The 72089-nt window shown below is 41.4% G+C and overlaps 1 protein-coding gene across 2 annotated transcripts; it reads right to left on the reverse strand.

The window, feature by feature from the left end:
* Positions 1-1448: 1448 nt before the first annotated feature.
* On the reverse strand, positions 1449-42842 carry SLC25A36 (solute carrier family 25 member 36). 2 transcript variants are annotated; one of them, XM_081861744.1, is made up of 7 exons: positions 42683-42842; positions 25735-25905; positions 20499-20576; positions 15415-15515; positions 7275-7341; positions 6650-6939; positions 1449-6278 (listed from the first exon to the last, which is right to left on the reverse strand). In XM_081861744.1, the coding sequence occupies exons 1-7, from the start codon at positions 42721-42723 to the stop codon at positions 6085-6087; spliced, it is 942 nt and encodes a 313-aa protein (XP_081717870.1). In that variant the 5' UTR covers positions 42724-42842; the 3' UTR covers positions 1449-6084. The 2 variants fall into 2 exon arrangements, with proteins under 2 accessions (XP_081717870.1, XP_081717871.1); XM_081861745.1 differs by lacking the exon at positions 42683-42842 and adding an exon at positions 38809-39196.
* Between the last annotated feature and the right edge of the window lie 29247 nt (positions 42843-72089).

Below are 72089 nucleotides of genomic sequence, written 5' to 3' on the forward strand. Positions count from 1 at the left end.
TAAATAGTATTCTAATCAGGACACCAACATCAGTAAGGTAGGTCAGTACTGTATTGTATTCTCAGCATAATGCCAGGCCACTTATACACTGACTAGATCACTTTGATCATCTGGAGGAGCCTTCTCGATTGTCCTATTATGTCATAGTCATTTAGTTTATATGCAAACTAAAGCTTTTGGCATAGTGGTGCCAGTACTTTGGAACACTGTTCTCATTGGAATCAGCAGCCAACGACAATTCTGATATTTTACCACGGGTTGAAAAGGTTTCTCGTTTCATCCATTATTATTAGAGGATGAGACTGATTCAGAGTTGGCAATTTCTTTTGCACCTTATTCTTTTGCAATGCTTTAATTATTGTACTCTATACCACCATGGTATTTCCCCCTGAATGCTGGTTTAAAAACTCTCCTGTAAATAAAATTAATTGTACAGAGGTGTGTGCGCTTGTGTGAAGGAAACGAGGTAGTGGCTTAACTAGTGAATTCATAGCCAAGGTGACATTTGAACCAGAGACTTCTTGACCCCCCGTTTCTGGCCTGAGACTGATCTAACTGGATTATTATTATTTGCGGATAAACAATTAAAAACTTAATTAAAAACAATTAGAAACTTAATGACCTTGCTAAAATGGATAAATGGCCCCAAATCAGTAAGTGTGATATCCTCCAAGGGCAAAGTAGCAGTATCTCTTAATGAATATTGGCAAACTTTAACCCCCACTCCCACAGCCAGTTGAACAGTTCCATGGGGATTTAGTAGGAGTTGCAGTTGCACAGCTTGCAAGACAAGCAAGGCACTAGATATCTCACTTCATTGCATGTAAGTTCAGGCACTCTCCTTTGACTTCCTACTACTTTTGCCCACTTTTTCCACACAATGCAAACTTTTACAAACTATTCCTATTGTAATATTCCATTTAAAAATAAAGAAATAAAATATTGAAACCATGGTTTCCCCCCTATACTAACCTTGTATTAAATTTTATGCTTTTCATCTTGTCAGCCGGTCTGGAATATTGTCCTAATGGAAGTTCACCCAATTCCCTCTTCACTGTCTTTTAGACAAACTGAATATGTTTCTTTTATTCCAACACTTTCAGTGTCACTGTTTTTAGACTGACGTTTTTGACTACCACTTTTAAATTGTCTTCTTTTAAAATGTGTATTTTTTTTGTATTGAGAGACTTGTTTTATTTTCTTTTATTTTGGTGTAAGGTGCTTTGGGTGCTCTATGACCAGATAAGGGAGGTACAAAAACATTAAGCTAAAATCCCCCTTTAGTGTTTCAGCCTTTGCTGAATTCCCCCACCACCACCAACTGAAACTCAGTAAGCAGTCTGTATAAGGCAAATAAACAGCAAAGTAGGGCATGGAGGATGTATTTTTGGCTAGTATTCCATTACAAAAGGAAAAGAAAAGAAAAAACCTCATGCAAGGCTAATGGATTTGAATAAACACATTTTATTTTTGAAATTTTGAGCAGTCCAAACAAAAAGTTGTCGATATAATATAAATACAAAAGTATTTAAAGCACATCATTGACAGCCAACTACATGGTATGCAAGAACTATAGCAAACCACAGGAGCAGCAGAATATTTGAATATTGGTAAATAACAATGGTTTCCTACGGCATCACGGTATGTTCACATATACAGGGTATGCAGACTTTTTGAAATAAAACTGAAATTGTATAGAACTTCAGGTCTTTTCAGAAACAGAACAGCATTTTTAAAAGAGAGTAATACATTTACATAGGCACACATCAGTGTTCTGCTTGTTTCAAGAATGTAAAAAGAAACTTGATAAAGAGAGTCTCCAATTTGTGGGTCTCCATCATTCTGCTATCTGCTATCAGAAAGAATACAACTATCAAGATAAAAACAAACAGAATGGAAAACAAACAAACAAATTCAACATCTGAGATTTGAGTATAGGCGTGGAGCATTCTAACATTGGGCTGGGATTCAGACAAACAAGATACACAACTCCATATGCCCAAGCAGGTTTGGCTTTATGTTTCTTAGGTTGAAGCTTCCCAATGTCATATGGCAAACCACTTTTCACACTAAGGAGAGTTTCAAGACAGCTTGCAAAAAAAGAGAAAGAAGCAAATAAATGAATTGGGCACATCTAAAGTAGGGCTCTAGTTCCAAGCCCTGGATTAAAATCCAAGACACTTGTCAGAAAATCCCTTTCTGATAAAAGAGACTTTAAGCCAAATAGTATTTTGCATTGGTACCTTATAATGACAAATTAGTCATGGGTGTTACTTGTTTGTTGTGTAAATCAAAAACCTTTATTCAAACCATTTGTGTATATCCAAGAACAAAGTTTATTTATAATGATTTTAAAAATTATACACCAAAGCTGACTTTGAAGGTTCTCTTTCAATTCTAGCTGTGCAATATGCATGTTTATTCCTTGGTTTAATGCTGTTTTGTGTTGAATTTTAAACACAGGAACAAAAATTTAGAAAGTACAGGTTTACTTGTTTAAAAGCATCTGTTATGGCTCATTCCCACAATGTGTATGGCACTCAACCAAATATTTTTCAAGAGCAGAACACAAAACAGTTTGACACACCAGATATTATTTCAAGGATGCATCCTTCCTGCATTGACATGTACCATAGTGCCACCTTCTGGTCAAGCCTACTGTATACATACAGCCTCACAGCAAGTTTTCAATTATAGTGTGTAAATTGGGTGTTTGAAGTAGTTCAAATATTGATTTTCCAATGCATTGTGGTTGAACTCCACTTTATCAAAGATATATTTTACTAACATAGCCAAATCACAATTAGGACAGGAACAATTTCTCCTTGAATTAAAATGGTGTTAATTTCCTACCCCACCAATCATTGACAATATTTCAACCATGTTTTTGTTATAATTATACAAGGAAAGATATGGACAGTTTTTGGGAAACAGTTCAGAGGTATCAACAGTTTAAAAACATATAATTGGTTTAATAATAGCTGCATTTAAAGAAGTACCCTGTGAAATGCTAGAAGCCAAATGTGAAGGCTGAAAAGATAGGATTTTAATATCAAGAGTCTGCAATCTAGTGTTATTTCTAAGACGGTTAAATGGAAGAAACATCAACTGTCTTAGAGACTCTAACTTCAGTAAAGAGAATTACTTTCTTACGGATTCAAATTTTGCTACTATTAGGATCATGGGGTAAGTGAAGTATAGTGGCAATGGCAAATATGTTTAGAGAAAATTGTTCACTTCATTAAATAACCACTTCCCAATTTATTACATACGATAAATGTAATATGTAATAAATTTATTACATATGAGGGGAGTGTAAACTTATTACAACCCACATTCAACAAATGTAGACCTTTCCAATTGGAAAGGCAACATTTCTTATTATCAGGCAAAATCATGAACTTGTAATAATTGAAAGTGAAGCTCCCACGGTGACACTAAAACATCTCCATTAAACCCAGGGGTAATTGTGGTCATATAGGGATAGAGTGGTCTGTTTTGAAGGAGCAGAGAATGTGGGTTCATGTAGTTGACTTTGTGTGACCGCATGCAATTTCAAAGTCATTGAAGTAGCTTCTGAAAGGGTTTCCATTCCTGTGACAGATTTGGTAAGTCACATTTCATAGTAAACTAGATCTGACTGTTCAGAACAAGTATGGTTCACTAAACTTGTTTAGACGATTTATTACCGTTGGAATTCCACTCACAATCACTACACAATGGGGGGAACTCTTGGCTGACCAAATCCACCTGAGTGTTGACTTTTAGAAAAACAAAAAACACAGAAAAACTCCCCCCCCCTCCCTCAGGCTTATAATTAAACAATTTAACATTTCACACTTTGGCCTTTGTGTTGTCCTTTAGCACATTTGCCATTTCTAACCCATGGATGTCAGCAGCAAAATCTACAAATATTTATATGCAGGAAGAAACTAGGTTAAAACAGAGGTTATTGAAGAACAGTTCCTTTAAATAGGTTTTCATATTAATCACTAAAGGAATATGACTACATTTGCCAAGTTTATGGTAATGTGCGTATAATGGCTATAATGAGATCACTTACAACATTAAGGAAAAGAAGTAGACTTGTTTGCTCCCTACTGAAAAAATCTGACAGGTCACTGTTCTTCATTAGTGACTCTAGCAAGTAGTGCTGAACACTATCTTCAGACCAACGGTTTGCAAGCCTACATTGAGACATTTCTGCCACAGGCCAGAGGACACAGAAACCAAAAGAAACTGCTGTTCGGACTGTGCACACATTTGACAGTCCCAGCATTATTTGGCCTAGCAAAATAAAGCCATGATATGCCTGTTTCTGCACAGTTCACAGAGGAATAAAATGTCACTTTTTTTTTTACAACTTTTGCTTGAGCTGAGCATTACAAAGATTAGGGTACAGGACTGCTAAGAGGAAGCACTTATGTTTAATTGCTTTAAGTGAGTGAGATATAAACACACTCAACATTTATCTGCTTTAGGGTGCAATCCTATAAAGACTGAACTGGGAAGAAGTCCTATTGAACTCAACAAGGATTATTCCCAAGCAGAAAAGCATCAGATTGCACTCTGAAAGTACTAGACTTTGGGCAGGGTTGTGCTCTAAATTACAAATCTTCTCCCCAGTGTCATTACCATTTAACACAGCTACATTGTAATGACAGGATGTATGTTAAAAGGTAAAAATGTAGGGTGTGTTTATTGTTAGAACCAACCAGTTATCTGCATTATTTCGAATTGCCTGCTTTATCAATGTTGCTTTTCAGAGATAATGTGAATCAAGCAAATGTCTGCTCTTAAAATGTAGCAGTGAATGCTGTGTAAGAAGCATTAAGATGTTCAAAGCCAAACATTGGGAAAAACCACTTATGTGGTTTTCTGCAAAGTGCTTCAGGAGGAAGCAAGGAATAAAGCAAAAGGTGATGCCTAAACCCCAAGGTATTCAATTATCTTCTCTGGTTCATTCTAAGCCACAATCTTAGCACTCAATTTTGGACACGGCCGAAGTGTGCCCTATGTGTTACTGAAATCTGGTAGAGTTTGGAATTCTAGTTACTACAGTATTAGGTTAGTTCAGATAAAAGCCCTAGATGAACTTAAGTTTGTTTAAAGCGAGCACAATGCTGCACAAGCACCCGATATCCTGCTCTTTAATCACATACTGTTTGTTGGTTTTCAAGGATTTAAAAGCAGCATGCGAAAAGCCCTTCCAACACACCAAGCCAATTTCTCTTTGCTGGTGGTTTGCTCCACAATGCTGTGATCCTTAATACATTTAGAGGTGTTTTAAGTTCCAAAGGGATTTATAGACACAAATTGTACAAACTGAAGATAGGACGATTTGATTTCAGGTGGATCTTAAGGCTCTTCTCTATTTCCACGGTAGAAAATACTCAGGGCAATTAAAACAGTATACCACTGCAACACTAGAAATCCCAGGGTCTGATATTAAAGCAACTGGAACTTGATACAAAACGAAACAGCCTGTCCCCCATCTTCACCTTGACAAATAAAGGCCACCTTTTCTGTAGTAAGAAACCTAAGGTCCCTGTCAGATCCCCTGAGGTAGTAAAGCGGGAAGCTTAGTGAATCTTCGTCTTTCATTTTATTTCAGACTGCAAAAGTGGAGTTTCAAGAGATAAGCATTTATGAATCTGCTTTAAATGTACACAGGCATACCCTTCAAACTGGCTACTGTGCAGTAACAGAAAATGGATTTTAAACCAGCAATGAACACGAGTCGAAAAAAAGATGTACGCTTTCCAGTGAGAACACACATATTATTATGCCCCTCCTTGCTCACAACCAAGTGTCTGATGCTCACTGCATAGCGTTAGAAAAGTTGACACAATAGGAGAAAATTGCAACGTTGAAATATGAGGAGTTTAAAGGCAATCCTTTAGGAGCAGCTTCAGATCATCACATTGCAAAAGATGCCATATGATGAGGCAGCCTACCAGCCTTCCATTTTGTCCATAGCTGCATGTTCTTGATAGATTTTACTCCTACCTACCCACACTGAGAGTTCATGGTCCACTGCAAGCTTTTGGTCTTCCATCTTCCTGAACACAGCTGGTAATATTGCTATCCATTCAGTAAGTAGACTACCACTTCATACGTAGACATCATTATAGCTGTGTTTGGAATCTGTCTAATCAGATGCGTTGTTAGGCCACGGTATAGGGCGTTATAGCCTTCTTCTCGCACAAGCAAAGACAGTGTCTGAAAAAAAGACCTGTACTTTGTTCCTTCTTCTCGTAGTCTTGTTCGTACAACCTCTGCATCAAAAAAGGAGAAAACATTTTATCTTCAGGACAGCTTTCCACAATCTTGGAAGGATTACAACGCTTGCCTACTTCTACAATGCATTACTTATTTCATCTGTTGTAGGACACACTTTTAGCCAAAACAGTACTCAAAAGCAACATATTAGACAATAGAGCAGTATCTAAAAAGAAAAAAAGGGTATTAATATACTAAAACTTGTGCACAGTTCTCAAAGGCAAAATGTGATAAATGTATTGGGTTGGGCAATGGGAAACTTCTGTTAAAAATAGCAAAATATTTACCAAAACAAAAGTAACTTATCTCTTGTACCGGGGGAAAAATATATTTGGTTGCTGATTTGCTTAAGAAAAGCCTCCCTTACCGTGTGGATAGGCTATGGATGTAGCACAAGTTTTCGAAGTAGCTGCAGCCATCATCATGCCAACAAAGTCAGATGCTTCTTTGACAGTTTCATCTTCCTCATCCATAGCAGAAGCAGACTTATACTCCAAAAGTCTTCGCTTAATACTCTCATAAATAACAAAGTGAATAACAGTTTCTGATATGCCTGCATAGCTCGCAGACATTCCTCGGTAAAAGCCTTTAATTCCATCTGTCTGATAAACCCTGCGCACACATTCAAAAGCGCTCATCCGTTTTTCTCCACGATTCCTGAATGAGGGGGGAGAAATTCAACACTCAGAAGAGCTTTATTATATTTTGCCAGATGCAGACACCACACACCATATTTGTAAAGTTTCCCATTTCATTATTTCATTTCATGAGTGTACTTGCAAGCTACAGAAAACATACACCTTTCATATGAACACTGAAATGATATCTAAAACTAACCCAGATCTACTGAAACAGTTTTCAGGTTATACTGATTGAGATGTTACAGAAATCATAAGAGGTACTGATGATATGATACCTCACACCCAGCAACTGCATATAGATATAAAACAGCATTGGGGACAATATTTACATTTTTTAAAAGAGTTCAGTACCTTGCATCAAGTTGTAATCGTGTCTTTATTAGCCAAATTGGATTGGTTGCGGTGATTGCAGTGAAACCTAAATAAATATTAAAAAAGAAAGATTAGTTTTGCAAACATAATGAAAAACAGCAAAGCTAAAACATGAATAAAGATACAAGTTGACACAAACTGACTTGTGCTATGCTAATGGTTAAAAACCAAAAGTAGGCATCTTGACATTTTATTGTTTTTTTCCAGTCCACGTAGCCAATATTTGTTTTTGCAAGATTTCAATAAAGTAAAATAAAGCCTCTTTATTCTTCTTAGTAACTAGCCATAAGTACATCTAGAACCCAATTTGTGCCCATTTATTCATACAAATCCCTTTTTGACACCTTTCAAACAGCCAGAGTGAGACTAGGCTAACTGAATTTAAATGCACTCCAAACAAAAGCAAACTGCAGTGAAACTAAAGCATGCCAGAAGAGTCTAAAATGTTCTCTGCAAATTTAATTTATAAAACAAATCAGATCATAAAAACACTTAATGTCGTACAGCTTAGAGACACGTTACTGTACATCAACACAGTATAGTTTATACAGTATAATTTAGCAGGATGTTGTATTAATTGTGCCAGTGAGTTCCACTAGCAGTAAAAGCAAGGATTTTTGGTTGGTCCCAGGAATACTTGTAAAAACATACAAAAATGAGTTGTGAAAGGAAAGCAGCTACTCAAAATCTAAACGGGATTAACAGCCAATAGTGTGATTGTTTTGCAACTTGTAAATAATATTTCCTACACTACACTACCATAAAGAATAGAAAAGCAGTACAGGAGGGCAGCTTTTGAGAACTGTACAGTTATAATATAAAATGCATTGCATATCAGGTAAAATGTCTGCAGAAGGGAGGTTGGGAATTTGTTGTGCTCAAAGTACCCAATTTATTACTATTTATTCAACTGGAATGACAATTCCTCTAACCATGCAAATCCTGCTCTCCTCTTGCAGAAGTGAGTGTTCAGGAGCACCTTGTGCGGTGCATCTCCCATGCACATTTCAAAACAGAATGGAAAAGCCTGCTAGTGAACTACACAAAAAGGAATGTTTGCAAACCAGTTTCCCGCCCGCCCCACATGGGGGGGGGGGACTTTGCACAAAAGTGACTGAAAAGGTTAAAAAAAAGAACTGCCAAAGGATCTTAACTGTTTTAAGGTTTAGTTAATGTTACAAAACTTTCTCTTACTTCATGTCACAAAAAGCACACTAATTACTTGCACAGAAGCAGAACTGGTAATTAATATTGTTTGGCTAAATGGCAATATGCCTAGCTAATGTTAAGCTCCTTTTAATGTTTGCATCCCCCAAGTCATTGTTCTTCCTAAACACAGGTATCATATTTGGCTTTTAGCCACAGAAATACTGCGTAAGGGCATTAATGGTGGGAGGGTTTTTTTGGTTTCATATTGTTCAAACAAATCAACACACCTGGAGAATTGGTTTAGACATTGCCCATGCATACGGGATATAACACAGGACACAAAAGGAACTGTGCCCTAGCTGCCCTAGATTAATCACTATGAAATGGTTTTATGGAGAGTTAACTAAAAGGTCTGCCTGCCAGTGATGTTTACTGCTTACAGCACATGCAAACACAGGTCTACTAAGAAGCAAGCTCCACTGAGTACAAGGCGGCTAACTTCCAGGTTAAGTGTATAGAGGTCTGTAGCATTAATGTATTTCTAATTGGTAATCTAAAGGGGAATAGAAGCAGAGAAGAGACTGGGTACAACATTCCATGAACCCAACTTCAAGTCCTGGGTATAAATGGAAGCAAACATGCTTATACTTAGCATCTTTGGAACCTATGCAAGCTTAAAAAGGAAGAGAATCAATACACTGCATATGTTGGACAATGTTTATGTCCCTTGTTCCAACTGAGGAAATAACAACATAATGCAACTCAGAAGAGTTTTTAGCATTGGGCAGATTGTGCCCCGTTTTTACTTTTAAGACTTAAGCAATGTTCAGCTTTATAATACTGCAATCCCAAATTTAAAAGCACCAAGGTGCTTGGACACAAAAAACTGCTGGAGGGAAAGTTCACAAATACAAATGCACATGCTACAAAAGAGGGATTACTCTTTTGGCAGTTGTTGAATCAATCCATCAGATCACATTTAAAACTTGGCTAAATTTTAAAAGGTATTATGAGGGTTCAAATGCTGCTCATAGGAATGTCTCATGCCAAAATGCATTTGAACAGTGACTACATATGACTTCAGCTTTGATCCAGCTGCATATCTATAGGGCTGGATCGAAATTTTCCATGATCAGAGGAAAGTGAAGTGATTTTTTTATGTCAATTCCTTCTTTTCCCTGAACATCTGCTCCAGAGGGTAGAAGACTACCCAAATAGCATAGGAGTGGTGCTAGAGGCTGGAGAATCAGCAAAAATTACCTTCTCACACTCTCCATCCTCCAGTAGGAGCCTCCATTGGATCAGAGTCCCTTATGTGAATGGAAGAAGCCCTTTAGTTTGTGTAAACGCATAATGTTTTAGTTAATTATTATCTTTAAATACTGGAATTCAATGCAAAATATTTAAGGCCATTTATATGGCTCCATTAAAACAAAATGAAACAAAACAAAAAGTTGCTCAGTGCAATCCTATGTATATATTTATATTTTACTCAGAAGTCCTAGTATGCAAGGGGAATTATAGGCCTTATTTCAGTATGCTGTTTATTTCTAAAAGCAATTCCAGTGAACCTCTAACCAAAGAAGGAGCGCCCTCTCTCTCTCTCTCAAGATTTTTGGAGCAAAACAAGCTTAAAAATAAAACAGCTAAGATCCCAGGCATGCATCTGCATTGTCTTTGTTTGCAAGGGATAATGTATTGATAAATGCATGTGAATACATATTATGCCAACAAAATTTAAATAGAAAGGAAAGAGTGTGGTGACACATACAGATAACTGTACTATTATTTAATGGCAGTTCTGAAATACTTTGCCTAAATAAAATAGAAATATATAAATTAAAGGTAGGAATCCTACGGATTGTCAATAAGGAATGTAATTTCACCAACTTGGCTAAACACGCAACAGTAGTCCATAAAACTGTTTTTCCACCTTTCCCCAGCTGCACTGGAAGGAATAGCTGGGTGATGTATTAAAACAATGTATACAACTGGAATTCAAATAAAAATATTCCCCTTACATTGTTTGTTTAAGAGTGGTTACAAACCCAAGGTGTGGTTCTTACGCTAGAGGCTGCAAGAGATGCTCAGTTCAGTACTCACGAGGTTTAAGTTAGTCCATATTTCTGCAGGAAGTGACCTGCGGATGGGGAGCATGAGATGACACGATCTCACTCTTTTCACGGGAGAAATGTACAGTAAATGCCTAAAATAGACACAGGCTTTTCTGTATCATAACAACAAGCAGTGACCTCATCAGACATATGTGACAAAACTGAATCCCAATGGAAGGATTTGTGAATTAGTAAATGTGAGATCTAACTTTTTTAAAAAGTTTAGAACAATAAAAAAGGAAAAAAGGTAGTACAGGCCACAGGTATTTTTTTAAAAAAGGTTTTCAAAATGCACTGAGTACTGAAATTTCTGCCATCTGCAGCAGTTTAACCATTTAATAGCTTGCAAAATACTTACCTATACTTATTTTTAAAAGCCCAAAGTGCTGGGTGTGTATGTGCGCATGTCAAATAAAAATGCTAACCTTGTCACAATGGGCAGAAAAAACAAGCCTTAATGTCAGGTTGAAACCAGTTTAATTTAAATTTTGAGACATGCCTGAACTGAATAACTTGTACGTATTTTACAAATGTTTGAAGTTATAGATTAAGCTAATTTTGAGTCTTTGGGAAGTATAAAGCAAGGGGAAGACAGGCAAAATTAGAACAGATCATATAATTTAATTAAGCCATTATCTTCCCTCTTTGGCTCAAAATGGGCTATAACGGAATGCAGGACTAACCGTAACTGGACAAAACATCTTCCATACAACTTTTTAAACTTTGTCTATGAGTTGGTTCTATGAAAACAGCAAATGATTTAATAGTAAAGGCCCTGAAGTTATCAAAGATTACAGAGCATGTTGTAGTTGATGGAATAGGAATGCTCCTTAGAACACAACAGCTTCCAACTGTTCCATCAAACAGCTGGGTGTATAGTGTTAACAAAATCACAAAAGAAAGTGTCACTGCTCTTTAACCCAAAGTAGCATTGCTCTCCATTACGTGTGAAACTCTGAAATTCACAATGCACTACCTCACCGCAACACCACCTCAAAGGACAAGGTAGAATGAAATGCCACGCTCCCACACATTCAAGAGGGTTTATTATACTAAACTGAATCATGTTGTTTTCTGCTGCTCCAGAGAAGCGGACACGGAGCAATGGTTCCAAACTACAAGAAAGAAGATTCCACCTAAACATTAGGAAGAACTTCCTGACAGTAAGAGATGTTCGACAGTGGAATTTGCTGCCAAGGAGTGTGGTGGAGTCTCCTTCTTTGGAGGTCTTTAAGCAGAGGCTTGACAACCATATGTCAGGAGTGCTCTGATGGTGTTTCCTGCTTGGCAGGGGGTTGGACTCGATGGCCCTTGTGGTCTCTTCCAACTCTATGATTCTATGTGTCATGGACTGGCTGGACACAGTGGAATGGTGGGAGGCACCAGGAAGAAGGCATCTCAGAGCCCAGGTTGGACGATGATGAGTGGTCAGAGGGAGAAGAGAGTGAAGACCAGGAGAAGGTGCTGCTGGAAGCTGAAGAGGTAACAGGGTTTAGTGAGCAGGAAGTCTAGCAGAGAGGAGTCCAGAATCTGAAGCAGGAGCACATGGACCGAGATGAGTCAGACTGGCAAAGAAGCCAGGGTGTCTCCCCTCCTGCTGTGACAAGCTCCCTTCCCCCTGGTCTCACAGGACCCAAAGTGGTATGAAGAGGGAAGAGCAGAGACAGACATATCGGTCGGTGGAGTCTCAGATTGCTTGGGAAGGACTCGTGAAAGGAGGAGACTTAACCAGCTACGGAAAGGTGGGGATCTTCAGTCCCCACAACTGCCTCATAGGGACAAGATCTACCAGGAAGAGTTGCTGTGCTAATTAGACCTGGCTCCTCTGAGCAGGCTTTGTTTCTGCTAATAGTTAACGTCACGTACTCCTTGTGATTTATTGCTGGCTGGCTTCCTGACATTCTGTATGCACACTGGAGTGTATGCAAGGCTTTAGACTGAGATGATAGACTCATTTTGGACCTAGCTTTTTTTGTAACTGAGGCAACTAAATATCTTTGAGGAGTTCTGTTAATTTCCCTGTACAAGTATAGTTTGCAAAGGGGGAAAAAATCCAATCAGGCTTTCTTTACATTCTTAGACTACAGTTTATTTTTGCTATTTCTATTCAGCAAAGCAAATGGAGCTTAAAAAATAAGGCGTTTTGTTGACTGAACTCATTAGGCAACATATTGAGGGTGGAATGGGAGCATGATGGCAGTCTGGCTGGCTAAGGGTCCCCTGGGTTCTGCAGCAATTCTATCACTGAATACAAGTGGCCCTGTATACTTGTCTAACTTAACCCCAAATACATTCCAGAATGAAGGATGATAAGCAATTCCAATAAGGGTTGTGAAAAAATGTCTGACAAAAATGCTTCTCCTTCGTTAGATAGTAAAAGTACAATGAAGACTAGGTACAGAATAGCATGAATTTTAAACATTTCAGACTTTGAAAGTTGTTTTTTAAAAAAAAAAATTAAAAAGGAATACTGTCTACAAGGTTTCAAATAAAAGCTAATTTAGAAAATAGTTCACAACCAAAAAAGAGTATAGCATAGCAATATTCTGAGTGTGTAGTTTTGAGACTGTTTTGGTGTCAAGTGACTCAAATCAAATGGTATATATATTTACAATTGCTAGTGATATGAAAGCAATAAAAACATCTATAAACAAAGTTTCAATAAAATATTTTTTTTTGAGAAGCCAAGACAGAAAAAAGCCTCATACTTCTTAATTGTTTAAGCAACTTTGAATTTTAAGCCAAAACAGACCTTGTGGGTACAATTGTTAATAGCATAATGTAGTGCATTCAATGGAAGTTTTAAGAAGCAATTAGAAAAGTGACAAGGTTAGCATTTTTTCTCACAAGCTAAGTTAACGGCCCTTTATATTAGTTATATGGCTACACAGCCAACACTATGAATCAGTATTTTATGCATCTTTAGCGGAGGTTTTAAAATGGAGTCTATGGGATTTCTAGCATCCTAAAGCTATGCTAGTTCAAGAGGAAAAAAATAGCTACCTTCCGAGCCAATCTGCATGGGACATTCTTTCACCAACCATGTGGTTTAGGTGCATAACTGCAAAGCTGAATGTTAATGCTCCGTCAGTATTTCATGAGCACAAGAGCAAAATAATTTCAAGTGGTAAGATCAAAGCCACAGAAGTGCAAAAGAGGCAGCTTCGCATTTTAAAAGCAGAATAAAATATGGACAGGTCTTGAAATGATAAACAGAAAAATCTAAGTGTCTCAAGAGATTCAAAATTTAAGTTTCGTAAACCCAGGGTTTATATAGCAAAAATTCAAATACCAATACAGAAATTATTACTGGACATGTATGTAGATATGAAACCTGCCAACAAATCAGATTTTCACATCTTTATTTAACTGGGCAAAGATGCACATCTCTTTCGAAAAACAGATAAGGAACCTTTAAGTTAGTTCTGAATAACCTTTTGTGTGCAATATACATTGCATAAACTAAAAAATAATCTTAAGATTACTAATCCATTTTCTTATCTTCTGCTCTGCTCTTTTGTCAAGAGAAATAATATTTCTTTAGAAATTTCTCTGGAGGGAAAAAAAACACAGGTAACAGAATAGTCTTTCATATTAACAAAGCCTCTGAAGCAATTAATTGAGGTGCAGTTTCAAAAGAATAGCCAATAATACAGTTATCCCTCTCCCACCAAACCCATTTCATTCCCCATGGATTCCTTCGGTGGAGTGTAAAAAGAGATAAACTATATTAGAAGTACAGTTCTAAGCATGCCAGACAATTATCTTAAGAACACAGTTTTCTTTTCTATTCATTTCTTAGATCTAACATTTTTAAGTTTTAAAAAAAGAACATTTGGGCCACAGTGCCCACTTGGGGAGAAACACTATGCTACAGGGTTGGTTGAATTATTGGGCCATTATAATTTTCTTTCATCAGAACTATTTGTGAGCCACTCTAAAAATGTCTAAAAATATTTGTATGCTATATAGAGAAGATTCACAGCAGAAGCTATCATATTCCCTGCAAGTATCATAGAGTATTAAGAACTATTATGTCCCACTTTAGCCCCATTCTTCTCTTTTGAGGAAACAGAAATAAAAAACTCTACAAAACACGTCATGGCTGTTATGCTAGAGGAAGTACACAAAAAGAATCTACATGTAAGCCATGAACTGAAACATTCAGTAAATCCCCCTGATTCAGGTGGGGCTACTCTTGGGGGAAAGGGTACAGCATTGCACCCAAAGGCTGTAAACCCATGCACAATGACTCTGGAGTAAAGCTCATGAAGTCAGCAGTACTGCAAAGAATTGTGCTGGATTGCATTTTTATTTCCCTCTTTCCCCAAGAGGCTTATTCATCTCCAAAACAGGAAAAACATATTTACTGGCTTTCTATCGCCTTATCAAAAGGGGGGGGGGACCAGATTACCTAATAGTGCAGCAAATTTTAAATATTTCAAGCATAGGAGGGTGACCAAAATCTGCTGGTATATTATTACAGAAAGTCAGAGCGGTTGTCTTAACACAGGAAGGAGTTTCAAAATAAAATGAAGGGGCAAGTAGAAGTCTCATTGCTGGCTTCTTTAGTTCCTATAAAATTTGCTTAGCAAATTTGACATTAAGTCCACATGACTTAGCTATCTGGAATGACAGCAAGCAAGTCTGTTCATATACCATAAATTCTCTATTCATTCTCAAGCCATAAACTTTCATACGTAGCATTTAAGACCAGAAGACAGTCTGCCCAGCCATTCTGCCGCTATACCCCGAACCAACCATTTCCCGTATTTCTGCAGTTCCCCATTCACCATAGCCATGCTAACACTAAAAGGCTTTCCACATAATTAAAGCACAAAGTTACAGATCCTTACCTGCTACTCCAGCTGAGGTCATGTGTACCTTGGTAGATTCTGGCTCAAATATATTATTCAGCATTTCCTTGCAATTGGAGTATGCAGCAAAATATATTGCTCTGAAAGGAAAAACAAGTTAAATATGACCAATGCAATATAGCTTTGTAGTAAAACTAGTAACAGTGATGATAGTTGCATGGAAGTGCATGCCAAGCAGATAGGTCTTTTTCTCCATTGAAATATAAATGTACCATTGAAAGCAATAAAAGAAAGCAGTGCTAGTTCTTTCAGATGTTCAGCAGAAAGACCCCAGCATAGATCCTCATTCTCACCACACTCTGAACTTCCAATTCCTCTTAAATCTGCATCATATGAATTACTAGAACCTGCTGTTAAGGGGTGGGTGGGGTGGAAACAATACACCATTTAGAATAGTACAAGACAATGACCACCTTCCCTCAGACCTAAAAAGTTCTAACTTACAAAATGGCCAGGTCTGAACTGTGACAAGTTGGTATGTTTCACCCTCTGTTGGATCCTTCAAGAGCACCAAGCAAGGGCAATACAGTGGTACCTCTGGTTACGAACTTAATTCATTCCGGAGGTCCGTTCTTAAGCTGAAACCACTCTTATATTGACGTGCGCTTTCGCTAATGGGGCCTCCCGCTGCATGCGATTTCCGTTTGCATCCTGGGGCAAAATTCGCAACCAGGAGCAGCTACTTCTGGGTTAGCAGGGCTCATAACCTGAAGCGTTCGTAACCAGGAGTGTTTGTAACCAGAGATACCACTGTACTGAGATGCTGCCATACAGTCGTACCTTGGTTCTCGAATGTGTTGGTACTCATACATTTTGGCTCCCGAACACTGAAAACCCGGAAGTGTCCAGTTTTTCAAAGTTCTTTGGAAGCCAAATATCTGATGCAGCTTCCACTTGAGTGCAGGAAGCTTCTGCAGCCAATCGGAAGCCGTGCCTTGGTTTGTGAACGGTTCCAGGAGTCGAAAGGACTCCTGGAATGGATTAAGTTCGACAACCAAGGTACCACTGTATTATGAAGTCATTTCAGTGCAGTTTTATATTTACAAAAAAGAAAAGAGATTTAGAAACTATATTACATTGCCAAATGGAACATTACAAATAAAAATCAAATGCAAAATGCAGCCACATTTAAAGCTGCAAGATAGGAAAAAAATATTCTTCTAATCAAAACAATAGACACCCACAAGGGGTCTTGCTTACAGTTGCAAGTTAACACAAGCAATAAAATGTTTTGGATGTTCAAAAGTGTTATGAATCACCTACTATCACAGTTTCTCTCTCCACAGTCACTGAAGACAAAGAAAGTTGACCAGGCAACAGCTACATGTAGTAGGAGCACACAGTGTACTTGCTAACACAGCTGGTGAATACAATTTTGTATTTTTATTTTGTGAACCACCCTGTGATCTTCAGATGAAGGCCAGTATACAAATTTAATTAATTATCTAATTAGAGCTAAGTAGTAAAAGGTTCTTTAACACTTGAGCTAGGATTTTTTAAAAATCCAGCGTTTTTTTTAAAAAGTGGTCCACTTTTTAAAAAAGGGACTCAAAATTGACACAGAACACACCCAAGCCCTTCCTTTCTCAACCTGTGGGTCCCCAGATGTTGCTGAACTACAACTCCCATACCCCTAGCTAGCAAGGCCAGACCTCAGAGATGATGGGAGTTGTAGTCCAACAACATCTGGGGACCAGATCCAGCACAAAAACTAGTGCTTCACTTCATTTTCCTGTTGAGATGTTTTAAAGTGCCTGATAGGCAAGTATATATATTTAGTTTTAAATGTTTAAAGCAGATAACAAACTACCTTAGTAAACATATATTTGTTGCAAAAAAATTTTTATATAATCAACTTTTTGCAACATAGATAATCTTGCCACAAGGGGGCAGGAGAGAATTTTCTACAATCTTTATTATATATATTATTTTAACAGCTTTGTTTCAAATTTGTGCCATTCGGACAGCGCTGGCCCCCAGCCTCTTAAGTGAGATGGGCGCACAACCCCAGAGTCGGACACGACTGGCCCGTACGGGCAGGGGTACCTTTACCGTTACCTTTATATTACCTAAGAAGTCCCTTAAAACATATTTAATGTACAAATAGTAATTAAGCACACACCAATGAATACTTCTGTAATACTCTAAAATTTAACTGATGTACATTGACTTTTGAATGGTAGTAACATTTTGCATGTTATAACAAAACAAAACAAAACCCACACACAATCAGCAGAGGTTGCTATATGAACAGACTCTAAATCTTCATGAAACAGAACATTAAGTTAACATCATTAGCTCCTCAAACATGTGGCCTTTCACAAGGACCTGATAAAGTGGTTGTTTTACGTGATGTAATGAACAAAATGGAATCCATAATCAATGGTGTATGCTATACATGTCAAGAAACAAGCTTATTCAAACAGAGAGAAGCTGTTAAAGCTACTTAGTGGATGTTTAAATGAAACAAAAAAGTATTTGTCCATGGTTGATGACTGGAAAAAGTGTGCTATGTTCATTCATAAGCCTGAGAATACATTAGCAAATGGACAAGCCTAGCATGAAAATTGGGTAAAGTCCACAGCCACATTTTAATGAGAAAGAGAGAGAAACAGGTTAAGTTATTTCCTGAGGCTAATCTGAGACACAAAATACACAAGGCTGCCTGCACCTTTCTATAGCTTAAGGAGCTATACACCAAACTATTGAATTAAACTTATTAGAATACTAGTCCCATCTTATGTGATGCACCTTACTTTTGCCCACTTTCCTGGCAAATTAATGCAAGATGGCTTCTACAGAATAATCTCTTATTGACAAGTTTAAAAGGAAAGCATCTGGTGGGTGAGGAAAAATGAAGCGTTCGCCTTCAAGCCTCTTCCAGCTCTAATGCTGAACTCATATTACAGACACAAATCTATGGGCCACAATATTAAAAAATACTGTGCACAACAGCACCCCCAAATGTTTATGAAATGGAAAAGGGATAGGTAAAAAGAAAAATGCTGTTTCAGCAGAAACTTTTAGTAAGGAGTGGAGGTTGCAATACTAGGATCTATCATCAAGACAGAAACCTATTTCATTTTTATATTGCTGTGGTTTGTATTGTCTGTTATTTTGCACAATAAATGTGATTTATATGAGGTACTAACCAGCCAGAAATTAACTTTGGCTGAATTCCAACCCTAAAGTCAGGGTTTTAATATCAAGAAGCAAAGAGAATGGCTGTGAAGGAATCAGATACAGCTGCAATTTCTGAATGAGGAACAAGACACACACACAAAAAAGATTTTACAGTGTTATTTTGTAGACACAATTCCATTAAAACCAGCCATAATGATTTTTTTACACAAGATGCCTGGGACTAGTCCACTATTGTAATCTGCACTTTGTTTTAAGGATATACAAATGGTCCTTCTTCCCTCTGCTTACCAAACAACTACAATTATTTGCCTATGTGGCAACAGCTTACAGCAGAACAAAAGCAAACAGTATTTAGCATTATGGAAACTTTAAGCAGAGCAGTATCAAAAATGGAAATGATACAGTACTGAAAAAGCAGTATGTTGCACACAAAGCAAAAAAACTACCTAGAATAATATTATCATGTCTGAATACATCCATGAAGTCTAAAGTGCTTCCGAGCAACCAAGTGAGAGTGGGCTGAAAGTTGGACCTGCCAGAATCAAATCTTTATTTCGTACAAAAGGTGGCTGGAGTGAATTCAGAGGAAACAGATCACTGTGTCTTAGTGTGCATCCAAAACTGGGCGTGCAGCCACTGTGACTCATGCACAGAACAGCTGTTTCTTGGCATATGCCTCCACCACTTTTGACATTACAATCTAATGATTTTTTTCCATCGCTCATTCCATACATTTATTGTCTTCTACAGAAACAAAGCAACAAATTATCTGCATTAAGTCTATTCTTCTGTTTCACTTGTGTATTTTGTACAGTATAAAAAACAGAAAACCTCTAGGACTTGTTATCGACCTCCAAATGAAATCACATCAGTTTCACAGTGTAATCCTAGCCCTGTATTGCTGACTGCAGGGGAGAAGTGGGGCGTAGGATGCCAACTAGGTGCTGCTCTGCTGGCCTCCACCAGCAGAGGAGGAAGAGGGGTGATGGGCTTCACCATGGCAGAGATCACAGCTGCAGCCTAACAGGTGGAAAGCTATCACTGGTGATAGTAAGTGGAAAACCCTGAAATGGGGAGATTCAGGTGACAAGCACTAGTGCCTTTGGATTCAAATCCCCATGGATCCTCCAATGGACCCAGAACTCAGGTCACTCAGCCATCAGCACAAGCATAGCAGTATGGAAGGAAGCACTGCCCTGCACTTCTGCTTCTGGTCAGTGCAAACTCACAGGGATTGTCTGCAAATTTGATGCACTGGTCCTCCAAGTCCAATGTTAACATTGCTCTGCCGGTCTGTCTTTGGCAAAAATGGTATATACAGTGGTACCTCGGGTTACATACACTTCAGGTTACATACGCTTCAGGTTACAGACTCCGCTAACCCAGAAATAGTACCTCGGGTTAAGAACTTTGCTTCAGGATGAGAACAGAAATTGTGCTCTGGAGGCGCAGCAGCAGCAGGAGGCCCCATTAGCTAAAGTGGTGCTTCAGGTTAAGAACAGTTTCAGGTTAAGAACGGACCTCCGGAACAAATTAATTACTTAACCTGAGGTACCACTGTAATAGCCTTTATGCCTTGGGGGAACAACACCACAAAGTTAAAACTGATCATAAAAAAAAAAAAAACATTTGACAACCATGGGGCATGTTTCAACTCAAAAAGCATGCTCATTTTGTGAAAATGTTGTTGGTCCAATAAACACATTGTCTGGAGGCTGGTGGGGAAGGAAATGGCAGGAATTGCCTACCCCAGCAAAATCTGGAGACAAATCATTCACTGACCCTGCAAAAATGTTGCCCAGTGGCTTCAAAAGAAGGAAAAGTATTAGAAGATTTATTTGTGTGATAACATGATTACTTTGAAAACTCTGCACAACTCCTAATCCTAAATAAGCTATGATAACATTTGTTCATTTTACCTGGATGGAGCCACGCCTACCAAATTAGGACCCAATCCCCGGAAAAGTGAGCGAGGGCCTTCCTTCTGTAAAATCATCCTGCAAAAGAAGCACACATGTAATAAAATACATATTTAGGAATACTGAAGTTATATTGAATCAAATAATTTTATTTTGAAGCACTAAACATATACAAACAGGCATATGTATACACTGCACGTTTCTACACCATAGAAACTAAACAAATGTTGGGGGCTCTTTTGTAATTTTGTACATTTTTCTTTTTTTTAAACAAGTCCCACACTCATTTGCAGGACTCTTTGTAGACAGGATCCCAGCCCAGCACAACTTCCATGCATTACATCATCCCACCCCTGTCTGACTGGGGATCTTGTCTACAAAGAGTTCTGAACTACTGTGAGCAATTACTCCCTACCACCACCTTCCATAGTTCTTCCTCCACTCTCACCCCCAGCCACACCATTCACTTCTTTTTTTCCTACATTGCATGCTGCATTGCTGCAGCCTCGCTCCTTAAGCAACAACCATTTCTGTGTATGCACTGTGCATGCAGAGAGCAGCTGCTGTTAGCATCTGTCCAACCACAGGATACTGTGGTCTTGAGGCCCACTGGTGGCCCCTAGTCCACAGTTTGAGAATGCTGACTTAACTGTTCTTGAGTCTACCCTACAATTGCTCGCATGCAGGGAACCAAGGCTAAAAGTACAGCACATAATGTCACTGCTGATTTTAATGCACTTTTATGATCGAATGGTCCTGGTGATTTTATTCTTGCACAATTGTTTAATTTTGTGTTGCTGGCTGCCCTGTGCTCCTAACTAGAAGAAAGGTGGGATACAATAATAATTTAAAATTGCAGTAGCTGAGAGCTGGGGCAGCTGCAACTGTTCTTGGATGACACATATTAGTCATATTCTAGTCTGGGTTCAGGCCTGGCCATTGGAATTAGTCTCCCTTGGTTGCCCTGAGGCATGACCTTTTTACAGAGAACAGGACAAGCTCCTGCTTCTTATGAATATTTTTTTATTATTTTTAATACCTGCTTTTAACTATTATCATTACTGCAAACTACTTGGAGGATTTTTTAATTTTTTTTAAAAAAAAACAAGTAGTACAGGCCCACCCACCCACCATCATTTAGTTCAGGGTTTCCCAAGCTTGGGTCTCCAGCTGTTTTAGGACTACAACTCCCATCATCCCTAGCTAGCAGGACCAGTGGCCAGAGATGATGGGAACTGAAGTCCAAAAACAGGTGGAGACCCAAACTTGGGAAACACTGATTTAGTTTCCATGTAGCCCCAGAAAGCCAGAAGTGGGGGAAGAGACCTGATGAGCCTCAGCAAAGCCCCACTGCTTTGCCAGCTGGCAAGCAGACCCTCCCCAGTCTGAAGTGGACATCCTCTTTAGGCTCCAGGGGAAGTCAAGGGGACAGCAGGGCTTCCTTGACCAACTCAAATGATGTGTGGGGAATCTTTTTCTGTGTGCAACAGCAGAGCTTTGTTGAGCTGACAGGCAGCTCCTCATTTCACGCAATTTCACTGATGAATGCGAGGGTTCAGAACGTAACCTCCGTGTAAACGGGAAGTCGCCTATAAATTTTTTAACTAAAAAATAAAAACTGGCCACATCAAAAAGTGCCTTTAAAGAGAAATCACATTTCCTAAGAAGTCAGCACAGAATTTGTTTAAAGCTGGATGAGAAGAGTTAGACGATACACGTATCAGGGAACAAGACACGACACTTAACATTTGGGTATTTAAATTATAACCCTTAAAATATAGTGCTCCAAGGGCACTAGGAATTCAGGATGAATTCAGGTAACTTTAGGTTCAAAGCCAAACTTGTTATCTAATCAGCATGTTGCAATATGCACCATATTATGCTTATCAATACAGATAAAGTGTCCAATAATGTCAAATTTTCTTTAAAGCACTTCTTGTTCAAACAGAAATACAGGTTAATGACATAAAAAACTAAGCAATCTACAAACAATGTTGCAAGACACATTCACTTGGAACTGTTTGAACTAATCCAAGTACCTACATTCATTTCAACACAGTGGTTTAAAGATTTAGTTTATTTATGCAGCCTGCACTAGAATAAAAATCTCGTTCTGCCTCATTCTTCTATCCAAGTGCAAGATCCGAAGTCATGTTTGAAGCATGTAGTTTTAAAAAGGATTTGCTTGTAAATTACACTGTGCCATTTGTAATCACCGCTGAGAGGTCTGAGGTATGTTGCACAGCTGGATTCCTGAATGCCAATGCATCTAAGATTCATTATGTAAGGTATGATTTTGCAATCTTAACTATGGAGTATGTCACTGCACAACACCAACAACAAACAGTACAGCAAGCAATACATGAAAGATACTGCAGGAATTGTAGTTAATTTCATTGTTACGTTTAAAACCATTTCTTAATCTTAAAAGGCAAACTTTAATTCAGGTTGAAATTGGCAAGCATGCCACCATTAAGTATCCCACAGGGTGCAGATCCTGATTCTACAACTGGGGGCGGGGGGCAAACCCCATGAGGAATACAGCAGCCTTCCAGGCACTTTAGTTGCCACTCCTTAACATTTCTCAGTCCCATAAGCACAAATAATTATTGAAGTGAGTGAAGTATGAAAGGCTCAGTACCCCACAGTTATTTATGCTTTTAGAAAACTTTAGAAAAGGCAGCATGATTGAAGACAACCCATCAGCCCATTCTCAGCACAGGAGGATGGATCCCTCTTTTCTTACAATGGATCCCTCTTCTTAAAATGACACTGTAAGACAGGTCATTATTACCTATCCATGTTGTAGATGGGATGAGGTGGCTGGGGCTGAAAAGACAGAATGCCCAAAGTAGGACTTCCTAGTTCAGCACAAATATTAGCTAAAAACAAATCTGTAAAAGCAACTACTTTGTACAAGTCGCTTACTGTCTGAGAAATACTGATGAAAATACATTTTAATCTACTTCTTCTTTATGGGTTTTCTGCCAAATGATTTCTCTGTGCTTTTCTATCAGAACCGTTTTGTCCTTTGGACTCAGATCTAAATTTGTAATCCTACTTACATAAGCACTACAGAAACATAAACTGTTCACAGTTCATATTGAAAGATGCCCGAATCATTCCATGTTATAGATCCTACAACTGCAAGCTGCAAAGAAAACTCAAGAACACAACACTGTATTCTCAAAAATTAATTAACATATTATTTCAAAAACAACAACACTTGAGTTCTTCATGCAGTGGTTGTTCGTTGTCGCACCTTAACTCAAATCAGCAGCAATCTTTCATCTGTCTGATAGCCAGACCACTTCAGATTTCTTTAAACTACGGTGAGAAACAGTTTGCAGCCTATATTACAGACTTTTCCCCTGATGCCCTCCAGACATTTTAGACAACACCTGCCTGATAAGTTACAGCCCCAAACATATAGAGGGCACCAAGCGAGGAAAGGGTGGAATAAACCAATTGCCCTGCCAAGGAGGGAGGGACACAGAACAGTCCCCACCACTATGACACTAGCTTTGCAATGGAAAACTTGTTATGCAAATGCTCGCCTAACCAACAATCTCCTCGGAACGCATTGTGTTTGATAAGTGGGACCTGAGTGTACATTAAAGGTGCCAGATGCTCACCTGTGGGGAAGGAATCCCACAATTTAGTGGCTGTCACAGAAAATGGCCACTCCTGGATTACTCCTTCCCTCATCCTCTGAGGGTGATGGAACTACCAAGAGGTAGTCTTAACACCCAAGAATGTATGTAGGAAGGAGGCAGTCATGCTCCAAACTGGGTTGACGGCCAGACAGCTGTCACACTGAAGAGATAGAATTATAATTCTGAAATATTGTTACAGAATTATGTCTAGGACCAATTGTATCTCAAGACAAGAAGCCAAAGTGCAAAGGATTGTGCAGCAGGCCATTATTATTATTTTCCATTTCAAGGACTTTGTTTACTTCAAGAAATCTAAATTTGCAAGAGCCAGAAGACAACCATTTCCGCAAATATTTAACCTTCAAAAGTGTGAATGAAATATAGATTTATAGTTAACACTAACATCCAGAGACTCCAGGGTATCCAGTATGAATTATTGTCAACCAGATATCAGTGCAAGAAGAAATGGAGAAGGCAAGACCCCTTTTGTCCATGACAAGTATATCAGAGCACAGTAATCAGACACTTTTGTTTTTTGTACCCATTAAAGATGGATCAAAATGGTGGGTTTCAGCTGGCAGGGCACATTCTTGTCTGCAAATAGGATTGCACATTGTCTTAAGTATGGGAGGTTGTGCACAAACTGTGACCTGGAGCTTACTTTCTAAAACCTGAAAACTCAAGCTCAGAAGCAACCAACTTCAAAAGAAGGTGTCATAAAGATAACAGAATAAAAGTCATTTATTGCTCGTTTTGTGATGACCCATGACAGGAATCTGTGGCACGCCCACCCTGGTAAGATGTGTCTGTCTCTCTCATTACTGGCTTTCAAGAGAAATTTAAAAACATTCCTGTTTACCTAGGCATGTTATGGCTGAAAGATATTGTTCTTGGCAACCCTGAGATAACTGGTTGAGAATGTTTTAAACTGCTTTTTATAATGTTTTAAAATTGCTTTTAGTATTTAAAAAATATTTTTTGTGACTGCTGTGTCTGCTGCCCTGGGCTCCTTCCTCTGGGAAGAAGGGTGGGATATAAAGCAAATAAATAAACAAACATAAGATATTGTGTACAGTACTCTGGTTTACCATATAACCCAAGACAGTCACATTTTTACAGTAATATCAAAATCCTGCAGAACCTCACACTGCAGATCAGAGGAGTAAAGATAAGCTAAGGAAGGCTACCTACAGCAGATGAAGTGCATCTCCAGCATGTCTTATTTGAATTTTTCCTTATATAATTTTCTCTTTTCAAGGGGCATAAGGGTATACAGTGGTACCTTGGGTTACATACACTTCAGGTTACATACGCTTCAGGTTACAGACTCTGCTAACCCAGAAATAGTGCTTCAGGTTAAGAACTTTGCTTCAGGATGAGAAAAGAAATCGGGCTCCGGCGGCGCGGCAGCAGCAGGAGGCCCCATTAGCTAAAGTGGTGCTTCAGGTTAAGAACAGTTTCAGGTTAAGAACGGACCTCCATAACAAATTAAGTTCTTAACCCAAGGTACCACTGTATAACAAAAGGGCACCTTTCAGCAGACTTAAAAACAGGAAAACTCAAGGAGGTTTGGTACTCACTTTAAGCAATGGAGAGGCCCTGGGGAAACTCTAGTTACACGATTAACACTGGCACCATTCACAGTATTCAGCTGAACTTCAGAGATGTAGAGTGTAACAGAGGAAGACTGCAGCCGTGTTTTTACAACTTCTAGTGGACATGTCAGAATTGCACCTACGGTGCCCCCACATCTGCAAAGAAGAAGAAGAAAATAGTAAGCCATCAAGGAATGTGGAATGATTACAATCAAGCAATTTTACAAGATGGTATAAGATAGCCAGGAACCATGGCAAGACTCTTGGCAAGGAATACTTCCTTCCAAAAGTAGCAAAGCTTTGATGTAGTATTGCCCTGGCGTTATGCTCTCTGTAGGCAGTGCATGCGTGTATGACATTTAACAGAGATATGCACTTCGTGTAAGAAATCCTCAGCAAATTGTTTGATAATATGGATTTCTGTATTGCTTCTGTACTGAAACAACTAAAGATTGCAACTCATTCTTTTTAAAAAAGTTCTTTGTTGACAGCTGCTTTCATAAGCATTCAGTACTTAATTTCTATCATTAGCTTAATTTGTAAATATGGCTGAATAGCTAAAGCTTCTAATATTCGTAATCAGATCTAACTCAAGTTGAAGTCGATTTCATTCTCTCAACCTTCTTTTAAGTTACCCAAGATATACAATTAGACTTTCTAGTTCAGTTGTTTAAAGTGCATCATACAATGTTCCAGTGTTTTCCTATATGATTTTGCATGTAATACGGTGCTATATTAACAGAATTACGATAGTGTTAGGGAGGGGTAGAGAGAGACTTTTAAATGCTAGTGATGAGTGATGATTGGATGAGCGTTTGAAAGGGGTTTTCAATGTTGGGGGTATGACACTTCAGAGTCAGTGGAGTGGAGAGTGGAGCTGAGAAAGGGTGTGAAAGTTGGTGGAGGTTGGGAAGCAAGGTTTGTTAGTTAAGAACTACAGGGAAAGCATTATAATAGCAATTGATGTCACTGTAATAAGATAACAATTAACAGTAAGATGTTATTACATCTGTAACAAGATAACAATTAAAATCAAATGCCTCAAGTAATCATATAAGCTTTGTTTATTATTTCTCTTTAACAAATCAGTTGTCATGTCTCTTACTTGGCTCTCTCAAAAGTGAAGTCTTTAGATAAATATTATTTGTGGTGGCAGCAAAAATAAAGACGAATGAGTGAAATACCCATCAAAAAACACCCCAGCTCATAGCTGTACATCTTATTAAGAATGAAAAAGTGGTACAGGGCTGAGTGGGGAGTGCCAGAGCATCTCAGAGAAGGAGGGGTGGAGGCTTCAACACATGAATGCAGAAAATTGCCTGCTGTGTAAATGTTTAGTTTCTTGGACTAGTTATTCTAGTAACAAACGACTGTAACTTGGCATATGTTCAAATACACCACAGCAGCACATGAAAAACTACCAGAAAATAAGCAAAAATAGAAAGTCAACAAAGCACAGTAGACATATGCAAATATTGTGCTACAAAAATAAAATGTGCACCCTTAATTTGAGGCATGTTCAATGCTATTCTTAAAATTTAGCAAGCTCTAATCCTTGAGGCCTTTGGTGCTGAAAGGGCCAACCAAATTGAAACTATAGGCTTCTCTGTTTTTCACTTGCCACCTTCCATCATGGTGAATGCTCTATAGCTTGCTGGCAAGCAACCACTGTCCCTCCCAAGCATGAAGCTGCAAAGATGGATGGGAATCATTGTGCTTGCTGCTTCCCCCAGCTTAAGTTTCAGAGGAAGGCTAGATGTTAAGTGACAAATGTGTGGCCAAGGATCCTGCTCTTTGATTTGGTGAGGGTCACTACAGGCACCTCTGCCAAGCAGTGGTCAAAGCTGCCATACTTTCTGTGCTCCCTGCCCCTTCTCCTGAAAGAAAAGGGGACTAGCTCCCTTGGTAAAGGCAATCTAAATTAAGCTGGTTGAGAAGGGGAAACAACCTGATGACCACAAATTTTGGCTTCACTATCGAGCCTAGGCAAAAACTGTGGTCCCCTAATGGTTGCAGAATGCTATCAGTCAAATGCTCTTTGCTGCTCAAGTGTCCTTCAAATTGGAATCTGCCTCCTCATGAAAACCAAGTAGATTAAATTTCTGCATTTTTAAAGAGATAACACTTATTTGTGAGCAGCACAGGAGCACTAGGCTTTTGTCATTAGGTCTGTCATTAGGTCTACAGGCGAACAGTCAAGCATAGTTAATTGAGGCATAAAGACAACAATAAACTCTCATCTAGATTACGTTTCATGCCAATGACCTAGATGTATCACTTTACCGACCCTTTCAACTATCTTGTCTTTGCACCAACACCAAAGTAGCATCAAGTAAGCTTCCAAGTTTATAAATAGAAATGAATTACAATGTGCATTTTCAAATTCATTCATGTGATTTACCCTCTGGTGAAGAGACATTCTCTCAATGATAGCAAATGATACCACGTCATGCAGCGTTTTAACATTGTTTTACTAGTTCTGACTATGGGATGCTTTTATTTACAACTACTTGTGTGATCTGTACAGAATAATGTTTCAGGATTGCCTTTGAACCCTGCCTGGGACCTATTTTTACCCTTCATTTATACCGTATTTTTCACTCTATAAGACGCACCAGACCACAAGACGCACCTAGTTTTTGGAGGTGGAAAAGAAGAACAAAAATATTCTGAATCTCAGAAGCCAGAACAGCAAGAGGGATCGCTGCACAGTGAAAGCAGCAATCCCTCTTGCTGTTCTGGCTTCTGGGATAGCTGCGCAGCCTGCATTTGCTCCATAAGACGCACACACATTTCCCCTTACTTTTTAGGAGGGAAAAAGTGAGCCTTATAGAGCAAAAAATACGGTAATCCTACTTTGTTACATTCAATTTCCCCCAAATGATCAAAATTATAGGCTGCTTGCTTAGATAAAACTTCACACTTGAATGCCACTTTAGGCAAGAACAAGCGTAAGGAAGCCTTGGGCTCTCATGCTTCCTCCTCCCCAGTGTGATTGGAAGGAGGAGGAATCTGGAAGCTTTCACTCCTCTTGTCAGTCAAACTAGGGAAGATGAAGGGAAGGGGGGGACACAAGCCAGAGATTTAACTATGCTTGCTGATGTTACCCTAGTTTAGTGTGACATCCTAATGTGGCCATTCCATACTTAAAGAAGTGATAATCTAGAACACTGCAAAACACTGTTGCCAAAGTGGGAAACATTGGACTAGGTAGTCAAATAGGTTAATCTGGTTTAATGACAGCTTCTGATGCCATTCTCTGGTGGTACAGCCTCATGAAGGGACCATATCAGAAGAACTGAAGCTGCTAGTTTCAACAACACAGAATGCACTGCTTTCTGTCTGAGCTACAAGGAACTAGAATCATTTGGTACAAAGAACTAAACACATTTTACACATATATACATATGTTTACTGCCCAGCATTTCGTACTTCAGGTACATGTTTTTGTAAAATGAATTTTCCCAAAATAAGATCTGCACACAAAAACTGAAAGCGTTCAACAGAGCTCTTAAAGAAAACAAATGTTATTTCTGTACGAATTAGTCAGACAGCCAAGTGCCTAAAATGGGACTAAAGTATCTACTCTTAACAGAACATGGGGGACTCTGTATTGAAAGATTCTTTTTTCCTACCTGGACTGTTTATTTACCAAACTTGTTACCAGAATTATAGCAAAGGAAACAACAAGTGATTTGTCTGCATCAACCTGGAAGGTCATTAAGACAAACAGGTACCAGCAGTACTGCAAACAGAATCTCGACGTATACAGCCACAAATACTTTTCATTATAGGTTGGACTCTTAATAAGCAGTCAGTTTAAAATGTTCAATAGCTCCTATTTTCTGTTATCACATATCATTAAGCTATTTTAACTGCATTAGCAAAGTATTATCTCTACAACATGAAGTGTTAATAATATTATTTGGGTTTGACTTAGCTCAGTGACCAGCACAGATAAATATATGAACTGTGCTAGCTGAACAGCTAAAGTACCTGAGCAATACCAAATGAAGAAAACAAAATAGTAAGTTCCCTTTCTCAGTTCTTTATACCTTTTCTTGCATCTAACAAAACCTTTGAAACAGATAACAGAACTCATTATGAATATCTCAGGAAACAAGCTTAACTCCCACATTTCAAGGTCAGTTTGCAGAGCTGAAACTTAAAAGATCAGTTATGCATTTATGCATAAAAAGACTCATTGGATGCACTTCTTCCTATTCTCTGCTTTACATCTCTTTTACAGAGTGCTTTACAATCTGTGTGTGTGCATACACATTGTCTCCATTATTTAGCCTGTCAATAATCAGCCAGGGTCAGGGCTAATTACTGTGAGTGGGACAGATATTATATTTAAAAAATTAATGAGTATACAAAAATGAAGGGAGAGGCTTTGAATGTCACACAGAGTAGTCATCAACCTGTGCCTCCATTTTATGTATTTTGTGTATCAAGTGAAAAGAAATCAAAGAATTACAGAATCATGGAATTGTAAACACACAAACTACTCTTATATTAGCTCTCCTTCCCATATTCTGTGTAACACTCAAAGCAGCTCTAAACAATCTGAAAGGGAAATAAAGAAAAATAATTTTATTTCCCCCCCAAGGCGCAAGGCTGGGGCGGGGGAAGCCCGAGCTTCCCCTGACCCCAGCCCCCAGAACAGGCTGCTCTCCGCAAGCCCTCCTGCGGCTTGCGCGGAGCTACCCGAAGCCCCGGCGCGACTGCTCAGTGCGCCGGGGCTTCGGGATAAGAGGCAGCGACGCGCAAGCCGGGGGAGCCCAGCGGGAACTCCCGCAGGCTCTCAAGGCTTGCGGATAGCTTTCTGAAGCCTGGAGAGGGAGAGGGGTCGGTGTGCACCGACCCCTCTCGCTCTCCAGGCTTCAGTGAAAGCCTGCATTCGCCCCATAGGACGCACACACATTTCCCCTTCATTTTTGGAGGGGGAAAAGTGCGTCCTATAGGGCGAAAAATACGGTAAATTGATTTTACGTATGTGCTGTTGCTTTAAACTATATTAATAATTTTTTTAAAAAAATGTAATTGTTTTAAAGGTTATATGTGTGTTATTATGTGGTGAATCGATTCAGGCTGCTCCATGGGAAGTGATTCATAAATGAAACAAAAAACTATCAAGCTATTGCTGGATCTATGAGAGGAGTATTCATCTATTGGTTAGTTTACATGGCCAGAAAATGTGAGTGGCTTTCCTGGATCAGGCTAGAGCTTTAATGAAACGAGAGCTATTTCTGCGAGCGATCAGTGAGATGCCATCAGACAACTAGCACAACGAACGTCAAGGAAGAGATAATCACTCTGTTTGCCCTGAAACTTCATAGTGTTATGAACATGAAGATTCCATTATTGGTTGGAGCTATAAAAGTAACCCCTCCTCATCGAGGAATTTGTTGATTAAAAAAAATGCTATCTACATCAATGGCCCATGACATGGCACCAGTGCATCATTTAGAGATGTAGATGGTGAAACATATGAGGAGGACTAAGTTTGCTGATACTTGGCAGGAAAGGTAAGGTTCGAAATGGCATTCATTTTTTAAAAATCCTAATATAAGTAAAATAAGAACAGTCAAGGCTTTGGTACTATTTTCAAGACAAACTGTGTTTTTCTGAGAAGTTAGCAATGACTCAAATAATCTGAGCCAACACCAATATTAAGCAAAACTGCATTTCTAATTTTCAGAAACCATATCAGGTTTTTCATCAACCTCAAGTGACCCTGGAAGGAAAGTCTAACAAGAATCTTATTGTGACAGTTAAGGTAATAGTTACCTATAAAGCAAAGTTAACAGACAGACCTAATGAAGAGATGTAAAAACTTTATTTTGAACATACATATTTCTAAAACTTGCAGATGGCAAGCACTATCTTAAGAGGCATTATTTCTTTAATTGGACAGCTGTGGTATGAGAGCCACAAAACCAAGTCAAAAACAGATTCATAGTTGGAATAATTGTATCATTTTTAGGAAGGAACTATAAATGATGGAATTTGGTATCAAGATTTGAGTCTTAACACTGATGGGGGTTTTTTAATTGCAGACTTGCACATACACAGAGGGGAAGGGAGACACTGTTGACATTTATGAAGAATTGAACACAGAACTCAATATTCTTATAGGAGTCCCTCACATCCAACTCAAAGAAGACTTTCCACAACACGTACTATATTGCTACAATAATGAAATAATCCAGGTGTCAGGCTCTGGACATTATTGGCAGAAACTGCATGCATCCAAGCTCACTTTCAACCTCCTGCAACAGACCATAGTAATGGGCTGTAAGAAATTTACTACATCCAGGCAACCGTCAAGCTTCAAAAATCCACAAGTAAATGATTAGCCATACAAGCTGCTGAAAGCCCAGGCAAATACCATATTTGTACAGCAACACAGGAAGAAGCCTATTGTTGTCAAAATAGTTTTTTTAAAAAAATAAAATAAGAGACAGGCATTTAGAAGATAAAGCTCCCCTTCCCCCACAACACAGCTTTCCAGTACTATAAATACTTTCATCTACCTGCCTTAAATGAAGGGTGACTTCTAATGTCACATGATGGACATTCCCTTTTGTCGCTTCTCCACTGCAATTCCCCAAGCAGCCCAAATCTATTGAAGAGAGTCCCTCAACCCCCTAGAACAGATATTGGTGGAACATCTGAAGTAGAGAAGAGTAATCTGTTCCACCAACAGAGTCTTACAGTGGTGCCTCGCAAGACGAAATTAATTCGTTCCGCGAGTCTCTTCGTCTTGTGGTTTTTTCGTCTTGCGAAGCACGGCTATTAGCGGCTTAGCGGCTATTAGCGGCTTAGAAAAAGGGGGGGAAAGGGGGGAAACTCTCAAGACGTTTCCGTCTTACGAAGCAAGCCCATAGGGAAATTCGTCTTGCGAAGCACCTCAAAAACGGAAAACTCTTTCGTCTAGCGAGTTTTTCGTCTTGCGAGGCATTCGTCTTGTGGGGCACCACTGTATTCAGATGGTGGATGGGCACAATTTGATTTCTCCAGGAGTCTGAAGCCATTATACTTCAGGCCTGCCTTAGATTATATCTGCTCTATCATCAGTTTCCCTTCTAGGAAAATATGCCTCAAGTGTAAATCTAAGACTTAAGATGCCTGCAGTTTGACTTCACACACCTGAAAAAAGTGGTTTATAGTGAACAGTTATATTCTGAGAAGGAGAGGAAGTCACATATACAGAGCACAGCAACATCACAACGTTCAACCTTTGCATAATACCACCGTGCTGAAAAGAGAAATGTTTTGCAATGTGACCACTACAAACTATTTCTTAATCTTACTTTTGTTGTATAATCCTATACACATTTAACTTACAGCTCCAGCAGCACACATGCCTTCTTTCTTCTTCGGCGATCACTTGTAGCCGAGTAAGATTGTCTTTCATGAACACGGTCTTAACAGTGAGTTCGTAAGTGACCGTGGAGGCCACTTCTGGATCTTTGTGGCTTTAAAGAAACTCTGTGCATCATGAGTGTCAGCTAAGTGCTTGATCTCTTTAACTTTTTTTATCCACCAGGTGTTCTTTAGTTCTCTGGTTCTTCTTTGAACCTCAGCCTTAGGGTTGGCATAGGTTTTTTTCTTAGCAGCGCTGTTTCTCTCTTTGCCAGATCTGAAAGGCCTTCCTTTTCTTGTCAATAACACTTTCATCTTACTATCATTCTCATCAAACCAGTCCTGGTGTTTCTTGGTTTGGTAGCCAATAATTTTTTTAAAAGGCTGCAATAATGGATGTTTTTAGCTTGATCCAGTATTCCTTGATGTCGTCAGGGAACTCCGAAAGCAGATGGTCTTTAAGAGTCATTTGGAAGCAATCCCGCTTAATAGGATCTTGCAGGGCTTGAGTGTTCATTTTGTGCCTTGGTTTCCTTCCTTGAGGCCTGCGTTGAGGTATAATCTTGATAGCCATCATGAAATGTATTAATCGGTGATCTGTCCAGCAATCATCAGCACTCATCATAACTCTGGGAAGGAGCACATCAATGGTGATCTTCAGCTCAGACAATTACATAGTCTAAGAGGGTGCCTCCATATGTTTTTAATTTATTTTTTGTCAAAAGAGTGTTTCGGTAATATCAGATTGTGCGCTGCACATAGTCAAAGGTAAGACTCCATTCTGGTTGTTGTTGCCAATTCCTTCTTTCCAAATAGTCCCAGGCCACAGATCAAAATCTCAACCAACTCTTGCACTAAAATCACCCCGGAGGATACCTCAGGTGCCTCTGATAGCATGGTATCTGGCTAAGAGTAAAAAATTTCTTTAATGTCTTCATCGGCATCCAGTGTTTGTGCAGAAGCGCTAAAAATAGTAGCCTGTTGGTTTTTGGCAAGTTTTATTCAGTAGGGACTTCTGACAAGAGTTTCAAAAGATCATTTTTGATAGCAAAGCCTACTTCATGTATTCAAAGTTCTTGCTCAGGTAGACCTTTCCAGAAGAATGTATAGCCTCCCTTTTCTTCCTTCAGTTGTCCCTCACCCGCTCTTCAAAATTCCTGAAGCACTGCAATATCGATGTTAAAAAGTCACAATTCTCTTGCAATGATGGCAGTCCTGCTTTCAAGACGTTCATTATCTGTGTTATCCAACAAAGTTTGTATATTCCATGTTCCAATGTTTAATTGTCTTTTACGACCACAGGGTGGTGGTCAGGGGAAAGGGGAGGCAGACTATGTTTAGGGGGTGTTTTCTAGCCCCTCTCCCTATTCAGGGTGAGCAGAGTAGATCCTAAATAGGACTGCTTAATCATGGGATACAGCTGCCGAGCTACTCAAATGCCGCATTCCTTGAATCAGAACAACTGAATCTGTATCCACCACCCATGTGCCGGTTCATGACTAAAGGCTTCCAAATTTCATGGTCTGCCCCCATTACCATTTGCCGATTGCCATAGGACTTGTTAGGGTTGGGGATGGGTTTTTGGAAGACACCTGTGCGTGAATTTGTTTTATGTGTGTAGATCAGTGCATGCTGACCAGCGCAGAGTCTTCGCAGTAAGGCTCTATGCATGAGTATCACGACGACTGGTAGATTCTTATCTGCTGCAGTCTTCACCCACCTTCACAGCCGTTGTAACATACCACTTGTTATCTTCCGCCTGTTCTGCCGTCAAGGACTTCTTGGATCATTCCTTGTCCAGCTCCTCCCCACTGACTTTACTGCCTTGGGTGACCCTGCTGGGAGTACGAGACTCCCAATGGCTTCACTCACAAGGGTCATAGGAACGTGCAAGCCCACTTACCATGACAAGGTGATGATCCAAGGAGTGAGAGCATGTATGCCACTTAACCAGGCAGTGTGGTTTAGCCATCAAGAGTGCCTGACTAGGACTGCAGGGACCTAGATTCAACTGGTGACCTAAGCTCTCAGTCTAACCTGTGTCACAGGGCTGTTGTGAGATCATAAGAGGGGAGAGGGACCCATGCAAGCAGTCTTGAGCTCCTTAGAGGAAAGGTAGGATATAACACTTTGAGGGTTTTTATCTGCAAACAATAAGCGTTTATGAAATAAATAAATAATAAAATATAAATGTAATAAATATATTATAAATGAAGAAATAAGTCCTAGTAAACTACCACTTTTAGCTTAGGTTATCTATTGCCAGGGGGAGGGATCTATTTGTAAGTCATTTAGGACCTATGGATGCTCAAAATTCCACCCTTCCTTTATTGTACATTTGATACGATACGATACGATACGATACGATACGATACGATACGATACGATACGATACCTTTATTGTCATTGCCCTATACAGAACAACGAAACTGAAAAATCTACATAAGACATTCAAAACCCCCTTAAAAACTCTGAAACCCCATTTTAAAATACAATATACTCCTATAGACTCTCCTTATACTGCGCTTAAAACCAGTGCAGTAGAGCGCAGAAACTGAAAGAGATCATTTCCGGGGTGCACATTACCCTGCGCTATCTCTGCAGCTTTCTTATGGCACCTGGCAGCATAGATTTAATCTAAGGTGGGAAGAGTGCACCCAATTATTCTCTCTGCAGTCTTTACAACCCTGGACAGCATTGTTTTTTCCCTGACCATGCAGCTCCCAAACCACACACACAGACCATAAGTTAATACACTCTCCACAGTACAATGGTAAAATACCATCAACAGGTCCTTTGAGAGATTGTTTTTCCAGAGGATTCTCAGAAAATATAACCTCTGCTGTGCTCTCTTCATCAGGTCTTTGCTGTTTTCTCTCCAGGTTAGGTCATCTCTCAACTGCATTCCCAGAAATTGAAACACCGAGACCTGTTGCACGCACTTCCCCTAAATAATACGTGGCTGAATATTCAGTTTACATTTCCTAAAGTCCACAATAATCTCTTTTGTTTTCTTTAAGTTAAGGAGTAAGTTGTTTTTCCTGCACCACTCCCCCAACTGCTCAACTTTCTTCCTATAGGCCGCCGCCCCCTCTCCAGGCGTGATTAAACCAACCACTGTTGTATCATCTGCAATTCCCTGCCATTGCTACTACTGAAAGTTAAGTTTTGGGCAAAGAAAACGGGTGAGGGAAGAAAGCTTCCCAGACTCACCAGGAAAAAGAAAGGGGGTTGGTGTTGTTGCATGGGGGAATAAGAACAAGGTAGTCTCTCCTACAGCCATTTATTCTTCTCCTTTCCCTTGACAAGAAAGCTTGGGAAAGCAGAAAGAAGAGAAAGTGACTGCAAGAAAGATTGGGAACAAGTTGTCAGAAAAATATTTGCAATAAGTAAGGTTTTCTGAAAATACCCTGCAAAATGGAGCTTTCTCCAATAATTCCCTGAAACCAGCTTCAAAAGACCAGCACCACCCAAGCAAAGTTAGAAACTATCCAATTAACATTTACAAGCTAATATGATTTGGGGGGAAAAAACAATGTTTCCCTTTGGTGCTGCTGTTTTGGTATTATCAACTCCTTTGTCTATCTCAAATATATACTGTATAGTCAAGTGTAATGATCAATAAAAGTGACATACAGCTGCTATGTGTATTCGGTAGTCAAGATAAAATGGGAGAGAGAAGCATGCCACTCGAGAAATGATGCCAGAGAGCATTCCCCAGCAGCTAGGTAACAAAAATAGTTGAGACGGATGACCCCGAGTTACTTTCACTCTGCTATGCATGTGACTATATGCATATTTTGCAGCTCTGCCGATCCAGGGTTTGGGGATAAATGTTCAGCTGCTACTCCTAGAACAAGAATCTCAAGGTCTCTACTGTATCTTCTACACAATATGAACTTTGGCCAATTCCATGGGACCTTGAAGCAGAAAACAGATTCTAGCTCAGCCACCTTCCAAAAAAAAGTGGAAAATTACTAGCTTCAAGCAAAAGTCATGTGTCTCTGAACCCAGTTATCTAGTTATACAACACTGGTTTTCATCCACACACACAACAAAAGGGGTGTAGAAAAATGTGCATTTGTGGAGGAGACAGAATAGGAAGAAATATTTGTAGTTGGTCTGTTCAAAAGCAGCACAATAAAAGAGATGAATAGTAAAACCTGTGAAAAACCTGTGACCATTCAGAAAAGGAAGGCTAAGATACTATTTTCTCTTATCAAAAAAAGGACAGGGACAACAAATGTGTTTCCCAAGAAAGTAGATGAGATAACATTGCTCTCCTGCTACTCAGAGCTGCCTGGAAAAACTGAGACCACACAGCACAGTGTTATTCACCCAACACAAAGCAGTTTTCCAGAGAGTTAAGGCTAGTGTTTCCATTTACAACTAACAAGTCCTACCACATTGACATAAAACCACACATATTCCATCCCATTGCCTTCAAGATTCAGTCACAGTAGAGTCTTTTGTAGGTTAGTTCCTGAACTCTACCTCTAAAGTTACTTATGGATACAAGGAGGCCTATCTTTAAAGCAACTTAAATATCTGCTTTTTAGTGCACAATAAAACACAAAACCTTTATTTATTTATTTATTTATATATTTGAAAAATAATGTTCAGCAAGATACTTACAAACTAATCCTTAAAAAGAAAGGATCCTTTAAAAAAGGTGCAGACGTATTCAATGAGGCTTATTCCTACATATATCCAGGATATGTATGTATACACAGGATTGCTTCCTAACAGTATAATCCTATGTATGCCTACTCAGAAGTATGTCACCTTGAGTTTAATGGGTTTATTCCAGGTATATGTGACTGGCCTATTTACTAGTTATGTAGAAGACAACAGTATTACAGTAAATTTATTCCAAGATGCCATGAAGCCAATCTAGAAAGAAGAACACTGTGTCAGGCAATGTGAAGTATGCTTGATCCCTCCCTTTCCCTTATCAAAATAAAAGCTACTACTTTTATGTCACTGCTCTGCTAGGATTACAGTTCCCTCCAACACAGCAAATTTGGATGGCTGAACACCTATCACTCTGGAAACAACCCCCCCCCCAAAAAAAAACCCTAGCAGTTTCTACATACCCAGAAAACTTCCTAGGGACATGAATACACTTTCAAATTTAAAATCCCAAACGCAGCCTCACCATGATGGGTGAGTTGCCACATCTTACATAATGTCAAAATCACTTGAGCAGGCAGACAAAAGAAATCGATAGGTGCAAATTTAGAAGAAAATGGTTAAAGCCTTAAATTATAGAAGGTATTTTGGAGAAGGGAGATAGTAATCTGACCAAAAACACGCCCTTCCCAACACTATGGAGGACTGTATTCTGGAGATTTTCCTGCAGGTCCCACTTGTAACTATTTATTAGAAATGCTGACTTAGTCGCCACTGGTGAGGCATAAAGATTATCTACATAAGCAGGCCAAAATCAACCCAATAAAAACAGCAGTTCTGTCTCCCGGCGCCCGAGGCGAGCCTCCTCTACCCCGTTCTACACATTCTGGGCAGAAGAACTAACATTTCCTCAGTCACCCCAAGCAAATAAGTTTCGTTTTCCCTCAGCACTTGGATGCTGAGGGAGAAAGTATGAGTTGTGCAGAAACGATAGAAAAGGAACGAGGGAGAGAAAAAGGGGAGAAGGGCAAAAGGCCAGTGCCAATTCCCACCTACCCTCCAGCAAACAGGTGCACGAAAGTGTCTTTCTGGTTCATCTTCTCATGCTCGTCCCAGGAAGACACTCGAGGGGAAGGCGGCGAGAGGATCAGCCTCCGCCCGGCGCTCCTGAGGAGAGAGGACGCGGGGCCAGGAGCGCTGCCATCGACCTCGGCGAGGAAGGCAGCCCAGGAGGGAGCGAGCAGCCTCGGCCCTGCCGCGCTCAGGGGCCCCCACACGACCCTCTCCCAAACGGTTCCTCCTGCCTCAGCCCCAGAGAACTCCCCACCCCGCCGCCTCCTCGCCCAGCCGGGGATACGCAGCGACAGGCAGCTTCCAAGGCACCGAACGGCCAGGCCCGCTCGCTTCTTCCAACGCGAAACGAGGCCCAATATAAACAGACGCCGCCATTGGCTCGCGGGCGACGTGACGTCGCCGGCCCAAGCTTTAATCAGGCTTTGCGCACGTGATCGGAGGCGCTCAGCGCAGCCAGCGCATCAATGGAAGGGAAGGAGGCGGAGGAGGAGGAGGAACAACCCGATGCATTTGCAAAAGCTCTGGTGGAGGGAGACAGCGTGCTAAAACAAGCTGTAGCTTAGGGCCCCACTCAAATTTAATTGTATTACACTGCTAATATACTTCTTCTTAATTGTATTTCAACAATTACTTTGATAAAATACATATTTTGTTATGTGCAAATGGCTTTAGATACCTATTAGGTCCTATAGCATATATTCAGCACAAAAAAAACAGCGACAATTTGTTGTTGACAAAGGACAGGCGGACATATAAAGGGCGCCAGTAGCTGAGGGCCTCATCAAACCTAAATCCGGGCCAGATCCTATGCCCGCGCTTACTTGGGAGCAAGCAATGCCCCTTGGACTTTTCGGGAGCTACCCACCCCCACCCCCCAATACTGAGCGCTGAGACGTGCGGTTCACAAGGGAACGTTTAAGCGCGCTATCTGCCCGGATTCCGCAGCAAGGAAAACGCTCACAAGCGTTATCTGCCCGGATTAGAGGGCTCTCTCTCTCCACCTTTGGCTCTTACAGGTAAGGGGGGGGGCGGACGGACGCACGGGCTGTGCACGCCGCCTGTCTTTTGCAACTCGGTTGCCTGTCCTCTTGGGCCAGAGGGAAAGGGAAAGGAAGTGAGCCTTGTTCAAATCGTTCCTAGGCTTTACAAGATTTGTGCTCCTTAAGCTAGAGGTTTCACCCCAAAGCCAATTCCATCTGCCTAGGAGAGGATCTGCAAGCAAACAGGGTTGTTTTGTTGGGTTTTTTGTCCCGGGGCGGCGGGGGTGTGTGCATATTTAATACCAGTCAACATCTATATTGGAATTTCTTTTAATGTGTTTTTATTTTGTCACTTTTTTTAATGCCCTGGGCTACCGAGGGAGGGAGGGCTAGGTGTGAATTTAATAAACAAACCCCAAGATACAGATTGGTTCCCTCAAAACCAAGATCAGAAGAAATTTGGTAGAAAACTGGATTTTTAAGGCTTGGAGGAAAAGCAAATGGTACCCTTCTCCAGCTTGCTGTTCTGTCTACTTCTGTCAGATCATGCAAGTGTTTGATAAATACTAAAGGCGAGCGTGGGGGGGGGGAAGGTTACATTTACTTTTTGAGATATCTAGTTTCCCCACCATTTTAAACTTCCTGCCCCAGTGGTGTTCAGCAGCCAGGCAACCCCTGTTCTTAGGGCATTTTCCAAACTACTTGCTTCTTTCATGCAATATTTAGTAATTCTTACTGGGCCTCAGGATCTTTTATTGTACTTTAAGCAAGTTTTTTGGTCCCTGGTATTGGAGAAATAGGATTCCCCCATTAACACTCCAAAAGCGTGATTAGTGTTGAATGGGATTGCACAAGCATCATAAAAATAACATAGGTGTCACTCTATGCCCCTCCTTCAGCCACCAACATGGGCATTGGGATTGCATTGCTAGGCTACAATTCTTACCTGGGAGTCAGCCCCACTGAATTCAGTATATTTTAGACATGTATAAGATTACATTAACATTTCAACTGCCTCCCCCCTCCTTTCGATTCAGCTTCACACCCAACACATTCTTGTGTCCTTTTGGCCTATCAATTAGCTGAATTGTGAGAATGGAAATTATTTTAAGTCAGACACATTTGTGCTTCTATCTTGTATTTTTATGTTGTGAACTGCCCTGAGATCTACGGATTAGGGACAGTATACAAATTTAATAAACCAACCAACCAATAAATAAATAAAAATGGAATCTGGCTTAATCAAGAGCAACATCTCATGAAGAAAAGCCTTTCCTTGTTCATAAACCTTATATAATTCCAGCTCTATGCACATTTACACAAAATCAAACCCCATTGAATCAAGAGAGATTTATTCCTGAACAGAAAAGCAGAGACTCTGGATATAGAAAAGTGTCCTTAGGATAATTTGGTGGAGGTGGGAGGGAAGCAGATGACCACATTACATGAATCAATTGGCAGAATTAGAAACACAAAATAAATAGGCCACAGTATATAAGAGAAACTAAGCTGAATAGGTATAAAAGTTGGGTCTAGCCCAGGAATAGGTAATTATTATTATTCAGCTTGAGGGCCACATATGTAAAACCTGATGAATGATGAATTTATGTGGTGAACTGCCCTGTTATCTTTGGATGAACGGCAGTACATAAATAATAATGAATGTAAACTCTCCCTTTATACAGTAGGCAAGTTTCAACACACATGCATTCAAACTCCTCTTTATCTACCATCCAGTGACCTAAGCAGCATTGTCAGAGGTAAAAGACATGTTTTAAACCATGCAAAAACATGAGAGCCAGGAAGCAGGGTGGCTAAGGGGGGGGGGTGGCCTGCAGAGAATCCAGAGGGGAGAATCATATAGAGACCAGGAGGGCCACCCACCAGCCCCCAGGCCTGAGGTTCTACACCCCTGATGTGGGTTTTTAAAGCTGCAAGCCACATAATATAATCTGAAACAAACAAAAAAATTGCTTCCAACTCTACGATTCTATGACATTTTCAGCAGCATGCACTGAAAAATTTGCTCGGTTTTCTCCCCTAAATGGTTGCTCCTGTACTACCATGAAGTAAGGTGTCCTACATAAATAGTCCAAATATTGACATCTTCGTCTTCGGGATACCTGTGTGCGCAACCCTAACCCCACTTGTCTGGAGGTAAAACCCCACTAACTTCAGCATAACTTGCTTCTGAGTAGTTGTGGTCAGGATTGCAGAATGTTGCTTAATTAAGTCCCACACAAAACCAACCGGTGTAGAGCCATTGTCTCCTCCCCTTTCCCCCCAAGCGCAACATACAACCCCAAAAGGTGACGTCACGACCTTCCCAATTAAGGATGCGAAAGCGGGGGGTGGGGAGGGAGAAGAGAGAGATACGGAAGGAAGAGGCTCCTCCGCCCAAAGTCAACACAAGGCGAGAGATTCCGAGAGATTCTGCTCCTTTGCTACCTTCCCACCCCACTCGGGCACTGGATCAGGCCGGGTGCCTGTGCAAAGCGTCTCTTGTTTTGTCAGGAAATCAGCCCTGCCGGATTTCAGGATTGCAAGCCTTAGCGCCTACCCCACCCTGCAGCAGTTGCTGCTCCTGCTCCATTTGTACCGCGGCTGCCGCAGCCCAACCAAAAAGCAGAAGGGAAGGTTTTCTCCGGACCGCCGCCTCGGGTCTCTCCCCAGGCGGGCCCGCTTCCCTCCGGGAGTCCCCTTAACACCCCCAGCCAGTCGCCTTTTCCCTCCCCGGCAGGCCTTGTGTAAGCAAACCGATCTGGCCCGCTTGCTCCCCGAGCGGATCTCTCTCGCGCTCCTGCAGAGGCAGAGGCGCTGCGTTCACACGTTCCTCCCGCGCGCGCCCCCGGCAGCCCCCGCCCGCTCGCACCTACCCTCCAGCAAACAGATGCACCAGGGTGTCTCTCTGGCTCATTCTCTCTCATTCTCGTCCCCAGCAAAACGGGAGGGAGGCCGGGGAAGGGAAGGACGCGAGGCGGCGCGGCGCACTTCCTTTTCTCCCAGGCTGCTCAATGGCGCAGCGCCGAAGGAGGGGCTCTGCCGGCCGCCACCTGCCGGCCGAGGAGCGAACCGCGTCTCTGCGGGACGAGGAGCGAGCGCGTGCCAGCGGAGGAATCCGTGCTGAAGTGGGGATAAAGGGGCGTGCAATAGCCGACTCTAACCTACGGATCACCTGCCCAGCCACCCCCGTTTCTTTCCGTCGCGCAGGCTCGTAGGTTTGTGCCCAGCATTGGGCTAAATAAATAAATAAATAAATAATCCTGCATCGCAGGGGGTTGGACTAGATGACACTAGTGGGCCCTTTCGTCTACAGTGGTACCTCGGGTTCAGTACTTAATTCGTTCCGGAGGTCCGTTCTTAACCTGAAACTGCTCTTAACCTGAAGACCACTTTAGCTAATGGGGCCTCCCGCTGCCGCCAGAGCACAATTTCTGTTCTCATCCTGAAGCAAAGTTCTTAACCCGAGGTAGTATTTCTGGGTTAGCGGAGTCTGTAACCTGAAGCGTATGTAACCCGAGGTACCACTGTATTGTATACAATTCCACGCTGAACGCATGGAACTGCTATATAACGAACTGCCAGTGGTGCCCAAAGTGGGCAGTAGCGCCGCCAGGAGGGACACGGTGGGATTACCTAGAGGGAGCGCTGAAGGTGTACTAGCGGCCTTCGAAAAGCGGCTGGCTACCATGGGGTCAAGTTCATCCACTTCGTTTAAAACATTGGATTTTGAAGAAACGGGCAATTAATTGTTACTGTTTCGAATTTTGTTGTGGTCCTTCCCTAGTACAAACCGCGATTCTGAATAAGGTTTTTTAGAGGGTAGCGGGCACTGGGGATGGAACCAAGAGGCAGGAGCAGGACCAAATTTGGGAACCCGGGCTTCTCATAACGTCTCTCCTGCAAAGCCTGCGCCTCGCAGTCGGTTTTTTGCCTTGTGGGGGCAACGCACAGAGGCTCTGCCGCAGGGCTCTTCAATCGGGGCTCTTCAAAGCTCTCCGGATCCCAGACGGCTGTCCCTGAGCCAGACAGACACCTTCCATATGTGCCTTTTTTGCAAATCCTCCTGCCACCGTCCCTCTCACCAACCCTACTATTTCTATTAGCAGCAACCCTTTATGCTTCAGCTCCTTCCTAATTCAGCATTCGCAAGCCGGTAGGCGGCACAGCGCCACTTCATGTCCAAACCACACAGGCCTTGCATAGTGAGCTTCTCCCTTCCTCCTCCTTTGTATCCAGGATCCCCTCCTCTTCCTTAAGGCACACAGATCACCTGATCACAGGCTCTCCCACAATGGCAAGATGTACAGTATTGTAATTCTATCTAAATGATGATGATTATTTTTTTAATGTGCATCTCTACATATATGCCAGTATAATCAAATTTTGGCATCCCTGCGATGGGGTGAGCTCCCGTTGCTCGGTCCCTGCTCCTGCCAACCTAGCAGTTCAAAAGCACGTCAAAGTGCAAGTAGATAAATAGGTACCACTCCGGCGGGAAGGTAAACAGCATTTCCGTGTGCTGCTCTGGTTCGCCAGAAGCAGCTTAGTCATGCTGGCCACATGACCCAGAAGCTGTATGCCAGCTCCCTCACCGGCGCTCATCTTCCTAAAGCGAGATGAGTGCTGCAACCCCAGAGTTGGTCACGACTGGACCTATGGGTCAGGGGTCCCTTTACCTTTACCTTTATGTACCTCTTGTTTGGGGATCCATAAGTACCTAGACTTACCGGTACTTCAAATGGCCTTGGGAGGGGCTCTTTAGTTTAGATGGTGCTTTAAATGGTCTTATGTCCCCCTTTAGATAGTAAGATGTTAAAATGTGGTAAGCCAAACCTTCCTTTGTTTGGGGGTCTGTCTCCTGCTGGGGGACTTCTGCTGCAAATTTCTGCCTCGATGGGACCACGGGACATGTAGAACCTCAGAGATGAAGTTAAAGAAGTGTTCATATGGTACAGAATGTGAAGCCAGGAGAGGGAAATAAATCAGTCCGACAGGGTTTATGCACTCAGTTTTGCACCTGGATGCTCAGGTGGTGGCTGCAGCTAGGTGTACCTTTCCCAGCTTATAGACTAGTGCACCAACTACATCTGTTGGATGATGCCAGCCATGGCCCATGGTGACACATGCCTTAGTTATATCTAGATTGCCTTGTTGCAAGGCATTGCGCTTTATAAGTGCCAGATGCCAATTTGCTTCCAGGACTCATTTTGTGTTTTAGGAGGATAATTTGATGTACTTTTTAATATGTACCTAATGTAAAAACGGGACACAGGTGGTGCTGTGGGTTAAACCACAGAGCCAAGGGCTTGCCGATCAGAAGGTCAGCGGTTCGAATCCCCGCAATGGGGTGAGCTCCCGTGGCTCGGTCCCTGCTCCTGCCAACCTAGCAGTTCGAAAGCGTGTCAAAGTGCAAGTAGATAAATAGGTACCACTCTGGCAGGAAGGTAAACGGCATTTCCGTGCGCTGCTCTGGTTCGCCAGAAGCGGCTTAGTCATGCTGGCCACATGACCTGGAAGCTGTATGCCGGCTCCCTCGGCCAATAAAGCGAGATGAGCGCTGCAACCCCAGAGTCGGTCATGACTGGACCTAATGGTCAGGGGTCCCTTTACCTTTACCTAATGTAAAAACACACACCAAGAAAAGCATCACTGGAAAGTGTTCAGAGGGAGCAGCTGTGGGAGAGGCCATTTTTAGTAAACTACATAGCTCAGTCGGAAGAGCATGAGTCTCTCAATTTCAAGGTCATGGGTTTGAGCCTCATGTTGGCCAAAAGATTCCTGCATTGCAGGGGGTTGGATTAAATGACCATAGTAGTCCCTTCCAATTCCACAATTCTATGATTCTACCCCACCCCCCCACTCTAGTACCCCTTCTTGCTACTACTTTTCTGATTGAGCTGTTTTTCAGTGCAAAGTTGGGACATTGTTACATGTTGTGCAGCTCATCTTTACTCTCTTTTCATACAAGAAACCTAAAGATTCCTGGCAAAAAGTCACCCTTTGTCCTCTTATCAGAACATTCAGTCATATTTGGGTATGATGTTTTAATACTGTTTTTCCATGTGAGCACAAGCATTAACCAATTATACATTTTGAAAGAGTCTGATTGTGTACATTGCATGTGCCTCAAATATCTCTAAAAGCGTTTCAAATGTCTGGACAAAGTGAAAGACTGTGCAATATTAGATAACATCATGCGGAACTCGTTTTTCCAATGAACTGCATCACCACTAAATAATAATAATTATTATTATTCTATATTAGTATTCAGTTGAAATTGAAATTCAGTAACCTTAAACAGTCAAACATGAATCAAAAGTGAATAGTGACCTTTAAAGGCTCCTCTCTTCTGAGGATTTCACCATTCTTTTATAATGCTTCTGGTGTCATTTTACCTGCTAGGCAGCTGGTTCTGTGGCAGGCAAGATACCATTAGAACATTGGAATCACGGCCCAGTCATTAGACGGGAGAACGCTGCTGCTTCAGGCACCAGAAATGTGCGCCCCCCCAGATGAGTGCCCTGTCTGCTCTGCTGCCTCCACCAGCAGCACCAATTTGGGGCCTGAAATCACATGAGATCCTGTGGTGGATGCAGCAGGGCGGTGGTGTGGTGGTTGCAGGAGCAGGTAGGTTGTGGTGGAAGAGGCACAAGTGGCAGGGCACAGCAGCACTTCTGTAAGGGGCTGGTCTGGATTGGAAGATTGGGAAATGCAATCACAGAGAGATCAGCTCCTAACAGAAGAGGAGGGCGAATATCCCCCCCCCCTCGCTTCCAGTGTTTCCAGAAGCAGAGAGACAGGCAGACACAAGCTGCTCAGTTCAGAGAGGAGCTACCCAGCTATGAAATAGTAGCTAAGCAACTGGAAGGGAGGGAGCAGCTGGGCGATACATCACTCGAGAGTGCGGGAGAAGCACCTCCCTCCCCCCGAACTTGGAGGTCTGAGCATGTCAGAGAACAAAGGAGACACAGGGGGACTTCCCATTGGTGTGCTTCTTGTTGCGGAAGTGGGGAGGAGTCACAGTAGGCAACTGATATCCTTGCGGAGGGCTGCCTGTTTGTGCTTGCAACATAATGCTGTAATAAAAGGACTATAAATCTACCAAATGCTCATTAATTCTTATCACTGAGCTACCAGAAGGGAGAGAGGAACTCCTGTACTTGACAGCTTCCCATTTTGCCTCAAATGGTGAAATGGGATGCATCCCTTCTGATTGGAGTGAAGCGTCTGCAGTCCCCTTCTAGGCCATGCTCTGCCATGCACAACTCTCATTAGTATTTCACTCGCTTGGCAGAATAACCCAAACCCTCTTTGCACCGGTTTGGAAAGTATGTGTGTCCCTACCTACCTCTGCCAGAGTCCTACCAGCTCCTGCCTGCTGAGTGACAGCAGAGAAACTCCTCCTCCCCCCTCTACTCGTCAAATGATGGCAATGCTAGTAGCAGGATCCCCACTGGCTGCTGCCAGCAGAAAGTCCCCAGAATGACTCTCACCTAGCAATGGAGGAGGAATATGCAGAACTGAAATTCACAAGTGGACTCACCTGATTCAGTCCCGATAAATCATGACCCAGATCTACTCACGAGTCCACTATAAAGTGTTTTTATGCACTTAGAAGAAGTCTTACATCCATTTACATCTGTTCAATTTATCTCTGCATCGAAGTATAATAAAAGCTTCATACTCTGAGCAATATCTCTGCACTATCATTTAATTAAAAAATCCCTACACCCACTACATAGGCATAGTTGAGAGATGAACAACTTTTGATGCCCCTTTACTTGGGCTTTTCCACCCAGGTCATTTTTTTACAACCTGTTAATGGTTCAATTTGCTCTACACTGCTTTTAGATATTTTTCTATTTTATGTTGTATGGAAATGGTTTTAAATAAATGAATAAATATAAACTTGTAACTAAGAACTTGGACCTAAGTTTGTTTATTTCCTTCTTCCCAATCCATTTTCCTTTTCTGTCCTGCTTTTTTAAATAATACACCTGAAGACAGAGGCAGTCCCTAACCCTAACCTTTGTGGGTTGAAGAACTGGATGAGAATTCTTTAAATAATGAAACAACTGACATTCTATCTTCTCTAAAACTCATTGCTGGATCTAGTTGGGTATTTTTCTGTGGCCAGTAACAGTTAATGCTACCTGCATTGCCTTTGGCTCCTTGGATTCCACAGCAATCAAGTCCCCTTTTAATAAGCTTTGGCTGCTAGAGGGAGAAATGCAAGTCACAGCTTGCCAAAGAATGGAAATGTACTGATTAGGCTGGTTGACAGCAACTGCTACCTGTAGCTGCTCTCTTGTTTCAGCCTCTCACAGCAGGAAGAAAAATACAGTTTGCCCTCTTTCCCCCTGTCCCCCACTTGATCCCATAAGCAGTAAAGCACAATCTTTTAGGGCTTTCTCAGTGGTTGAACCCATATTATGGATACCCTTTCCCAACCAAGCTAGAAGTGACTCCTTCTCTGGTCTTCTGCTAGTTTAGCAAAGACCTTTTTTATTTATTCATCCCAGAAGGCTTTTTAGGTGGATAATGTTTTGTCTGAAGATTATCCGGTAGGCCTGCCTTTGATATTACTGCTTTATTTTAATGTTGCCACTGTGATCTTTGCATTGGCAACCTCAAGACTGGATTACTGCAACATGCTGGGGGGGGTGTTCCCTTGGTTAAGGAACCCAGAAACTGTAGCTGGTGCAGAATATAGAAGGCAGGTTGTGGAGAGCACCCTGCCAACACCATATAATCCCCTGGTGGCAAACAGAGTCTCTTCCCTCAGAGTTCTTCCTCTGGCATACAGCTCCCTTTTGACAGGCGGGAGGCATCAACAATGCACCTGAGACCATTATGGCACCAGGTGACCCATGTTTCTAGTGTAGCAAGCTGTGCTAAAAAGGAAATCCAACCACATTCAAGTGGGCCTTGAAGTTACCACTGATTGCTTGGTCGGTGGTGACTTCTAGCACCACTTTCTGTAGGGGTCTGCTGTACTCCTGAGTTTCCTGTGGAAATTCACTCAATTGCAACAGCTGTCCCAGAGTGGCAGGATATTTCCACTATATTATGATTCTTCATCAGGGTTCAGCCCTGACCTGTTCTCTTCCCAGCCTTCTTGACGGACATCGTAGCAGTAGATCCTATGCCCTTTTAAAATGTGACTCTTTTTGGGTGAGAGGTTATTGGGTGGTTGTTTTTATTTTGATTATATATATTGTGGTTTTTACGTTGATCTTTTCTGTGAACCGCCCTGAGACCTCCAGGTATAGGGCGGTATATAAATTCAATAAAATCATCATCATCATAGATCTAACAACACAACTGAAAGGAGCAGAGATTTAGTAGATTTAGGTTAAGCTCTGTGTTCAGTCATGGAACTTTCTGAATGACTTTGGGCACAAATCCAAGTCGAAGTATATGTCACATTAGTCTTGTAACTTTCCCCTTAAGTGCAAGAGTTTTCTGATTTTGACAGATGTCAGGGGCTGCACTGAGGAGGAATGGTGGGGACCGCCCCCCCCCTTCCAACACTTTCCCAAGAAGAGGAGGAAAGTATAGATTTAGAACAGTGGTTTGCAGAAGGTCATAGTTCAGAGGCTGCAGTAGGGAAAAGCTGGGAAATATTGGGAGAGGAGCAGGAGGGGGGGAGCACCAGGGGAGAGACATCTCAGTGTCTCTAGAAAGCACTCCTGACCCCCCCCCCCCAGGACCAGACGGGCATTGCGGGTAGTAGATAATGGCAAATCCAAGAGAAACCGCAGTCCTTTGTGTGTGTCTCTGTGAATATTGAATAAACTACTGGTAAGAACAGTTCTTGTCTATCTGCTTCTTGGCATCCCACTACACCAATCCAGAATAGGACCCTGGCTCAGGAGCTGGAGGGGCTTTAAACATTTTCCTGTCCTGCTGCAGACCTGATCCTGATTGCTGCTCCCTCAATCTGTAGTATGCATTGCTGAAATGGTTCCAATCTAGGTAACTTCCAAGTGACCTCATTGAAGCCCACTTCAGGAAATGGACATGTGACAGCAGTTACCGTGACAAGTAATTTCCCTTTCTCCAACTTTGTTAGCATCAAACAATAACCATAGAAAGGGAAAACCAGAAACTCATGTGAAGCATGGGAATGGAATTACTGCATTTGTACTATGAGTACTTTAGGCGTTCCAATTAAATTAAATTCTGTCTTATGCAGGACGCGTGCCTTTTAAAACAAATGATTAATCTTTCAGTAGAAATATCTTTGCTCATGCCATTAGCTGGTACACAACTCACATGTCCCTCAGTGGGAGATATCTCTGTTATTGGGATAAGTCCAGCCTGGTTACATGCATCTTGAGTGCTGGACAGAGAGAACCCTTTCATCAATTATGACATCCACTGAGATTTTGATTATAGAGAGTAGCAATGAGAGAGAGCACTTTTCCCCCTCCATGAATGAAATTGAGCAAGTAATCAAAGTGCATATGCGTCTGATATATAAAAATGGTTCAGCTGCCAGCTTAACAGAATGGATCTTGTATTCATTCATCCACTGAAGTATTTCAGAAGCTAATTCTAGGATATGTGGTGGATATTAGGCGTGCGCACTGATCACAAGATTTAGTTTGGATGCCAGTGCTTTGGGGGGACATCTTGATTCAATTCAAAGTGCTTCAGAGGTTGCCCAGTTTGGTTTGGGGACAAATCTTGCTTCAGGAAAAGATTTAGTGCTTACCCTATTCACTATTATGGGGAAATTAAAAAACACAAGCACACACATACATAGGAGCCAACTCCTAGGGGCCAAGATTCCTTCACCTCCTCAATAAAATATTTGAGGGGGCCGAGCCCCCCAAAGTTGAGGGAAAATCCCATTCAGTGTGTGTGTGCGCGAGCACGCCATGTCATGTTATGTGATTGATTATGTGGGGAAGTGCTTACCCGGCCCCCACTCTTGGAGAGTGGATCAGGTATGTTACCTGACTATATTTAGTTCCCAGATTCAGTGCTGTCTGAAAGTAGCACTGGTTTTATTATCCCTTTGCCTCAAATCACCCTTGTAACACTGTAACTCATTAATGCAACTCAAAATACTATGGCTAAATGTCAGTAATTTCTACACTTTGCAGCACACAGCCAAAGATATAAAACGTGGAAATTATAGCTTACCAAGCAATTTATACAGGAGTCAGTTCAGGGGGAGTGGGAGAATCTGAAGAAATATGATTGTTTGTACATAGGAGACAATTGAATCCATTAGCTCTCAGAATGGTTTATTGTTGAACACAAATTACTCTTGCACTTATTGATTTTGTGTGTGTAATAAACCATTTTTATGGAAACCATTAGACAAAATTACGGAGTAAACAGTTTTATGGGACAAGGGCCAACATGTAACAAGGGGAGGTCTTGTGTACAACACAAGATAATTTATTGCATGTATACATATAGCAACTATACTCAATAAAATAATCTTTTCCTCCCTGAAATACCTCCCTGGAAAGACTGGAGAAGATGCAAACAATTTACAGACAAGTCTTCTCCGAACCACCAGAGTGTTTCACCACCAGTCACTTTAATGCAGTCCTGGGGCTGTGTGGGTTTGATTGTATCCATGTGCTCTATTTGCGCGTGACCACCCAAATTTAGATAGTGGTAATAATAATCTTATACGTAGAGTAAAGGAAACGACTGTACCTTGTGGGACACTTTCATGAGAAGAAAGGGCTATGGAGTAAACCCTACACATATCCAAAGTGGAGTCCCTGTGACACAGGGCCGTCTTTACCTGGGGGTGCAAGGGGTGCGGGGCACCCAGGTGTGGAATTGGGGGGGGGCAGGTGCCCACCCCTGAAGCCACCTAAGCTCTTAACTATCTACCTGTTATGAAATAATAAATAATTTTGATCAAGCTAGAAAAACAAAATACATATATACCTAGATACTACCAAAATGAATGGGACGCGGGTGGCGCTGTGGGTTAAACCACAGAGCCTAGGACTTGCTGATAAGAAGGTCGGCGGTTCGAATCCCTGTGACAGGGTGAGCTCCCGTTGCTCAGTCCCTGCTCCTGCCAACCTAGCAGTTCGAAAGCATGTCAAAGTGCAAGTAGATAAATACCGCTCTGGCGGGAAGGTAAACGGTGTTTCCGTGTGCTGCTCTGGTTCACCAGAAGCGGCTTGGTCATGCTGGCCACATGACCCGGAAGCTGTCTGTGGACAAACGCCGGCTCCCTAAGCCTATAGAGCAAGATGAGCGCGCAACCCCAGAGTCAGTCATGACTGGAGCTAATGGTCAGGGGTCCCTTTACCTTTACTACCAAAATGTATACCTACTGTTTCACTAAAGGACTTTCAACTTTGTGCGCTCATTTACCAAAGACGCGCCACACCAGCGGCGACGCTTGTCATTCACAATGGTGGCGCTTATCAGACTCAACGACGGCGCTTGTCATTCTCAACGGCACCGTGCACGCGGAATTAACTAAATTTGGGGAAGCTGGGTGGATCTTTGCACCCTAGCGGTGCATATGCTACAGACGGTCCTGCTATGACAGTTGGATGGTGTTTTGTAAGCCTCCTTCTGGCAACTCTTGCAACCAAGCTGGTGCCAAACGTATTTGGACCACATCAGTGAGGCCAAGAGGGAGGTCTTGTTGTCTGGGCATCCCAGGACTTCCATGCACACAATCCAGGCTTGTGCTCTGGAGAGGTCACTTGGGTGCTGCTAATGCAGCAAAAACAATGTGAGAGGTAGCAGTTATGAGCTACCGGTCTCTGCAGCCACAGCAGGTGCTGTGATTCTCCAGTGGTTTGATTTCACTCCCGGAGGCACACTTCATTGTCTCCCGAGACAGATGCCAACAACAGTGGTAAGATGCTTCTGAATTGAAATTTACAGAGTGGCTGGCAGGAGGTATTTGACTGGTCAGCTAGCTAGTATCTTGTGAATTCATATTTCCAAGGTCCTAGTGTGGCATTCATTTCTCAGTGATGTCTCCCTGTAAGAAGGGAAACCCTGTGTCTTGTTTTGCCTCTTTTACATTTTACAAAAGTCAGAAACGCTATTTCCGGTTTCTGTAGAGAGGAACAAAAATTTCAGTACAGGTTCCAAGGCATTAGTGTGCTTGTTCATTACTAAAAATATTAATAGACCAGTCTTCCTCCTTACTGATACAAGGGGGAGGCACACCATAACACTGTTGCAAGGGACCCTTTTCAGAACATGGGCCACATTCCACTGTAGGGAACCTTCCAGGGACTGAGTGCCAGTGCTAGGTAGGGATCAGAGGCAGAGGGGAGGGGAGCAGCAAACACAGCTCTTACCTTTGTACAGTAGGCTCCATTCCAGCTCTGCAAAAGACAGAGGTTTCAATCCACTTAAGCAAGAAGAATGATCAAAGTTCAAGGAAATATTCCAACAAGGCAAATGCGCTTGAGGGTGTGGAGTACAGCTGGTGAGGAGTATGACCTGGAAGGAGACTGGAGGACCACACTTAACATGTGGGCTGGAATAAGACCCAAAATTATTTGTATTCACAGTAGACCTATTGAACCAATAGATTTAGCTGTTTCGATCCATTTATTTCAGTGAGTCTGCTCTGAGCATGAAGCATCTGGATATCGTTTCGGTGATTTAAAACATCGGCATACAAAAGTATGGTACTAAAAATAATTAAGCTAAGGAAAAGGCTGAACTACTAGTTTCACATTTGAAAAAAGTAAGAAGGTGAAGAGCACTTTCTTTATGTGTTGGGAGATCCTCTCCTTCTTCCACTAAATGGTGTTTCAAAGAAAGGGATCAAACACATTATTCAGACTGCAGCCATTGTTTACAGTCTATTGCAAGTCAGAGATGTCACGTAAAGCCCTGCACTTCGCTTTTGAGATGAGTTGTGTTTGCTTACAATCTGGTTTTAAATGGAGCTGTGCCAACAGGGATTAGTGTTTATATAAAGCAAGAAACCGCTGGGGGTTTTGTGTGTGTGTGTGTGTGTGTGTGTGTGTGTGAGAGAGAGAGAGAGAGAGAGAGAGAGAGAAATAATCCCACAGTCCACCAGTTCTAACATTAGCAACAAAAGTTATATAACTTGTCTCAGAGTCAGTAAGAAATCTGGTGCTGGGAATTTTTGACATCACGGCTGTTGAAGATACCTCATGTCATTTGTTTGCTCAGTATTCTTACATCCTATTTAAAATAGTCACATAGATGTTTAGAAATATGCCAGTTTGTCATGTCAAGACTTCGCACAGAAGGATGTCATTATGTTTGGGCACACAGATAAGGTAGATCGTTCCCAAAATTGATATTCCAGGAAACCAGTATATCCCTTTGTAAATGTGTTAATCTAGGGACCAGAATCAGACCCCCCCCCCAAAAAAAATTAACTGGAAATACCTTTTGAAATAAAAGCACAGACATGATGAAAGTATACTAACTTGGCAATAACTGATTAAAATAATAAGAATAGGAACTAATAGAGTTCTCTGGGAAGGGAATAGGGCTCTCCTAACAACTCTTAACAAATTACCTATCCCAGGATTGTTTGGGGAAATTCATAGAGCTTCATCTGGAGAACTATAATGCCAATCTCCACCAGCACCTACAGTAACATGGAATAACAGTGCACCCTTCAGTGCATCAACTGCACCACTCCAAGCCATGTTTTGACAAGGACTGAGTTAATGCCCAAAAAGTTCTTGCTGCCACTTACAAGGCTTCTGTATCCAAGACCAAACCAACAGCTGCAATGGACTTCCTCCAGCAGAAGAAAAGAGAAGCCATGAAGAAGACGTGGGCATGACCTATCCAAGTAACCAAATCCAATGATTCAGCCACCTTCTGGCATATGGTCGCTCCCTGGGCTTCAGATTGAGGAGGCTTTCATAGATGACCTTAAGATACTGGGGAAAACATACAGGAAGAAACATTCTGCTAAGTAAAGGTAAAGGGACCAGTCGTGACCGACTCTGGGAGCTAGCGTACAGCTTCCGGGTCATGTGGCCAGCATGACTAAGCCGCTTCGCACAGTGAACCAGAGCAGCGCATGGAAACACCGTTTACCTTCCCACCGGAGTGGTAACTATTTATCTACTTGCACTTTTGACGTGCTTTTGAACTGCTAGGTTGGCAGGAGCAGGGACTGAGCAACGGATGCTCACCCGGGGATTCAAACCGCGATCTTCTGATTGGCAAGTCCTAGGCTCTGTGGTTTAACCCACAGCGCCACCCGCGTCCCTATTCTGCTAAGTACCACAGTCCAAATCTGTGATAGCCCTTTATAGTTCGCAATCAACACCTTAAATCAGGACATGTATGTAGCAACAAAGATGAAAATGTTACTTTACTGGATGGTAGTTGCTCTCCTGAAGATTGTTAGCAAACAAAAAGTAAGGCTTTTTTGTTGCATTTCCTGTTCAGGACAGAGAATGGCATGACTCCAAGTCTCTGATAAAGTAGCTTTTCTCTAATCCATCCTTATCAGCTGTTTTATGTCTACTGCAGAAAGAAGGTCTCTTTGGAGCTTTTTTATCCATTAGACACAGAGCAAAACATTAGACACAGAGCAAAACACACTTAGCTGCTGAAGATCTGACAAAAAGAGAGGGAGGGAAAAAAACCCTATCACAATAAGGTACAATGTAGAGTAAGTTTACGTTCGTTAGTTATATCCCAAAAAGGGATAATTTACAGAGTCTTTTTCTCTCTACTTGCCTGTGTTTTTTATATAAACAATTTTAGAGGGTGGGGGAAGAGAAACAAATGTGCTCCTTAAATTTCCAAAATCTACATAAGGCTGTATAAATTTCTTGTGGCTGAATTTCTTTCTTTCTTCTTCTTCTTTTTTTGGGGGGGTAATTAATTTTTATTGGTTTCCAAAATAGAACATAAGAAAAGAAGAAGAAAACACAAATAAAATTCAACAAAACACAACCAGGTATAACCTTCATACAAGTGGCAGGCCAATACATACGACTGAATAGAATGTAAAATGAAGGGCTTGCAAAATCCATACATTAGTAAACACCTTAGGAACATGTCTGTTGTTGTACAACTTATTTGTAAAAGCAATAAAGGTCCCCCACTTAGCCGAGAATGTGCCTTTGGCTGTGTGTACACTATACCTCTAAAACACATTCTTTCCCTCAAAGAATTCTAGGGACTGTCATTTGTTAAGAGTTGCTAGGCATTGTAACCGTGAGGGGTAACTACTTTTAATTTTAAATCATTTACTTTGCCGACGGTGTTTTAAACTATGTACTGACATGTAAACCAAATGCTTAAACCTTCAGAAGCTGGTGCAGATCTGGGTGTAGTGGTGATATCCTGCACTGATGATGTTCTGCTACAATCACGCCTGTCACACTCCACACTGAGGGATTAAAAGTCTTGAGGCTAATGCAATAGCTCTATTGTGCTGATGAATAAGGAATAGTAGAAAAAGGTTGCAACCCTTGTCATAAGGAAACTTGTAAGAACTTGTGATGGGCCTTGTGACAAGCCCTATGTTCAAGTACTTTAATACTTCCTCGCACAAGAGTTCTTTCAAAGACTACATGGACTCAGATACATATGTGGGCCTTTGTGAGGCTTAAAACCTGACCCAAACATGGAAATACCTTATTACACATTCAGACAGATTTTGTTTGACATGTCACAACGTTCCCAGAAGGTCTTTTTGGAAAGTACAGTATAAGAGATCCAGAATTTACTTGACAGTTTACATATATGTCCTCATGACCATTGCTGGATTTATGTATAAGCTAAACAAGCTATATCTTAGGGCCCCACTCTCTGGGGGCCCCCCTGAAAAATTTAAAGGAAAAAACACACCTGGGTGTACATTTCCAAAATATAAGATAAAAAACAAAACAAAACAAAACAAAACATATGTTTGCATTATTAAGTTTGTTATGAATAAAAATCATTTTAAGTTAGAGCTTAATAATTATTTCACTATTAATATACTTCTTAATTGTATTTCACTATTAATATACTTCTTAATTGTATCTGAATTCAACAATTACTTTGATAAAATACATATTTTGTTATGTGCAAATGGCTTTAGATACCTATTAGGTCCATTAATTACCATATAGCATATATTCAACACAAAAAACAGCGACAATTTGTTTTTGACAAAGGACAGCTGGACATATAAAGGGCCCCATTACCTTCAGTAGCTGAGGGGCTCATCAAACCTAAATCTGGCCCTGCTCATGATTGCTTCAGTTTGCCGAACTGGCACTCTTACAAGTGCCACATAATGTTTGTTCCTTATATGTAAGGAATCGAGCCTTCATTGTGCCAGCACCTACACTTTGGAATTCTCTTTATTGCACTGTTTTCAGCAGCTGCTAAAAAACCTTTTGTTAAAGCAAATCTAGCCCGACATGTAAATCTGAAAAGTATTTTAATATGTAATTAAATTTTATAATGTGTTTTTAAAAACAACAACACCTGCTTATTTTATTTTGGAAAATAATTAGGCCAACTTGTTTTAGCATCTGATTTTACTGTTAATTTTAATGTATATTTCATGTTAACCTCTTAGAGCTTTGGATGATTAAGTGGTATATAATTTTGTTATATAAAACAAAATAGAGTGAAAAACACTGAAAAATAAGCTCAAAGCAGTTCGCACATTACAGAAGTAAGTAATTTATCTGTTTTAACAATGCTAAACACTGTATCCCCAATATGCAGTTCTTTCCTTTTTCTATCTTCTTCCCTTGTCATCACCATCATTATTTTATTTCATTAATCACCTTCTATACAATTGTCTCTTTAATTACTTCAATCCTATTAATTTATGACTATTGACTATTTAATGTAATTCTTACGAGATATTGCAGGTTAAAAGAATGGCAACCTCCTCCTATTATCCACTAGTTATTGCTCCTGTGTAGAAAATTTTCAGAGAATCCTTTCTTCTTAACAGAAAGACTTGAAGTCGAAATGACACATTAACTCCAGCTTTGATGCTTCGCTTCTACCTTGACCCAGGATATCTTTTGCATAACTGTTAATGCATCTCGTGCTATGCACCAGTACCTCGCTAAACAGATGTTGCTTTGTTCATGTGATTGGCACATGTGATTGGCTGGTGGATAGAAATAGTATAAATTGGGATTTCTTTTATGTGTGGTTCAGTTCCTGGTGGAGGAAGGGATAACAAATGCTATTCCCTCTTTCTGGGAACATGAAGAAATAAAGGAATATCACATAAGAGATAACTTGCACACAAGTATGCACACAGAGGTTTTTTAAAGAGTTAAGTTTGTGATGTAAAACAACAACCTAATCCCCATGCTTGGAGTTGGGATATTTAAACTGATATCTGGTTGATATTTTTACCCCACCCCATTGCAAGAATCTCCTGATCTGATGTTTTGAGAAAGGAGGGGGTGGAAACTACTCTTCTCCTCTTTTGCTCCTGCCTGCCTGTCTGACTGACTCTGTGTGGAGAGAGCCTTATCTATGTAGTGATTAGATGGCTGAGTGGGAGCTATAACACTAATGCTAGCCAGTAGTTCTTAGTTTGTAGTAGCTATTAGAAATAAAAGGAGTTATGCTTCACACCTAGTTTCCGCGTTATTTATACTCTGCAGAGTTTGGTGCTCTCAATGCACAGTTGTGAGTCCAGTGCACTGAGGCCTGCTTTCCAGGATTGGAAGGTCTCTGTAAACGCTCCAGTCGCCTAGCCCAGTTGGGGCAGAACCAGTTATTGAGCCCAGTCTCTGGCATCGGTTGAAAGGCGTACTGACAGGTACTAGGGCATGTGGTACCCAGGTCCAAGAATTGAGGGTTTTGGCTAATTCTGGAAAGTTGTTCAGGGAAGTTTTTAATATGTAATGCTGTACTGTTTTTAACACTTGATTGGGAGCTGCCTAGAGTGGCTGTGGAAACTCAGCCAGATGGGCGGGGTATAAATAATAAATTATTATTATTATTATTATTATTATTATTATTATTATTATTATCATCATCATCATCATTATCATTGTTATCATTGTTATTATTATTATCTCTGAAGGAGCAGGTACAAAGCTGACGACTGCTCTTGGAACCATCTTTGTCCATAGAGGCCCAAGTAGCCCAAGTGAAGAGTGCCAAAGGTGGATTTAGGACAGCGTGACCGGTTGCCCTGCACAGGGTGCAGGGGCCAAGGGAGCGCCTTCCTGCTGCCTTCCAAAACCTAGTTAGCATTTGCCCAACTTTAGGAAGGAGATGTGAGGGCTCTAGGACCCAGCCAGAGCCTCACCTCCTGCCCAAAGCCTGGTGCTTCCCTGACATTGCTTTGGGAAGGTGGCTTTGGGCTCAAGTCAAATTTTGGCCTCACACAGGGCATCATGATCCCAAGGTCTGCCCCTGAGAGGGCTTATCACCAACTTCAGATGGTGTGTCAACTGCACCCTTTCCTGGACAGAGATAGCTGTAACAGATACTTATAGCCTTGGCATTATCAGCACCATGCTCTAACCCACTATACAATTGTTTTATTGTGTATTGTAATTATGTGTTTTCGCTATGGTTGTTTATATTCCAACGCTTGTGTAATTGGTTTTTAAACTTGCAAACTGCTTAGAAAACTGCTTTGGCATTAAGTGGTACTTTGTATAATGATGATGATGATGATGATGATGATGATAACAACAGTTCAGGCAACTTATTCTGCTTTCACAACAGCATTGAAATGGGAGTCTGTGGGAAAGAATGTTATTGGAAAGAAGATTCATTTACTTGAAAGCTCACTGAGAAAACCAACCACCCAACTCTGAGCTTCATTTCAGTGTTTTGTTGACTTTCTAACCTTTATCCAGAGGTAACAATAAAGCAGTGGTGTTTGGGGTTTGATGGACACAAAGTTGTCTGTAAGGACTGGAATTTCAACAAGAATTGCACAACTATTTTTGTTTCAAACACTGTCTGCTAGATGTCTGCCCTCTGGTGGTTAAGAAACAGTGTGCATCACTCTGCAAAAAATATTCTTTAAAACAGGACTTCCCATTCTGTGGATTGCAAGCTTCATTTGGGAGGTGATTTCAAACAGAAGTCTTTCACAGCCTGACCCGAGGATGCCAGGATTGAACCTACAACCTTCTGCACACAAAGCAGATAGTCTATTGCTGAGCTATGACCCTGCACTGACATTAGTGTTTAAAGCCCTAAACGACACAGGCCCCAAATATCTGAATGATCGCTTCCTTCCCTACAGACCTTCTCAGGTGTTAAGCACACAGGGCCCTCTTGGTAGTTCCACCAACCTCATAAGTTTGGGGTGGTTGCTCAAGAAAAGGCATTCTCTGTGGCAGCTCCTAGGTTGGGGAATTCCCTCATGTGCCTGTCACCTTCATTGTGCAGTGTTCATGGTATGATGAAGAGGCAATCTCTTTGTCCTGCCCTTTGACACCGGACATGTTTTCAGTGTATTCCTGTGACTGTGTATTCCTGTGACTGTGATTTGTTTAAACTGATTTTTTAATGTTGAATTTCAGATTGTTGTAAGCTGTCCTTGGTCCTGCTGCCAAAAGGTGGATAAAACATTTGGGGCTGTTGTTGTTTAGTCGTTTAGTCATGTCCGACTCTTCGTGACCCCATGGACCAGAGCACGCCAGGCACTCCTGTCTTCCACTGCCTCTCGCAGTTTGGTCAAACTTATGTTGGTAGCTTCGAGAACACTGTCCAACCATCTCTTCCTCTGTCGTCCCCTTCTCCTTGTGCCCTCCATCTTTCTCAACACCAGGGTCTTTTCCAGGGAGTCTTCTCTTCTCAATATTTGGGGCTAGACTCAACTAAATATTTGTGCTAGTGGGAGCCACTGCAACTAATCCTGCTAGCGCAACAGGACATTCTTAAATTGAGATTCCTGCATTGCAAGGGATTGGACTGGATGATTCTCGTGATCACTTCCAACTCTATAGTTCCATGATTATATTTTTCATTCCCTAACATCTACTCATTGCTGCCAGATGGATGTAACTCTGTGGTTCCTGTGCACTTAAGGGCTCCTCCAGCCAGTTTATTTATTGAATATTCATCCTCATTTGCTTGCACAAAGCTTACACAGAGGTGTGATGATATCTGATCTTTAATGAGCATTCAGTCTGTCAGGCATCCCCAAACTCAGCCCTCCAGGTGTTTTGGGACTACAATTCCCATCATCCCTGACCACTGGTCCTGTTAGCTAGGGATAATGGGAGTTGTAGTCCCAAAACATCTGGAGGGCCAAGTTTGTGGATACCTGGTCTAAATGGTTTGTAGGGAGGTTATCTGGCAATGAGCATCCACCCTGATTTGCTTGCAATATGTCTATGGGTCTTCCTGTTGATCATTCAATAATTCCACACTTTTCAGTGCATTTTCCTGTCACTTTCCAAACTGCAAAAAGTCTGATCCAAACTCTTATCCCAGAGGATCTTGGGTTTGGATTACAGAAGTACAAAAAACGATAATCAGAAACCTTGAAGGGGAAGGCTCAAAAAAGCAGTCGAATGATTACTTTGGGGTGTCAATAGTGAAAGGAAAAATGGACGGTGATGGGGAATGGAATGGGCTGTTTTGAGGAAATAATTGGCTGGAGCCCTGAACAGGAACAAGCCTATCAGGAGGGAGGATACAGTGAACATCTTCTTGCAGCTCCCACAATCATTTGAAATACTAGGAGTTATTGAGAAAGGCACAGGCTAGAAATATTTTGTTAAATATCCTATGCTTATCTCCGTTCCATCACTTGATTTTTAAAAAGTATATTTATGTGAACTATATTTGCGTAAAGTATCACTGGGAGATCCCAAGCTAAGTTATTAGCTTGAATCCCAAGATAAGGTAACTTCTCTAAGTTCCCATTTGCTTTCCCTCCATCAGGAGTGCCAGCTTGGCCCTGCAACTGTGGGTGCCCGGGGTTGTGGGTGCCATGCAGTGTGCATGGCCCTGGCACCAAAATTTGTGGGTGCCCAGCCCCTTCATGGGGAATTTTGCTCGGGCACCCAGAGTCCCAGGGAGTTGGCACTTATGCCCTCCATATGGGCACCTGAAGCCCTCTTAAAAGCCTCTCCAAGCAGTTATGGGGTCCTTCTGAACAATGTACATTGCAGAGAGCTTGGGGGTGGGGGGTGAGGAGGCAATGGATGTGGAACTTTCATTCTGTAAGTTAACTTATCTTCAGATCCAGGCCCAATCTGGGGCACATTTTCCCTTCTCCAGCAGCTGTAGATGGGACTCCAGTGGCTCAGATGGATAATGGTAGACTCTGGACTTATTGGTCTGATTGGGGCTGGATGGGGAAGAGTAGACTGCAATCAATTATTTAGATATTATTGACTTATTTCCAAATGTGTTGATCTCACCCTGTTGAATCTGGGGAACTGCCTGCTCATTCTGAGCCAAGCCCTGAATTTCTGCTCCCAAAATCTTGCCCTAATGGCACCACTGATGGATTCAGGCACCAGCTGATAGGAAATATGCCAATGCCAGTAGCCACCTTTTTATTAGGAGTGCTTGTCCACAATACATTCCTATGTGGTTGCGGAAGCACGCTATGAGAATTAATAGTTTCTTCTGGAATACTGATACAGTCACTGGGTTGTTATTTTGGGTGAGATATTTCTGATGGATTCGCTGCTATTTTTATTTTGATTTAACTGCTGAAATAGTAATGGTATTGAGTCATAGTTATTTGCAGTCTTGGTCTAGACTGGATCCGAGTGATGCACAGAAGTCACACAGAAAAGTGCTTCAGTTTCAAGGCAAAATAGACCTCTCTTAGTGTGCTACTCATATACCTGAGTTTATATTTCTCAGTTAATCAAGTCTTAGATTTGACTGCGCTTCTCTGCAGTTGCCTTATTCATTAGGTGCAAGTAGTTTGATTTGGCATTTTGGGAACTTGATTTCCTTGAACATTTTTAACGGGAAGTTTATTTATTGATCTTGCACAATTCAGCAAAGTTTTCATATCTGAAACTGAGATCCTTGAATCAGAGGTACATACGGCTTGCAATGAATCAACTTTTTATTAGTTCATACCTCATAGAGAGGTCTCTCTCCACTAGAAACTGGAGTCATGCAATAAAGCTGAATGTTGTGAGATTTAGAACAGATAAAAGGAGGTCTTTATTTATACATCACCTTGTTAATTTATGGAATTTGCTCCCACAAGAGGCAGTAATGGCCACCAACTTGGATGGCTATCAAAGCAGATTAAAGGTAAAGGTAAAGGTACCCCTGCCCATACGGGCCAGTCGTGTCCGACTCTAGGTTTGCGTGCTCATCTTGCTCTAGAGGCTGTGAGCCGGCGCCGTCCGAAGACACTTCCGGGTCACGTGGCCAGCGTGACAAAGCTGCAGCTGGCGAGCCAGCACCAGCGCAGCACACGGAAACGATGTTTACCTTCCCGCTATAAAGCGGTACCTATTTATCTACTTGCACTTAAGAGTGCTTTCGAACTGCTAGGTGGGCAGGAGCTGGGACCGAATGACGGGAGCTCACCCCGCCGCAGGGATTCGAACCGCCGACCATATGATCGGCAGGTCCTAGGCACTGAGGTTTTACCCACAGCGCCACCCGTGTCCTTATCAAAGCAGATTAGACATATTCATAGAGCATCAAGCTAAGTTCTACCTCTGCTATCAGAGGTAGACTGTCCATTGTGAATGTCCATTGCTGGGAATCACAAGTGACTCAGATTCTGCTTGTGGTCTCTGACAGAACAATATTCTGGACTAGGTGGCTTTTTGGTTTGATCCAACAGGGCTTTTCTTCTCTTTATAAAGGTCATACTCTGTGTTCAAAGTTTCAGAACTGTAAACTGATCATATTGCTAATTGTAGCAAATTTGCTTATTATAAGAAATTTCATACTGTAGTGAAATGGCTGGTGCGCATGCACGCGCGCGCGCGCGCACACACACACACACACACACACACAGCCATTCTTATGCTTTTGCTCCTTAGATAGAAATGAAGGGCAAAAGAGGGATAAATATCCCATTTGTAGATAAGCTTAGTGCCACCAGATCACCCCTTACCAGAGTGCAATGGGACCACTGGTACTGCTGTAGTCCAGGCATGTTTCATATGTTGCCTTGGTAATGTAACAATTACGGGGGGGGGGGGGAGATTCTTTTTGGTTGAAGTTCATATGCCAACATATTCCAGAAGTGCAAACATGTGCAAGCATCCATTTCATAAGCTTACAACCCCCACAGCATCAGGGCTAGTCCTAAAGCATAAGATGTAAACATGTGATTTGGCAAGGCTATATGTTTGGGCCTCATATGTGTTACCACTGTAATATGGAGCACTGTGCATACAAAAAAGCATCTTCACTGCACACCATAACACCAAAGTAATGTATTTCAGATAACAGCTCAGAAATGCTTGCTATTACAGCAGGGGTGGGGAACCTTTTTGATACGATAGGCCAGATTCTTATCACTTTTGCAGACCAACTTTGACTGACAGGTATGTTGTCTCACCCACCTATCCCATGGTGTCATAATGATGTCAAGTGATGGACACCTGTCCCTTGCCCCAGTAACTCAGGAAGCTGATTGTTATGTACAGTACTGAGCTGAATCCTAGAACAATAGGATCCAGAATGCAGCAGTCTGATTGGTCCGCAGGAGCCACCCAATCCAGCTCCAGGTGGAAGTGAATCAGCGACCTGATTGGCCTGCAGGAGCAGCCAATCAGGCTCCTGGATGAAGGGAATCAGCAACCTGATTGGCCTGCAGGAGCAGCCCGGAATTAGCCAATCACGCAGGGCCCATTGTGTAAATAATGTATATATAGCTAGATGTTACGGGGAAAGTTTCTTTCATTGCTACTATGAGCTGAATAAAGAGCAGGAAATTCACACTCGACTCCGAGTGTATTTCACTGACCATTGGCCCATCCAACTCAGTATTGTCTATACTGGTGGTAACTCTCCTGGGTTTTCTCCTACTTGGAGATGCCAGGGATCCAGCCAAGTACCCTATGCATGCAAAGCCTGGTTTGCTTTCAGGGTATTTATACATCTTTTTATTCATCATTCGCCCCTCCCATGCTTTTCAGTGCATTTCTCTGTTGCTCTCCTAATTGCAAAAAAAAGTCTTTTGCTTTTTTTTAAAGTGGATTTGTTATGCTATGGCTACAGAGCGCTTTCATCCTTTTTTATTATTATTAAAGATTTTCTTGGTTTACAAAATATGTGCAATGTCTCTCTCTCTCTTTTTCTTCAAGTAACTTTTTTTGCAGATCAGTTTCATTTGTTGAGACATTAGGAAGAAAAAGGGGGAAAGAGATGGAGGGAGGAAAGGTGAGTGGGGGTGGGGTCAGGTGGCGATGTTTCTATTTTACATAATATATGTGGGGTTTTGTGTCAGCATCGCTTGTGCAGGTTTTCTGCTCACTTGTGTTTCTTTGGCGGTGAGAGAGGTTGGAGTTGGCCTAGGGTGTGGTTGTTTGTTTGTGATTGGTTGTGGTGATCTTTGTTTTCATGTGTGAGTGGGGTGGGTGGGTGTTTTGGATCAGGTTAGCCATATTGATTTGTATGTTGTTGGTGGATTTTTGTTATTGTCTTGTCGGGCTGTATATGTGATAAAGGGGAGTCATACCAGGGTGAAGGCGTCTTCTTCTATTTGTCCCATGTCAGCTTCAGTTTATTGGTTAATTTTTCTAGTAAGGCTGTTTCCCATACTATTTGGTACTGCTTTAATCCTATTTAATTGTGAAAACCTAAATTTCTGGCATACACTTGAATTCCTCCCCCAAAATAGTGACAGCCTGGAGGCACCCAAATATTGCATGTAGCCTTAGTTGTCTCCCCACAAAGACAACTTTGCAGCGTCCTGAACAGCCTCTTGAGATACAGATAGGTAGCCGTGTTGGTCTGCCATAGTCAAAACAAAAAAAAATTCCTTCCAGTAGCACCTTAAAGACCAACTAAGTCAGTTCTTGGTATGAGCTTTCGTGTGCATGCACACTTCTTCAGATACCTGTATCTGAAGAATACAGATACCTGTATCTGAAGAAGTGTGCATGCACACGATACCTGTATCTGAAGAATTTGTATGTTGATTTGTATGTTGAATTTGTATGTTGTATGTTGAATTTGTATGTTGTATGTTAAGAATTTGTATGTTGATTTGTATGTTGTTGGTGGATTTTTGTTATTGTCTTGTCGGGCTGTATATGTGATAAAGGGGAGTCATACCAGGGTGAAGGCGTCTTCTTCTATTTGTCCCATGTCAGCTTCAGTTTATTGGTTAATTTTTCTAGTAAGGCTGTTTCCCATACTATTTGGTACTGCTTTAATCCTATTTAATTGTGAAAACCTAAATTTCTGGCATACACTTGAATTCCTCCCCCAAAATAGTGACAGCCTGGAGGCACCCAAATATTGCATGTAGCCTTAGTTGTCTCCCCCCAAAGACAACTTTGCAGCGTCCTGAACAGCCTCTTGAGATTTCAAGGTAGGAGGTGAAATATCTGGGGGTAAACTTAACATCTAAAAACATTAATTTATTTAAAGATAACTATGAGAAATGCTGGCTTGAAGTGAAGAAAGATTTCGATATGTGGTCTAGACTGAGACTTTCCTTGTTAGGCCGAATTGCTGTTATCAAGATGAATGTGTTGCCTAGACTGTTGTTTTTATTCCAGACATTGCAAATTTTAGACAAGATGGATTGTTTCAAGAAGTGGCAAAAAGATATATCTAGGTTTGTCTGGCAGGGCAAAAAGCCCAGAATTAAGTTTAAGATTTTGACTGATGCAAAAGATAGAGGGGGTTTTGCCCTGCCGGACTTAAGACTCTACTATGAAGCAGCAGCTTTCTGCTGGTTGAAACAATGGCTACTTCTGAAAGATACAGATATTTTAGATCTGGAAGGGTATGATAATAGTTTTGGATGGCATGCATATTTATGGTATGACAAGGTAAAAGTTCATAGAAATTTTAAAAATCATATTGTCAGGAAAGCATTGTATAATGTATGGACTAGATATAAAGATTTGTTGGAAAGTAAAACCCCCAGGTGGTTGTCACCAATGGAAGCCAAGGCGGTTAAAAAGCTTAATATGGAGTCAGATTGGCCAAAATATTGTGAAATTATAGAGTATGATGGTGAAAAGTTGAAACTACAGAGTTTTGAGAAATTAAAGCCTAAAGTCCGTGACTGGTTACATTATTACCAGATCAACGAAACTTTCAAGCAGGACAAGAAACTAGGTTTCCAGAAGGAGAGGTCAAAATTAGAAACAGAATTGCTAGAGCCCAATACTAAGAACTTGTCTAGAATGTATAATTTGCTGCTAAAATGGAATACACAGGATGAAACGGTTAAATCAGCAATGATTAAGTGGGCACAAGACATTGGACATGATATTATGTTTGCTGATTGGGAGCAGTTATGGACCACAGGCATTAAGTTTACGGCATGTACTGCCCTAAAAGAGAATATAATGAAAATGATCTATAGGTGGTACATGACCCCAGTCAAGCTTGCAAAGATATATCATTTGCCCAACAACAAGTGCTGGAAATGTAATGAATGTGAAGGAACTTTTTATCATCTTTGGTGGACCTGCCCTAAGATTAAGGCTTACTGGGAAATGATCTATAATGAAATTAAGAAAATCCTTAGATGGACTTTTGTAAAGAAACCGGAGGCCTTTCTCTTGGGCATGGTTGGCCAAACAATTCCAAAGAAAGATAGAACCTTTTTTATGTATGCAACTACAGCAGCAAGAATCCTCCTGGCAAAGTATTGGAAGACGCAAGAACTACCTACTCTGGAAGAATGGCAGACCAAGGTGACTGAATTTATGGGGTTGGCGGAGATGACTGGCAGAATTCGAGACCAGAGGAGAAAGTCGGTGGAAGAGGACTGGGAAAAATTTAAAATTTATCTTAAGGACGTTTATAATATTATGGAATGCTAAGATGTCAAGGGATTAGACACAAGGAATTACAGTTGTAAAATTTGAGTTTGATAAACTTTAATAAGAATTATATTTAAGAATTGGATGAAAGAATGCTAAAAAAATTGATAAAATAAGGATGCAGCGAAGGGGAGGTTTGGGGAAGTCAGGTTATATTTTTTGTTTGTATTTTTGTTTGTTGAAAATTAATAAAAATTATTTAAAAGAAAAAAAAAAGAGATTTCAAGGTAGGAAAGGGGCCTCGGTCAGTACACTTCTTTGCTGCCAGAGGGAGCCTGTGTTCCTTCAGTAAGTGTGTGACTTAATGAACACACATTCATTTCTGCTCCTTTCAGTTTTGAAAATGAGAAAGGGAGAACGAAAGTGCTGCTTGTGGATTTGTCAAAAACAACAACAGTCCTTACCATTAGCATCTACATCAGTTAATGAAACTAGTTTCCCTATGATTGCCTGAAACTGATCTTCAGCTTCTAGGTCTTCGCTACTCCTACCCCAAAGTGGATCAGTCCAGTATCACGGACACCTGTGCCTTTTGGGCTTGTTTTGGTTTTTTTAAAAGAAGAGAGAGAAAAAAGAAGTCAGGAGAAATGGGCAGGAGGGGAGGCATTGCCAGCGGGAGGGAGGGTGGGAGGGAGAGAATATTGAACATACGGTTTGAGAGCAAAGATGGATAAATTTGCTTCCATTTGCATTTTAATGTAAACCTACCTAATTTGCATTTGCAGGGCTGAATGACAAGGGATTTGCCTTTTAGCCACCCCAAATCATTGCCACCCAAATGGTAAAAGGTGAAGGTAAAGGACCCTTGGGTAGTTAAGTCCAGTCAAAGGCGACTATGGGGTTGTGGCACTCATCTCACTTTCAGGCCAAGGGAGCTGGTGTTTGTCCACAGACAGCTGTCCAGGTCATGTGGCCAGCATGACCAAGCCACTTCTGGTGCAACAGAACACCATGACGGAAACCAGAGCGCACGGAAATGCCATTTACCTTCCTGCCACAGCGGTACCTATTTATCTACTTGCACTGGTGTGCTTTTGAACTGCTAGGTTGGCAGAAGCTGGGACAGAGCAACGGGAGCTCACCCTGTCACGGGGAGTCAAACCACCAACCTTCTGGTCAGCAAGCCCAAGAGGCTCAGTGGTTTAGACCACAGTGCCACCCATGTCCCTGCCACCCAAATGACCAGGATGTGAGAAGGTGCATCTGGTCAAACAAGGTTAGCAAGAGGCATCCCCACTGCATACCATGGCTACCCAGCTCTGAACCAAAATGCTGCAACTGAGCCCCAGTTGGGTTATGTGAGCAGTAGGAAATGGCAAAAAATATCCACCTGAGCCTCTCAGCCGATCTAATGTATAAACCCCACGTACATCATGTTTCTTCCATGAATAAAGCTGTCTTGCTTATCTTCAAATTTGGATTACCCCATAAAGCTAATTCAGCATGAGCATATGGATCAAATTGTAACTGAAGAGCCAATATACAGCATTTCTGTCTAGTTGCTAAAACTGAAGATGGCATCAGAACCATAGGAGCCATCTATGTAGGGCAGTGGGGAGACACTGCCACCCCCCAGTGTTCAATGTTTCACATTGAAAGTATGGCTGCAAATTTTCCCTGATTTTATTGTTTTATCTTTCTGCAAGCCACTTTGAGGGTTGTTGGTTTTTTTTTTACAGTCAAGCAATATATAAATTTTATGAAATAAATAAAATAGAAGTATTTCCTGAACTTTCTTGCCAATCCGTTTCATAAAAAAAACACACCTAAGAGACACATAATAATCTAAATACATTGTTATGCTTCCTCCCACATCCCTGAGTAGTAAGAAGTTTCTTTAAAAGAACCCCCCCCCACACTTTTAAGAGATGCTATTGCAATTTTCAGAAACACAGATAGCATTAGAAGTATTTAAATGTTCTGCTCTGCTCAGGAAGCCTTGTAAAACAAATATTCTCTTCCAGGAAACTATAAAAAGGATAAATCGGCCAGCTGCAGACCATTTAGTATACTAACAGCTATCTTCAGATGGAAATCACAGTTTATCAACAACATGGATGCTCATTACATTTTAGAATATCCAGATTTTTTTCTAGTACTTCTCCTGTGCCTTTTAACAGCTGCATGAGAAGGAACAAATAATCAGGTAAAGTTGATGGAATAAGTAGGAAAGTATTATCACTGGGTGAATTTTCTTCAGCTCTGCAGATGTTAAAAGCATAGGAGTGTTGCCAGGGAAAGTAGTCTCATATTTTAATATGGCATAATAACATGTTCTATCTATGCTACATCCACAGGGCTGGAGAAATCTTAAGACATGCTAAACTAAGGCTGCCATGCTGGAACAGGCCCACAGGCAAGAATCAAGGCTGAGATAGCTACAAACAGAGCAAACCTAGTTGAATAACAGCAGCAACTAAAAATTAGTTAGCTGGTCATAGGCAGGTGGGATTCAGAATGCTGACAGCCTAGGTCTAATTCAGATGTCCGCAATGGTGTGGGAACTGCTGCAACAATGTGACTCCTACATCACTCCACAATGCAGGACACTCTTAGCAGACTCTGTAAGGCTGGAGGAGCCAGGGCAAGAACGCTTATGGTGTTATGGGAGGGTAAAGCAACTAGACAGGATCCGAAAAGTAAGTTTCCTCAGAATTATTGACTTGTCAGTGCACCTAGGTAGCCCTCAGCTGGTTCTGACCCAGCCTGCTCAGGTGTCAAAGATAGCTGTCTGACATTTAGCAGTTCCTATCTCCATCTGAGGGACGCGGGTGGTGCTGTGTGTTAAACCACAGAGCCTAGGAATCCCTGCGACAGGGTGAGCTCCTGTTGCTCGGTCCCTGCTCCTGCCAACCTAGCAGTTTGAAAGCACGTCAAAGTGCAAGTAGATAAATAGGTATCACTCCGGCGGGAAGGTAAACAGCGTTTCCGTGTGCTGCTCTGGTTCGCCAGAAGCGGCTTAGTCATGCTGGCCACATGACCCGGAAGCTGTACTCCGGCTCCCTCAGCCAATAAAGCGAGATGAGCGCCACAACCCCAGAGTCGGCCACAACTGGACCTAATGGTCAGGGGTCCTTTTACCTTTACCTATCTCCATCTGAAGACACCACATTCACACGCAAACAAAAGGTATATGTGACAAAATTATTATTATTATTATTATTATTATTATTATTATTATTATTATTAAATGTAAATAAAGAAGGTCTTAGGATGTGCTACACTAAGGACCATATTCAAGAACCTAAAGTGAGCTCAGGATGGAAAGATGTTTGACCTCTGAGTGCACTGATTCAGCACATCCAGCCCCAAGGTGAACACTGGGCTGATCACCACCAATCTTCCTAGCAGAGTGGAGGATAGTCAAGATCTGCATAGGTGGCAAGTTCAAAAACAAGGGACTGCTTACTGCTGGCAAAGCTCTTGCAACTTTGTATTGTTTAGTTCCTCCCTTGAGTAAATAGGCTATTCCTGCTCATTTTCTGCTTTCAATGATCAATATTTTTTTTAGCTCAGTAGATGCACTGAAAGTGCTTATCACATCAGACTTTGAACCTAGATTGTCCATCCCTGGACATTTGGAATGTTGATCATCAGGTCACTGTGGTTCTTTATACACAGTGGCAGGAATGTGAGGTTAACTTACACTAAATCAGACCGCTGTGACATCTAGCTTAGTATTATGTAGTACAGTGGTACCTCAGGTTAAGAACTTAATTCGTTCTGGAGGTCCGTTCTTAACCTGAAACTGTTCTTAACCTGAGGTACCACTTTAGCTAATGGGGCTTCCCGCTGCCACCGCACAATTTCTGTTCTCATCCTGAAGCAAAGTTCTTAACCCGAGGTACTATTTCTGGGTTAGCAGAGTCTGTAACCTGAGGTACCACTGTATACAGTTAATAGAATGGCAGTGGCTCTATAGAATCTCAGGCAGCCCCCCCCCCCCCAATCATGCACTCTGAGATCCTTTAACTAGAATGCCAGACACTGAACTAGCGGCTTTCTGCATGTACTGAGCTATGACTGTTCTCTGAATTACCTTCTTTGACTAATATCTGATACTACTGTAGCAGAAGCATTCTTATTTTCCCATTTAAAGCAGCACCACAACCTTTCTGGATCCCTTGAATACTGCAATCTTATGTACACTTGTTTGGGAATAAGTTCCTTTGGGATTTACTTTGGAGTAAAGCTGCATAGGATCAAGCAGTGCATCTTAGCAAATGGGTGACAGTGAAGAGACTAGGTGGATCTTTGATTACTTTCAGAAACAATTAGCATCAGATGTCTCCAGTTCTACTCTGATCCTTTGAATGTAAGCATGAGCAAGATCAATCAGTGTAATGAGCACAGTGGAACAGAACAT

This window comes from Podarcis erhardii (assembly GCF_964252035.2).
Source record: "Podarcis erhardii genome assembly, chromosome: 5".
In the NCBI taxonomy this organism is placed as follows: Eukaryota; Metazoa; Chordata; class Lepidosauria; order Squamata; family Lacertidae; genus Podarcis; species Podarcis erhardii.

Coding starts and splice junctions, on each gene's coding strand:
- SLC25A36 (XM_081861744.1), bottom strand. CDS start 42,723: ATGAGCCAGAGAGACACCCTGGTGCATCTGTTTGCTGGAGG. Junction 25,906..42,682: donor GTGCATCTGTTTGCTGGAGG/GTAGGTGCGAGC, acceptor TCTTCTTTGCAG/ATGTGGGGGCACCGTAGGTG. Junction 7,342..15,414: donor GACCTCAGCTGGAGTAGCAG/GTAAGGATCTGT, acceptor ATATTTATTTAG/GTTTCACTGCAATCACCGCA.